This window comes from Halichoerus grypus, chromosome 13 (assembly GCF_964656455.1).
Source record: "Halichoerus grypus chromosome 13, mHalGry1.hap1.1, whole genome shotgun sequence".
NCBI lineage: Eukaryota > Metazoa > Chordata > Mammalia > Carnivora > Phocidae > Halichoerus > Halichoerus grypus.
The window spans coordinates 75,836,670-75,895,902 of record NC_135724.1 but is presented as its reverse complement, the minus strand read 5'-3'; the positions used below and the strand labels follow the sequence as shown (position 1 = coordinate 75,895,902).

At 52.1% G+C, this 59,233-nt stretch overlaps 1 protein-coding gene across 6 annotated transcripts; it reads right to left on the bottom strand.

Moving 5' to 3' along the window:
- Positions 1-5,776: 5,776 nt before the first annotated feature.
- Positions 5,777-52,945, bottom strand: TPST2 (tyrosylprotein sulfotransferase 2). Of its 6 annotated transcripts, XR_004921266.2 has the most exons (8): positions 44,336-44,433; positions 22,142-22,213; positions 16,889-17,794; positions 14,022-14,238; positions 10,766-10,816; positions 8,877-8,994; positions 7,916-7,964; positions 6,176-6,265 (listed from the first exon to the last, which is right to left on the bottom strand). XR_004921266.2 is itself a non-coding variant. In XM_078060833.1 (7 exons), the coding sequence occupies exons 3-6, from the start codon at positions 17,728-17,730 to the stop codon at positions 7,923-7,925; spliced, it is 1,134 nt and encodes a 377-aa protein (XP_077916959.1). In that variant the 5' UTR covers positions 17,731-17,794; positions 22,142-22,213; positions 52,854-52,945; the 3' UTR covers positions 6,126-6,265; positions 7,916-7,922. The 6 variants fall into 6 exon arrangements, 5 of the variants coding, with proteins under 5 accessions (XP_077916958.1, XP_077916956.1, XP_077916957.1 ...); XM_078060833.1 differs by lacking the exons at positions 8,877-8,994; positions 44,336-44,433 and adding an exon at positions 52,854-52,945 and having other exon boundaries at positions 6,126-6,265; positions 14,022-14,220; XM_078060832.1 differs by lacking the exons at positions 7,916-7,964; positions 8,877-8,994; positions 44,336-44,433 and adding an exon at positions 52,854-52,945 and having other exon boundaries at positions 5,777-6,265.
- Between the last annotated feature and the right edge of the window lie 6,288 nt (positions 52,946-59,233).

Below are 59,233 nucleotides of genomic sequence, written 5' to 3'. Positions count from 1 at the left end.
ATGGGGACAAGTGGACATCACGTGATACGATGTGACAGGATGCCCTGAGATCATAGTATCACTCCTGTGCTGTTCCTGTCAAAAATGCATAACTAGAATGGAATCATGAGGATACATACCTAAGACAAACCCAAATAAAGAGATGTTCTACCAAACAACTGGCCTGTGATCTTCAAAAGTGCCCGTCATGAAAATCAAAGACAGACCCTGAAAGTGCTCCAGACCGAAGGAGTCTAAGGAGATGTGACAGCTAAATGCAGCACATGATTCTGAACTAGAACTTTCTGCTATAAAGGAAGTTATGGGGACAACTGGCAAAATTTAAATGTGGTCTGAGGTTTCCATGGTGGTGATGTGTCGATGTTAATCTTCTGATTCCGCTGGACGTCCTGTGGTTACACTGGAAAATGTCTTTGTTTGCTGGAAATACTACATTTGGGGGGTGATAGGACATCAAGTAGGCAACTTAGCCTCAAGTTATTAAGGGAAAAAAAAGGTTCTCTCTGTACTTAGAATTTTTTTTCCAAGATTTTATTTATTTGACAGAGAGAGAGAGAGAGAGAGAGAGCATGAGTGGGGGGGAGGGGCAGAAGGAGGAAAAGCCGACTTCCTGCTGAGCACAGAGCCTGACACAGGACTCGATTCCAGGACCCCAGGATCATAACCTGAGCCAAAGGCAGACCCTTGACCGACTGAACCACCCGGGCACCTCTAGGAAAAAAAAAAATTTTTTTTTAATGAAGTTACTGGAGTAAAACTTCAGGGATCCAAATCACTTTGCTCCTTCCTCGATGTGGGACGGGGGTAGGTAGCTTTACCTCACTGCACCTGTTTCCCCATCTGCAAAATGGGGATAGTGACAGTAGTGCTCTAAAAGGGTTGTTTTCAGGACCAAAAAAAAGAGGGGTGGCTCAGGAATGCATCTAAAGCTGCTGGCCATAGGAAGACTAATAAGAGCTTAGTAAATGGTTAGCGCTGTTTTCATTTGAAAGACCCAACCTCACACCTCTGCATGGGAGGCCTCTCCACCTCAAAGATCAGTGGTTTCTCAGGATTTCTGGGTTCAAATGCCCGGTCTCCAGAAAAGCAAGAGAGGCAACCAGAGATGTAGATGCCTGACTTCATACCCGTACATCACAGTCTCCCGCCACTGCCCAGAAAAAACCCTTGCTTTGGGACTTGGGGACATCCAGGCCCGTGTCTAGATTCCCAATGAGGTGCTCAGACATGTAGCCGTCCCAGAAGGGTTGCCAGGCAACAAGGCTCCTTAGCAGGAGCCTGACAGGGCCGTGGACACTTGTCAGATGAAGCGGTGGAGGAGGTCAGGCCACAAGGGGCAGGCACAGGCTACCCAGCGAGTTTAAGGACAGAGCCAGGCCGGAAACCTAGGCGCTCAGACGTCCAGACGGGTGCTTCCTCTGCTGCACCACGCCTGGGGCGCCCACACCATTTCTGCCAACTTACCCGAGCTACTACGTAGAGTGAGGCCTGTCTGTCCGGGGTCGCAGAGACAAACCCTCTGCACACATCAGCAAACCTCCCGGGTAGTTTCTGTTACCCGAGTCCCCGGTCCTCATCACCCGCTTCCACAGCCCCATTTCCATACTGCCTTCAAAAGATTTGGGGGGAAAAAAACATCCTTCCTTGGTTACAACTTTAAATAGGTTGGTACCATAGAAACAATCCGCCAGTGGCATTTCGAGGCTGATATATTTAAAGTCTAGCACAAGTACCTTTTCTAGGACGGTGACATTATACAGTTGCACATGGCTTATTCTTAGTTCGAATTTTGTCACAAAAATACAGAGCGTGTCCTGAACCGGGGAGGATTGGAAATCCAGATGAGCTGAGATTAGCTAATCTGGTTTCCCTTGAAATGTTTCATACAGATGGTTGATACCTTACTTATCTTTCAAGAGTTTGTGAAGACTCTATTCTGGCACGCAAGGATCCACAGGCCTGGGTGTCATCTGTCGGGCGAGGGCCCTCACAAGCGCGCAGAGGAGGGGAGGAACCACAGCCTTCATCACTCATTCATCGCTCATTCATTCACTGGTTCCTTCACTCATTCACAAATAATTGGAGCTCCTCGGCATTACCTACTGCAATGTAACAAGTACCTTCCAAACTTCGCGGCTTGGGGCAACAGTGAGCATGATCGCACACAGTTTCTGTGGGCAGGAATTCAAGAGTGGCTTAGCTGCTGACTCACATGCTGCTCCGGGCCCGGGATCTCTCTTGGGGTTGCAGTCAAGAGGTCAGCTGGGACCGCAGGTACCTGCAGGCTTGACCAAGGCTGGCTGATCCGCTTCCGAGGCGATTCGCTCACACAAGCGGCAGGCCGGTGCTGGCTGTCAGCAGGAGGCCTCGGGAACTTGCCACGTGAACCTTTACTTACGGCTGCTGAGTGTCCTCATGACATATGACTGGACTCCCCGAGCGCGAGTGACTAAGAGAGCAGCAAGGCAGGGGCGCCTGGGCAGCTCAGTTAAGCATCCGACTCTTGGTTTCAGCTCAGGTCATGATCTCAGGGTCCTGGGGTCGAGCCCCGTGTCAGGCTCCTTGCTGGGCGGGGAGTCAGCTTCAGATTCTCTCTCCCTCACCCTCTGCCCCTACCCAGCTCACGCTCTCAATCAATCTCTCTCTCTCTCAAAAAAAGAGGAACGAGGTTGAAGCCACAACAAGGAAGTCACACCCTCCATGTCCCTAATATCCTATCGCTGCACAGCCAGCCCTCCTGGGAGTTGCTAGATTTAGCAAGCAAAAATACAGGTTTCCCAGTTAAACTTGAATTTCACATAAACAACAAATAAGTTTTTCGTGTAAGTATGTCCCATGAAATATTGTAAAAGACTGAAAAATTACTGTTTTATCTGAAATTCAAATTTAACCATGAGTCCTGTATCAACCCGAAACCCTATCCCTGTTCAGTGGAAAGGGACAGCGTACAAAAGGGGTGTGAGCCCCCGGAGGTGAGGAGCACTGGGGCTGCTTGGTCGCTTGCTTTCCCAGCCTGTGACCGGTGGTAAATGGGGAGCAATGAGGAATAATGGTTCTTGCACTCATACAGTGTCCGGTCCAGTAAGACCAACTTGAATCCAGTAAGACCAACTTGAATCCAGTAAGACCAACTTGAATCAAATCACCAGGTACATTAATGCAAAACCTTGACCATAAGTAAGTACTTCAAAGGGAAGTTACGGGGGCTTGGGACGGGGATGGTGTTCTCATCAGAAGCACCATTTGTTTCTTAGATTAAGCTTTTGTATGTGACTTTGTGTGTCCTGGGGGGGGGCGGATATGGAAGGGTCTGCCACTGAAAGGGGATGAAACTCTTGAACACACACACGCACACACACACACACACACACCTATGCACAAAATGGTGAAAATGGAACCAGGCCTGTGGTCTGTAGGCTAGTTAACAGCACTGCGTTACGGTCAATTTCCTGGTTTGATATGACACTGCAGTTGGTACAAGATGTCAGTGTTGGGGGAAGCCACGTGAAGGATCCACAGGACCCCGTGTTGTACCTTTGCAACTTCATAGGAGTCTATAATTATTTTAAAATAACGAGGCAACTCAACAGCCCATTGAAAATACCAGCTGTTACCATGGAAACAAGGTCAGATCAGAATAATCCACACTTGTGAACGGGCTTAAGTTGGTGGAGGGCACTTGGTCAAGGGCCAGCCCTAGTGGGTGGGTCGAGGGCTTTCACCCAAAGGAATGGGATTCTCTGTTAATAGTCCTGAAAAGTGTTCCTTGAGAAGAGAGAATGAGGACGGGGTAAGAGATGTCTTCTTGGTTCTTGGCCCAGATTTGGGGCTTCAGGAGGCCTGGAGTAGTTCCATCAGTGGGAAGAACTGTTCCTGCTCCCAAGGCAGAGTCTGGGGAAACCAAAAAGCCTGGGTTTCTTGATGACCAAGCCTTTTGGGGGTCTGGAATCACCGTGCTTTAAACAGTAAAGAGATGTCTTTAGTCTGCACCCCGTTGAAGAAAGGGAATGTTTGGCTAACGTCGCATTTCCCAGAGAGAAATCTCATAATCTGATGAATTCCTATGTTATTTGATGACCCTGCGGGGGAGGCGGATAAACTGGTTTTGATGATGACCGTGCTGGGCTGTCCCAAGACGGCCACAGCTGCCTCTCCCCCACCTGCACTTCTGCATTGTGCACTTGCCTCTGCGCCTCCAAGAGGAGGCATTTCTCTCTTCTCTTGAACATGGCGGGGGGGGGGGGGGGGGGCCCTAGGACTAGGACAAACTCAGTGGCGGTGACACTGGGCCAGGCTTATCCCTTAACTGACTGGCTCTTCCGGTGCTTCCCGCCTCTGGCAACGCCTGCTCTGGGAGAAGCCAGCCCCCATGGAAAAAGCCTGGCTGTCCTGAGGCCGCCATGCTGTCAGGCTAGCCACGTGGACAAGGCCATGCGACAGAGAAGCCCAGGAAAGCCTCTTGACGCTCCAGCCACCTGGGCCCAGCACCAGACGTGGGAACGAAGAAGCCTTCGGATGACAGGAGTCCCAGCCACCCTCTGTGAGAACCACCCAGCTCCCTCCGGCTGACTTCCAGAATGGAGAGATTTAACAACACACTGTGGTAAGTCACTAAGCATGGGGCTGGCCGGTTCTACAGCAACAGACGAGTGGAACGCTGAGTAAGGCTGGGTGTGCTCTGCTCCCCGCTGAGCGGTGACCATGAGCTTCCCGTGTTCAGAGCTCCATCAGCTCCCCCCACCGCAGTTCCAAGACCGGGAGAGACCAGAGCTGCCTCGCACTGCAGGCTCACTGCACACCAGGCCCCACTGCCTAGGTCAACCATCGGCCCCTCCCAATAAACCCCTGAAGTTTTACCTTTCCCATTTTACAGATGAAGAAATGAAGCCCCAAGCCACACAGCCAGTAAGTTCTTAGGCCTGACTCCAAAAATCTATGCTCCAAACCACTGGGAGTCACTGCCTCCCCAAAGCCTGCAAAGCAAGGGAGGGTGGATAAAACACTTTAACCCTTAAAGACAAGAAACTGCTCTGGGCCCAGCTGGTCCCTCAGCATCTGGGGGCCGTGCAGCATTTTGGGGCCCAGGAGGCTGGGACTGTTCACATCCTGTATGTGCCAAAGAAAACACTGGCCCTTGACCAGCTCTTGAGAGATGATCTCTAAGCCTTTGGGATATCCTCTCTAATAAAAGTGTCTTTGCATACCAGGGACCCTGGGCCACACCAGGCCTGATGGTCTATGCTAACAATGTGATTTATGATGGGGCCTGGGATCAGGCCGGATCACTTGACCTCTGCAGGGGCTGGAGACGGAGTACTTGAGATCAGTCATATGGGTGCCCCATGCCTACGACTGATGCCCAATAAAAACGCCACACACCAAGGCTCAGGTGAGCTTTCCTGGTGGCAATACTTGTCACCTGTCGTGGCTGGTAGAATTAAGCGTGCCCGTAAGCCTCCACTGGGTGAGGATCCCTGGACGCTCACTCCTGATCTCCCTGTACCTGCCCTCTGCACCTTTTTTCTTTGCAGATTTTAATCTGCATCTTGTCACGGTAATAAACTGTGACTGTGAGTCCAGCAGTTTGTCTGGGAGTCCCTCTAGCAAACCGCCCATCCCAAGGACAGCCTCGGGGGACCCGACACAGGAGCTCAGGGTGCCCTGCTGAGCACCTGAAATGGGAACCTTGTTCGCCTGTCATCAATCCACCTGAAAAAATCCAACATGGAGGGAAAAAAAAAAATCTGTTCATTCTGTAAAGTCAGGCACAGACAAATGAGTCCCTGTTCACTTTATTCCAATAATTTTTTTTCTCTGAATCTGAGTAGAACTGAGGAAGAATCAAAGAAAACCTCATATATTAAATTCTTAAATAGATTCTTTGAATTGAAAAGTAAGGGTCAATAGGAGAGGCACAGGTGTGGGCCTTGTCCCCACAAACAAAGCCACCAAGGCAGACCTGCAAATTAAGAAAAATGGCAAATCCATTTCTTTAAAAAAAAGTTCTTGAGGGGAAAGATTAAAAAATACCTAAGTTTCAAAAGCCGGACTCCTGCCACACCCTTGGCTCTCCACCCCAGGGGCGTCCAAAGGTAGAGAGTCTCCAGGTTAAGTTTTCAGTGATGCAGCTTTTGCAAACATATGCAAATACATTCCTCGTTAGCAGTCCTGTTTTGGCGATTAATAGCAAGCAATATGCTTGGATTAGAGGTCCGATTTCCACTCGAATGCCAAGTGTCTTCTCTCGGCAACAATCTGCAGAGATCTGAACAGGGAGACAACTGTGTTAGGCCCAGAGGCAGACAGACCCTTCATATTCCTCTGTGTGATATAGGAACGGATGGTCTTCATGCATATTCACAAAAGCAGGTGAGGTGTTGTCAGCAGACCCCAGATGGCCAGAGAGAATTTAAATTTAAAAGTGTTCTCACCCGCATCCCAACCTGCATCCGCCTGACCTCAAAGATAGACTCTTTCTACTTATGTAGAGAGAGTAGTGATGATTATGTCATAAACGCCAATGGATTTTTGGAGGCGAGGGAAGGATCAGCCTTTGTTTCAGGCCAACTGTTTACCAGGGACGAGCTCAAGCACCCTGTGTATGGTATCTCATTTAAACAGTACAGCGAGGAACATATCGGGCTTTTGTCAGCAGGAAGGTGCAAAATTCTACTAAAGAATCTGCAGAACGAGAACGAGGGGAAGATGTCAGGGAGAATCATGGAGACAGGAGCCCTTCCACAGGAGGTTTCTTGCCTCTGGAAGGCAGCAGAACTCTGGGATCTCAGCACCACCCAAGATGGGATCCCTGATAATGACAAGGGCCTGAGGCTGGGGCAAAGTGGATTAAAAAGAAAAAAAAAAAAAAAGATACTAGAAAATATGCCAATTATTTAAAAATATGATCAGGAGACTAAAAATAGAGTCCAGGCTGGAAGCTTCTTCATAGTCTAGAGCAAAAGGGAGAACACCCACGTGAGTTGCTTTTGACCTCTTGTGGGGTCACCCGAGTGACAGAGGAAGTTCACATCTGGGGCCTTAACTCCAGCGCCCACATGCACAGCGAGGGCGCCAGGCTTCCTGGATTCCCACGCGCCCCCCTGGGCCAGCTCACTTCATCTCCCGGCCACCCGAGCAGGCTGACCCGGCTGAGTACCCCTTCTCCGGATGTCACAAACGGAGGCGGGGAGAGGTCTGATCTGAAGTGGGTTCCTAAACCTTTGACTTCCCAAGGTCAGAACGTGTCCCCCTACCCTCGCACAAGATACGGGTGGATAGAACTGCACTTTGAATTGTTCCTCAAAAGCAAACTCTGGAAGAAGATGCCCGGGGGGAGGAGGATGCTGCCACTTGGTGGCTGTGTGATCTTGGGCAAGTCAGGGCCCCCTTTGGGTTCTAGCTTCCTTCTCTGTGTCAGCGGCCATCCCAGGGATCCTCAGCGTTAAAGGAGTAACCCAGGAGTAGCACTTGGTCCAAAGCCCTGGGGGTTATTCTTAGACCAGACCTGCTTGGAGCTTTTCTTAGAACATTAATTGCTTTGGGCCAACTCTATGCTGTTTATAGAAGCAGGATAAACAGACAACATTCTGTGCCAAAATATTCTAGAATCCCACCCCTCACCTCCATCACATGGGTCCCTGGGGCCCCCTTCCCAAAGTCAGACAAACCTTCTGGTTGGTTCTGCAATGATCCCTGCCCCTACCTGATCCAGAGCTAGGAGACTAAGCTGTAATTCTATAAATAGCTCCCCCAGCTTGTCACCATGGAAACCCCCCTTGGGGCTGGGTCAGCCCACCTTGGTGGACACTCCCCCCCAGAGAGGCTCTGGAAGGGCAAGCTTTTCAGGAGAGTAGCTCCTGGGCTCAGAAGGCGTTGGAGGGAGGTGGGGGGAGAGAAGGGAAGCCTGCAGGCCTACCTGGAAATCATGAGCTTCCTAAGTGGGAGGAGGTGCTGTTCTGGTTCACCTGGAGGAAGACAACACACAGAGGAAGGGGTCACAGCCAGGTTGGGGTGCCAGGATCCCACTGCCCTGAGATTGAGCCTCAGCACCACTGGGGAAGGCACATACTCGCTCATGGGGTATTTACTGCACACCTACTACAGGCCAGGTGCTGGGGATGCTGTGAACATGACTGACTTGGTCCTATTCTGCAGCTTATGTGGCAGCAGGCAGAGCCTTTACAAACACATATGCAAGATAATGTCCCCTACACCTCCGGGCAATACAGTGGGCTCATATGAGTGACTTTGGAGCTACTTCAGAGAGGGTGGTCAGGAAAGGCCACTATTAGGGGTTGACATTTAAGCTGTAGCATAATGAAAAATAAACATATGCTCTTTGTCCCAAGTTCCTGGCACTCAGCTCCTAAAACCCTAGAATCTCCGAGTGATAACAAGCAGTTCTTGTATACTAACGAGATGACAGTGTCTCCCTTCAGCATGGGCACTGGTGGCTTAGAAAGACCAAGGCATGACTCTGGGGAGGGGAGAGGAGCTGGAGAGTAAGTTAATACCAGTGATTTAATCAACTGTACCTACTTCATGAATGCTCCACAGAAACCCCTAAATGATGGCTTCAGAAAGCTTCCAGATTGGTGAGCACATGGAGGTGCAGGAGGGTAGGTAGTGTGCCCAAAGAGGGCCTAGAAGTTCCACACCCCTTACCCCGTACCTTGCCCTGTGTACCTCTTCCAAGGCCGTTCCTGGGTCGTACCCTTTATAATAAACCACTAATCTAGGAAGTAAAGTGCTTTCCTGAGTCCTGTGAGTTGTTCTAGCAAATTCTTAAATGTTAGTTGGCTGGGCAGAAATGTGGGTAGCCGGGGAACCCATGTGGCTGGCATCTGAAGGGGGGGGCAGTCTTCTGGGACCAAGACCTTATCCTGTGGGGTCTGACACGAACTCTGGGCGTCACTGCGCAAACTGAAATCCAGTTGGTGTTTGGAGAATCAGGAACTGGTTGCTGGTGTTGGAAAACATCCCATAAGCTGAGATCTAAAAAATGCAAATGAGGCAAGGCACACAAAGGCCTGGCTGGAAAAGCATTCCTGGCAGAAGGAACAGCAAAGACCTGGAATGGGGCGGGGAGGGGGAAGGGGGTGTGTTTGGTGCCTCGCGAATGAGGATTCTTTTTCTTCATTCGCTGCAATTCTAACGTGTGAGCTGCTTTGTTCTGCTTGCTTACTATTTTTCTATCTCTCGGGTTTCAAGGTGATCATTCTAGATGGCTACAGAGTACCCCGTGGAATGCACGTGCCATCATGTATGTAACTATTGCCGTAAGACTGTTTTCCAATTTTTGTGATACCCTGAAGGAAGTCAGGTGCCCCTTGGAGGACAGGGAGGAAGACGAGGGTGGAAAGCGGGGGCCCAATGCAGTTGGCAGGGCAGCTCTCCGGAGCGTGGCAGTGTTCGTGATGACAGGGCATATGCCATTCCTCCACAGTTTGCCCCTAACAGAGCAAGAAACAGTCCCAGGCCAGCCAGACATCTTGAATATGCCATACACCGCAAGAGAATGTAAACTGCTCCGACTCTTCTGTACAACAGTAGCTTCTAGGTCAGGAGTCTCAAAAAGAACCGGACCCTTCTGCCCCCTGATGCCACCCCATAGCAATGTCTTCTAAGGGAAGGGTTCAAGAGTCCCCCGCCCCACCCCAGATAAGAGAGGCAAGATCAAGATGAAGCGCACAGGCCATCATTCGCGACACTGCAGAAACTGGACATGATCTTAGGGCAACAGTAGCTCATAATGCATTCCAGAGAATACTAGGGCACCATCCCAAATGGCAACAGTGAAACCCAAAAGATGGGAAAACACGAAGAACGCAAACCCAAGCAGCTCATTCGATGGAAATGCAAGGAGTGCCAAGTGCCTATTCAGGTGGGCAAAAAAGGATACTCTGCAAAAATGAAAGGTATTCTGGGTGGTGACTAATTCCCCTCACCCCCACTTCTGTGTGTGGCTCTTGTTACATCATCTTTTCAGTTAAAACAGGCAATAAATTAATGCTGACTAATCCTGGCAATATTTTTTTCACAGCGCCAAGAGGATGGGCTGGGTCTCCGACTCCCAGAAAGGGAGCGTGGAGCCCTCCCCAAGGAACTAAGATGGGTGAACAAGCCATGGACCCCAGACAATTAGCATTCATGAATTTGATTATTAAACTGGAGATTGGCACCCCTTCTCTCCCAAATTAATACACAAACTAGAACACCTCATTTAAAGGGGGACTATCATGTCAGTGAAGGGGGCAGTCCTTCTTGACATGACGCACGGACCGCACCCCACAGACATACCCAGGATGTGTGGGAGGCACAGCCAGGGAGATGGGTGCAGGGATTCAGGGGCGTTTGTATGTCTACACTCGCGGAGATACCCACACCCATGTGACCCTTATGGTTCTCGTTTTTTGGTTGCCTGATGAAAATTCCAGGCTGGGTTGTGTTTGGGGACTGCCACTTTATATAAAACTGAATTTAAGGCTAGAGACAGAGAGTTTGACAGAAAGCCCCCACCAATCCCTCCAACTGCTCTCAAGCCAGGAGACAAGGCGATGGAAGGGGCACGGGCAGAAGGGCTGCTCTTTGGCCCCAGCTGGATCAGACACTTGGAGGGCCCCTGGCCCGACCTACCCTCCCCCAACCCAATTTTCTGACGAGGAAATGATCAGCCAGATTAGAGAAGCGAAGTGTCTAAGGGCATCCGCAAGCTAGTGGGACAGTCCAATAAACAGATTTCAGAATTCCCCTTGGGGTTTCTAACCTGAAAATATCCTTTCAGATTGGCTGGTGTTTTATAGTCTCCTTTCAAGACCTGGGAAAGAGAAACAAAGCATCTCTATTATGGAAATGATCAAAAAGTAAAATTCATCCTGTTACCTCTACTTTCCCATCCACCCATTTACCACCGACCTATTCATCCATCAACCCACCCACCCATCTACCTACTCTCCCATCCACCCATCCATCCATCCATCCACCCACCCATCCACCTACCCATCCATCCACTCTCCCAACTTTCTTACTCTCCCAACCATCCACCCATCTATCCATCCATCTACCCATTCATCACCTAGCCATCCATCCATTCATCCATCCATCCGTACACACATCCACCCATCCATCCATCCATCCATCCAACAAACATTTATTGAGCTCCTCTTATTTTAAGCATTATTCTAAGCTCTAGAGGTACAATATTAACCAGACAATTAAAATTCCTTTTCTCCTGGAGCCTCCATTCTAGAGGGGGAGCCAGAGGATCCACAAATAATAAACACAGACAAGAATATATCAAACCATGGGAAGTACCATAAAGAAAATAAAACAAAGGGATGTGATCAGGGGTTACTAAAGGGCTTCTTCTGAGGTGGTCCCAAAGGACCTCTCAGAACAGGTGACCTTTGAGCCGAGCCCTCAGTGACAAGGAAAATCAGCCAAGCCGAGCTCTGAAGGAAAAGCATGCCAGGCAGAGGACACAGCTGAGGCAAAGAAAATTCCAGGCTTTTCCACTATCTCTTCATATATAAGCCACCATATAAACCAGCACCGTCTGATTGAACGTAATGTGAACCAACTATGTAATTTTAAGTTGTCTAGTAGTCATATTTAAAAAAAAAAGGACCCCAAAAAAGTGAATCAAGTGAAATAATTCCAGTTCTATCTTTCACCTAACCTGAAATATCTAAAATATTCATACTTCAACGTATAATTAACATAAAAATGATTCACGAGAAAGTTGACATGCTGTCTTTGCTACCAGGACTTCAAAATCCTGTGCGTAGTTTACACAACGCCTCTCAATTTGGACCAGATTCCACTAGTCACATCCCGTGGCCACAGGAGGTTGGTGGCGGGCAGCCGTAACGGACAGGGCAGGTGCAGACAAGTTCATTAGCACGGGGACCTCTCTCGGCCTGAGCGTCCCGCACTGCGGGATCTGTTACAGGAACACCCGGTGTCTACAGAGACGCACGCACGGACGCACGCACACATGCGCAGAAACACGCACGCACGTACGCACGTACGCACGCATGCGCGGTTTTCAACGAGGGACCCTATCTTTGCGGTAATAGCAAAACTACCATAGAGACGAAACAAGTGTCGAGCAGCCCCTGGGAAGAAACCAGGGACATCTTCCCTTTGAAACAAATGAAAGATAGAGGCTCAGAAAGTTGATCTTGTGCATCAAAATGTTTAAATTTGTATACAATACACAAGGTCAGGCCTTACTCTGGGAGCTTCTGATTGGCATCCTGGGACAAAGCCAGGGGCCTCCGCCTTTTATTTATTTACTAATTATTATTATTATTATTTTTATTTTATTTTTTTTTTTTTTGAGAGAGAGCGAGTGTGTGAGCAAGCAGGAGGGGCAGAGGAAGAGGGAGAGAGAGAACCTTTAAGCAGACTCCCCGCGGAGCGCAGAGCCCAACCTGGGGCTCGATCTTAAGACCCTGAGATCATGACCTGAGCCGAAATCAAGAGTTGGTCCCTAAACCCACTGAGACACCCAGGTACCCTGGGCCTCCGCCTTTTAAAGAGACTTCAGAGCAGTTGCCGCTGGGCCCTTGGCTAAGAACACAGGGTAAGGAGAGCCCATTGTCACTGCGGTCCTCACCCTGGCGCCTGGGGGATGGAGTTCAAGATCACTTCCAGCGGCTGTTTATTCTTTTGAATCCAGTTAATTGATTTTTTTATTATATGAAGATATATGCAATATATATAAATATTATATGAAATACAGCATATGTGCAGAGTTAAGTGTATGAAACACATTAAGTACAGTCTAAAGAATACTCTTAAAAAATAAACATAATAGACTTAAAACAATTGAACAATAAAAAATAGACCACATCCAGGTTGCGAATATTCACACTATCAACACGGCCTGCGCATTTCCAGTGGATCTCTGAGTATTTCCACAAATAGATGTTTGCAAAATCCACAGATTTGCAAAATCCACAGTCAAGGGAGAGAGGAAACGCTGAGACCCGCTTTCATCACAAGGGCTGAGCCCCGAAAGCTCAGGGTTAAGAGAGCCTGCCCGTGTGGGAGAGGCGTTGAAGCCTTGTTAGCACCAAACGGGAGTCTTTCTCCTTGAGTCACTGAAGAATTAAAGGGGAAGTGACAGAAGTTCTGACTTTCTTCCTTGGCTCTTCAACGTAAGAACTGTTTACTTTCTGAGATGCCTGGGTAGCTCAGTTGGTTAAGCATCTGCCTTCAGCTCAGGTCAGGATCTCAAGATCCTGGGATCAATCCCCGTGTCAGACCCCTTGTTCATGCTGTCTCTCTTTCTCTCTCTCTCAAGTAAATAAATAAAATCTTAAAAAAAAAAAACAAAACTGTTTACTTTCTAAAATCAGCATGTGTTTGGAAATGCTGGGCATAGCTGGAATTAAGACTTGGGTCTTAATGGTGTGAGCGCTAGCAGGGCCCGTTGTCCTCAGGCCTGGGCCCCATGCTCAAATACTTTCACTAACTCAATGCCTCTAAGGAAGTCACAACACCGCACCCAAAGGAGACCAGAAGCTGTGACAGCAACATGTAAATAAGACCACGAACTTGCTGACTGTTCCTTTATGCAGGATTAGCTGACTTTTAACACTTCAAAAACATCTCATCGAAGTCATTTTCCTTGACCGTCTCAACTAAGGAGAGCTTAAAAAGTACTTTAAACTGCCCTGAGCTCACATCTATCTGAGAAATCAACATTAAAATTTATGGGGGCAATAAAAGGACCAACAGTTTATTCATACTCGGGCTCAACAAAGACTTGACATGCTTTACAGACAGCTAGGGACACAGTGGGAAAAGGGTGAACAGGAACAGAGAAACCGGTTGAAATCAGTACACAAACGGACCCACTGTTAGATGCTCTAGTGTGAGAGACAGGCTACCAGTTGGTTTTGAGCTTCCTTGCGGCCCAAGTGAAAATGGAAATACAAGCGATCATAGGATTCACCATGTCCCATCCCCGGGGTAGGCCGAGAGCGCATCTCCGCGCGTGCGCACGCACTCACCCGGTGCGTGTTGTTGATGACGATGGGGTCAGGGTTGCCGTAGTTGGGCGGGTTTGCATAGGGATCATAGCCGAGCCGAGCCAGCATCGGGGCGATCTGGGCCATGTCCCTCACCACATCCCCGGGGATGTGGCCAGTCCACTTGGAGAGCGCTTCCAGGTTCACAGGCTTGATGACCTGGTCTGTGGATCGCTCGATCCTGGGGAGAAAGAACAGGCTGCGCGGGGCACAGGGAGACCCGGATGGCACCTGGGGCAGCTGGACACACTGGGGGTACCGGGCCCTGGGGCAGCTGTGCCCCCTCGACTATGAGGCTGCGGGCAAGTCGCTTGGCCTCCTCATACCTCCTCTGTACATTGGGGATAAGAGCGCGCGGTGAGAAACCAGAAGACAGTATTAGGCAGTGCGCACTGAAAATTCTGCTTCCTTGACGTCATGACTTTTTAAAAATAACGTTTTATTTTTGTGACTAAGATGGATATTTTGTTCTTGAGAAAGAATTATAAAACACAAATGCTAAGGCTAAGAGTGGCCACCACTCCCAGCAGCAGCTCCCTACAGGGACCTCGTCTTAGCATCTGGGGGGGTCCACCCTCTCAATCCATTTTCTGTGTTTTATACAGGAGAGTGGCTAAGCGCAGACCCAGGAGCCAGGGTTCAAATGCCAGCTGGACCCACACTGGCTGTGTGGCCTTGGAAAGTTACTTCACCTCTCTGAGCCTCCTCCATTAGTCCTCATCTACAAATGGGGACTTGTAGATAGAACCCACCTTACCGGGCTGTTCTGGGGGGTAAATGAGTTAATCTCAGAGAGGTATATGGCACATTGTGAGGTCTCAGGAGGTGTTCGCTTTCTCTCTCACTCACGCACACACGGAAAGCCTATACTCTTGTTTGCAGTTTTTAAAGCAAAAATCATACGCTGTACGTTTTGGTTTATGGCTTTGTTTTGTACCCGATGCCACATTCTTTTCTCCAGCTATGCAGCATTCCTCCACAGCTTATTTTTCCCATGCCCCTAAAGATGGCCATTTCCATTGCTTTCACCCTGGGCTACGACAACGAACAACCATCCTGTCAGATGTGCTTCTCCACACTCCCCTATGATGGGCTCACCCAGCCATCTGAATCACGAGGACCCTACCGATCACAGGTGAAAGGCCTTGTACGATGGAGGGCAGGGAACTCCCAGGATCCAGGGTCTATTTCTAGATGCTTCCATCCCAACTAAGAGATAAATTGGGAAGAAGAACGGAAACAAGAAAGATGTGGCAAAAAGAGGCCAGCACCGGGAGGGAAGAGAGAGGGAAGGATGAAGGGTGGGGATGGGTGGGAAGAGCAATGGGTTTGGAGTCTGCAGACCAGGATGGAAATCTCAACTCGGTTCACTGTGTCAAAGACCTCAAATATATGCATGGCCTTTCCACGCCCTGGATCTCCAGGACTGTGTGAGGCAGAAAGGACACAGAGGCAGACATCCCAGGACATGGAAGGGAGCAATGCTTGATAGGAGTAAAGAAAGCTGGAAATAACCCATGTGTCCACAAACAGGGGATGTTGAATAGAATGCTGTGCTCCGTGGAGTGGAATATTATGCAGCTGTCCAAAATGATGTCACGGTGGCAGGCGGGGGGCCACAGGCGAGTGGTCCCAGACATGAAGTGAAAAAAGGTTACAGGGAGACATGTTCGGGTTCAGGAGGGCTCTGGTTTTCTCCACAGCCCCTGACAAAGAACCAGTGCATCCTAGGTCAACATCTGCATGGTAGGATTGTAGGCTGTTTTTCCTTTCACTTCCTACAGTCATCTGATTTTTTTTGGTCATGATAATTTACAAAACCCCAGCTCCAGCATCTCGGGGGTGCCTGGGCCTGATCAGAATGGAGACAGACAGATGGCATACTCCGATCCCGCACTGCTCACATGCTCTGGGTCTCAGGAGAAGGACAGCTCCCCAAAGGAAGAACGCAGAGAGCGAGAGACAGAAGGAGGGAAAGAGGAGGGGTCCCGGATGTAAAGAACTTGAGAACACAGGCTCTGGACTCCCCAACAGACCTCGGTTCAAATCCTGGCACCACACTTTGCCAGCTGTGTGGCCTTAGGTAACTTCTCTCTGAGACTCAGTTTCTTCATTTGTAAAATGGGGATAGGAGCAGTTCTTATGTCCTCAGGCTGCTGTGGGGACTAAAGGAATAATGTGTGTTGGGGGTTTAACTGAGTGCTTACCACACCTCAGACACTCACTCCATGGTAATGAGGGTGAGGATAATGTGTGTGCCAATAAAAGCCATGTCAATGCTAAAACAATAATAATAATAACAGGAATAATAGCACCTAACATGTATTTACCTATTTGATGCTCATAGGTAGCTAGAAGGTTTATAGACTACAGCCTCATGTTACAGATAAGGAAATGGGGGACAGAGAGGTTGAGACACTTGCTCAAAGTCACACAGCTAGGAAGTGGCAGGGCTGGGATGGGAACCCAGACAACCTGGTTCCAGATCGGTGTTCTTAAGTTAACCTTTACCCACAACGGCTTACTACAAAGCACATTCAAAGTCTGCTGATTCTCTCAGAAAAGGGAAGGGCCGATGGCCCCACTTTTGTAGATAGCGAAGCTGAGGCTAAGAGAGGCACAGTGACTTGGTCAGTGCCACAGAACTACGAGGAGGGAGGCACAATTCAAGGCTCGCTCTTAACCACTGTCTTCCCAGATCTTTTCCATGCCCACAGAGAAGGCTGAGGCTCAGAGAGGCACAGTGACTTGCCCAAGGCCACACAGTTCAGAGAGACAGAGCTACTCTTCCCACCTACTGCCTCTGAGCCAGGCCAGGGGGCTGGGCGGAGGGCGAGGGCTCCACTCACTTGGACAGGGACACGCCACCGGGCTTGCCAATGAGGTCCTCGTGGTGCAGGACGGCGTCGCTCCAGGCGATGCCCAGAAAGTCCAGGATGAGCTTGAGGGAGCGCCGGGGGTGCAGCACCAGCTGCTCGTAGTACACGGGCAGGCACTTGTCCTTGCCCACCTCCATGCACTGGGCGTACATCACCTCGATGGCCTTGTTCCACTTGGTGAGGCAGTCACGGTAGCTGCTGAGGTCGAAGCCCGCGATGGTGACCTTGCGGGTGATCATGGAGTGCACGGACGCCCGGCCGTCCCGCACCATCAGCAGGAACTTGGAGTTGGGGAACAGGCGCGACAGGTACACGGAGGACTTGAGCGTGAAGGGGTCCTTGTTGCACAGCACGCGCGCCGGCTCACCGTGCTTGGCGATCACCTCCAGGATGAAGGCCTGCATGGCAGCGTCCAGCACCTCGTCCGTCACGCCCGCCTCGTCCAGCCGCAGCTTCTCGCGGCCAGACTTGGACCAGGCCTGGCGCATGGCCAGCACGCGCGGGATGATGCGCGTCTCCTCGCCGCAGCGCACCTCGGGGTGGGCGTCCAGCATGGCGCGCATGAGTGTGGTGCCGCTGCGGGGCACGCCGCCCACGAAGATGAGCGGCATGGCCTTGCCGTAGCGGTACTCCACGTGGTTCGCGCCCACCATCACCAGGTCCTCCTGCTCCGGCCGCATGGCCCGCCGGGCGCTGCGCGGGCCCCCCAGCACCGCGCGGCACTCCAGCACCTGCTGCCCGACCTGGACAGCCAGCACCAGGGCCAGGGCGCAGCCGGCCGCCAGCAGCGCCCTCCGCACCGACAGGCGCATGCTGGGCCTGGGGTGGCGGGCCTGCTTCAGCGACAGGTCAGCGGGGGGCCGGCGGGGCTCACATCTGGGGAGAGAGAGGGACGCCTGTGAGCCGCCGGCCCGAACCAAACACACCCCCATCGCAGGCTTCATCTGACAGGTGGAGAGTCATAATTACTCTGAAATCGACTCTCAAAATGTTTCCACATTTAACAATGCTCTGGAATGTCCGAATTCAGCAGCATATCCACTTGGCAAGGGCACGGTTTTTGCATGTTCTGTTCGTGGCTGTCTCTCCAGGGCCTAGCACAGAGCCTGGCACCTCGCATGTGCTCGGGAAGGATTTGGGGCATGTGCCTTGGTTGAAGGAGCAGGGTGAGGCCAGAAATGCTAGGACATGAGGGCCGTAGAAAGAGGAGGAAAGGGACGCCTGGGTGGCTCAGTCGGTTAAGCATCTCCCTTTGGCTCAGGTCATGATCCCAGGGTCCTGGGATCGAGTCCGGAATCGGGATCCCTGCTCGGCGGGAAACCTGCTTCTCCCTCTCCCATTGCCTGCCACTCCCCCTGCTTGTGCTCTCTGTCAAATAAGTAAATAAAATCTTAAAAAAAAGAAAGAAAGAAAGAAAGAAAGAGGAGGAAAGGGGTGCCCAGCTGGGGAGCAGCAGAGCTGGTATCCAATAATTCCAGCCCAGGCCGGCCTGCTCTGAAGGACCACACTGCTAGCCAGCAGACGGTGTGGAATATCCCATCCTGTTCTGGGCTTCTTCTGGAATCACTACCCATTCACTCGGTCTTCATTCGGTAAATGGGTATTAAGTATAAAAAGGTGCCAGGCACTGCGCTCAGTGCTGGGGACAGGAAAGTGGGTAAGACAATAGGGCCTTTGAACTCAAGAAGCTCACATCCTAGTGGGGGAAGCGATAGTACACAAGCCATGGCCACAGGGTTTTAAAAATGGCTTACACAGTGAGAGGGATCAAGTAGGGGAAGGAGGAGGGAGGTCAGGGAGGGCCTCTCGGGGGAGGTGGCATTCAAGCTGAGTCCTGGATGAGAAGGAGCCAGCCGTGTGAAGATGTGTAGGAGGAGTGCTCCAGGCAGAGGGAGGAGCGAATGCAAAGAGCCCCAGATGGGAGAGGGTGTGGGGGTGTTCAAGAACCTCAGGAGGCAGAAGGGAGGGAGAGGGAAAAACTGGGGGGCACAGAAGCCACACAAGTTCTCAGGGGACAGGGGAGGGAGCTGGACTTACTCTCAGGGCAGCCCCCGGAGAGAGAGCCCACAGGGGTGAGAATGGAGGCAGGGAGGTCAGGGAGGAGGCTCCTGCTGGTGTCCTGGTCCTCGGGAGACTCAGGGATGCCAGGACAGTGAGGGTGACGTGGGGACAGGGGCAGGGGATGACTGAGGAAATGAATTATGAGCCTGAGCCTACATTCCTCATGCCTCCCAGGGACGATGATCAGACGTCAGTGGCAATTCTTCAAGTTGGGGCTTGTTTCGGTAAGCAGGGCCCACCCAGCTCAGCCACCCCCTTTCTCTAGTCACCTCAAATGACAGGCCTGCCCTCCTCCCTAGTTTATCCTCAAGGCCCCTCCTCTGCCTTTCCCATGTCTTTGCAGAATCAAAGTGAGGTCTTGAGGTCTGTGGGCATTCAAGGAGGCAGGCAGGCCTGGGTTCGAATCCCAGCTCTTCCCCTTCCTGTGTGGCTGTGTGAGCTTGGGCACCATACTTCACCTCGCTGAGCCTCATCCGTAAAATGGGGTCCAAGAGGATCAACCTCAAAGGGCTGGCACGACCATTACACGACTCTCTTAAGAACTGAGGAATGCGCCTGGCATGTGGGGAGCATTTGAAAGGATATTATCAGTGGTCTCTGCCATGATCATTGGCTATTTCTTTATTCCCACAATCAGCGAGTACTTCCTGCGTGCCGGGAGTTGGGCTAGGGAGCCCAGAGACACAGCCTCTACCCCCAAGTCTGCCCACCCTGTGGAGCCATACCTGGGAGGGGGTGACGGGCTCTACCTGAGTAGGTGAGGGGAGGCTTCCTGCAGGTGCTGGCCCTCGTGCCGAGTCTGACTGGCAGATGGCTGGTTTTCAAAGAGCCAGGTGGGGAAGAGAGAGGGGGGTGTTCCTGGCAAAGGGAACAGCCAGTGCGAAGGCACAGTCAGGGGAAGAACGCAGCACGGTGGGGGAGCTAAATGCAGCCAGGGTCTGTGGGAAGGGAGCGGGAGCCGGTGTTTCTCGAAGGACATGAGGTTCAGCCAAAACCACCCAAGGACCCGGTTTGCAGCCGCATGGATCCACCCGCAATGGTCTGGGCTGCCTGGGGCCCCTTGGGCCGTAGCAAGTAGGAAATCAACATCCAACGCACAATCTCAGCCCTAGGGTCCAAACTGCTGAGAGGCCCCAGCATTTCCTGACCAAGTGGCTTTGGGAGAGTCACTTCCCCCACGTAAACCACAGCTTCCTGGCTGCAAAGAGGGGTGGGGTGCATTGACCTCAAATGCTGCTGGGAGGGTTCTAGAAGCGACTGACGCAGCACAGATTAATCTCAGCCTGGGGTCCCTGGCCTCTTGAGCATCGGGAAATGGCTGGGACCCTCTCCCCGGAAAACCGCGTTTGTCCTATGCTGCCAACCATGGTGGGGGTTCCCTGGTGCCCTGAATTCAGGGTCTGGGATGGGGAAATCTGATTCCGGAGCTACTCAGGGCTAAGGCAGGCTGGACAGGACATAAAGCTACTTGGAAATCTCTCCAAAGACCCATCAACTTATTCAAGTGCTCATTAAAATTCTCCTCTTGGACTCAAGACTAGAATTCTGTTTATTATTTCAGTGCCGGTGCTCCTGGAGGATAGTCAACCACACTTTAGTTTGAATTAGAGCCACCACCCTTTCCTCCTGACACTTGGCAGGGAGGGAGAGAATGGAGCTTTGGGGGAACAGAAGGCAATGGGGGGGTGCAGAGACAGGAAGAAAAGGGGTACTTTGGGAAGGCTGTTTCCAGAAAGGATAGGTACAGTGTACATGCTCGTGTGTGTATGCGTGCGCGTGCGCGTTTGTGTGTGTATGTGTGTGTGTGTGTAACTCTCTAGCTTATGTTTGGGGTTGGAACTGGTTTGGATTCTAAATATCAGGGAGAAAGGCCTGGAAGAATGGATAGGCGGAATAAGGAAAATGTTATTGACACACCAAGTTTGCTTAATACTGACCATTCATTTGGCTACAACACTTAATTTTTTTTTTTTTTTTTTTAAGTAGGCTCCACACGTGGAGCCCAAGGCAGGGCTTGAACTCCCGACCCAGAGATCAAGATCTGAGTTGAGATCAAGACTCAGATGCTGAACCAACTGAGCCACCCAGGCGCCCGTGGCTATAACACTAAAACAAGGCGCCCAATTTTTGTGTTTTCACATTTATGAAGCACTTGCACGGCGAAAACTTTGAAAACATGTGTCATGTAATGGGACCGTCTCTACCACCCCTGGGGTAGGGAAGCCTCGCCCTCAGCAGCTCAGAGAGAAGAAGCCACTAGCTCAGGGTCACACGGCCGGAGTGGCAGGCCTGGATCTGGCCAGGCTGAGGCCGAGCTGTTCGCTGTCCTCAGACAGGACGTGGCCACAGGCCTGTCTCTGTCATCAGAAGAAAACAGCTCAAAGCAGACGGGTCAGCCCTGAGCAGAAGACAGCAAAGAGCTGGGGGACACCTTGAGAAGAAAAAGGAGGGTGACCTGGCAGAGAGAGATAGCCAGGGACCCACAAAGCCAAAGGCAGCTTCCTGGCCATCCACAGCCAGGGACCCCAACTCCGGAGGGGCCAGAGCGCCCAGCCCGGGAACTCGGACGGGCCTTCTGCCTCCACTACCCCACTGGACCCTGTCAAGGGAGGTGTTCCAGTGTCCTGGCAGTGAGGATGGTGGGTGAGAGCCTCAGACGTGGCATCTTACAGCCCCGGGTTCAAATCCTGCCTCTGCCACTTGCCAGCTGGTGATTTGGACAAGGTACTTCACCCCTCCAAAAAGTGGGGGGATCATAATAATAACCCTCTCTCAGGGAGCTATTATGAGGTTCAGGGAAATTTTGGGTGAGGTGCTGAGCCAGCAGACCAAAACCCTAGCGCTGGGCAGACGGGACGCAGAGGGTTTGGATTCTGGCCGTGCCCTGAATCTGCTCCCAAGTCCCCTGCCCGCTGCGGGACTCGGCCTTCTCCTACCACCAGGATCATCTCTCTATGAGACGAAGAGCCACAGAGGCCTGCCCCCTGCATCCCTGCATGCTGCTGCGACCCAGCTCTGTCTAGCATGGCGTTTCTACCAGAGAGGACACCACCAGCCAGGGGAGTGTGGCTGCCCAGTAACAGAGCCGGGAGAGTAGAGCGGCTCTTTCTAGGGCAGTCTCTGGAGGGGCCCGGACTCTGGGGGCCTTCTGGAGGCACTTACCTCCCCTGGGCACTCTCATTGCTGGGTTCCAGCCCTTGTGGCCCCTCGCCAAGATGGTCTGCCGGCTGACCCCTGCAGAGGCAAAGGAGAGGATGCATTAGGGGTGGGTGCTGTGGAGGGGCCGGGCCCCCTCAGAGGGGCAGAGAAGGGTGTCAGGCTCCCCAGTGGGCATCCGGCGATGATTTTGGAGGGAAGTATTCTGGGGGACGAGTTGGAGTGCAAGGGGAGACCATCTGAACCCAAGATGCCACGGCTGGGGTCTGAACTGGCCTGGTCCTACAGGGAATGAACTTGGCTCACTGCTCAGAATGTGAGCTAAGGCACTGCTGCCTTAGGGAGCCCCTGGGTGTCTGCCAGCCAGGGTTCTCCCTTCCTTTCGGCCAAGGACCTTGGACTTCAGGAAAAGTAAATATAAGGATAAGCAACAATCACCACCACTATACCACTAATCACCATCCAGGGCTGCTGGGTATGGTTGAATAGGTACACTGTCCAACTCCAAAAGGGTAGGTACCACACACCTAGCCTAGGATAAATACGGGGCCCTCGGAGTGGTACACTGTCCTACGGCTGCCACCAAATACTGACCAAATGCCTACTATGTGAGTGCCTTGTGTCATTTAGTCCCCCTTGGAGGAGAGTATGAGGATCCCAATTTTAAAGAAGAGAAAAAGACCCCAAGAGGAAGAGCAACTGACCCAGGGCACTTCCAGAACCAGGATCCCCATCCAGATCTGTGAGACTCAGGCACCCGGCTCTTTTTTCATTTTTTCCAAGATTTTAATTATTTATTTGAGAGAGAGAGAGAGAGCGCATGAGCAGGGAGAGGGGCAAAGGGAGAGGGAGAAGCAGGCTCTCCGATGAGCAGGGAGCCTGACGCAGGACTCGATCCCAACACCCTGGGATCATGACCTGAGCCGAAGGCAGAGACTTAACCGACTGAGCCACCCAGGCGCCCCCAGACGCCCGGCTCTTAACCATCACGCTAAAGGAACGGGCCCATGAGTACGACGGAGTCTGGCAGGAAGCTGGGGCGGATGTGGAACCAAGGGGCTCCTGGTGTACATCCCTTCAGGGTGGGGAGTTCTAGTCTGGTTCTCACCTCCCTCCATGTTACAGATGGGATGACTGAGGCCCACGAGGGAAATCATGTCACAGACTCACATGTGGAGTCTGGAGCTCTTGGTCCCTTCCCAGGGCATGGAGGTGGTTCAGAACACAGCTCTACGGTTGGACGACTCCCTGACTACATTAAATCATTGTTCCTCTGAGCCTCAGTTTTCCAGTTCTGTAAAATGGGTTGTCACTTGTTGAAAGCTCACGATGACCCTTTTATAGCGAGCACTCAGAAATCTCCGCGATTTTCTTTTGTGCCGCGTTGGAGATCTGCCGGGTGTTAAGGCCTTTACTGCATTTCTGTCCTCGCTCCCCCTTAGCTCACTCCTCGCCTCTCTATTTTGTGTCTATCCTCACAAAAGCAGGCTGCCAAGTTCTCAGTACACACAGATGGAGAAGGGTGGGGGCCCAGGTGTAACCACAGCAACGAGCGCTCCCCCCACCCCGCCCCTGAGCCTCAGAGTACACAGGCCTTGATGGCCCACAGCGGAGGCCTGCCTCTTGGAACAAATAAAAACAATTAGGGACAGGGCACTTGAAGCGCTTCCTGCGGCCAGAGAGGAGATGGCTGGGGCCCAGCTGCCCTAGGGCGGCCCTTGAAATGCCACAGCACTGAGAGAGGCCTGCCAGCCACAGGCCGGGAGGTGGGGGCTGGCACAGCCTCGAGTCCTTCTGAGCTGCTTGTCGACTGGGGGGCACAGACCACTTGTTAGGCATTTACATTTAAATTAAGTAAAATGAAAAAACATTTTAAATTCAGGCACCCACCATATTTCAAGTGTCTGATAGCCGCCGGGGAGCCGGGCGGGTACCCTGCTGGACAGGGCAGGTCTGGGATGGGGTCAGCAAACAGCGGCCCCCGGGCCAAATCCAACCTTCAGCCCTCGAGCTAAGAATGGCTTTTAGCTCACGTCATGATCCCAAGGTCTGGGATGGAGCCCCGCATCATCCGCATCATCCGGGCCTCCCCGTTCAGCAGGGGGTCTGCTCCCTCTCCCTCTGCCCCTCCCCTCCCTGCTTGTGTTCTCTCTCTCTCTCTCAAATAAATAAATAAAATCTTTAAAAAAAAAAAAAAAAGAATGGCTTTTACCCTTTTTTAAGGGAAAGAGAAGAGGAAAGAGGGGAAGAGGAGGGGGGCCAGGGAAAAGGAGAGAAGCAGCAACAAAAACCCTACCCATTCTGCAAAACCTGGAATACTTACTATTTGGACATTTATAGGATGAATTTGTGGACCCCCGCTCTAGAACATTCCCATCACTGGCAGGAAGTTCTACTGGAGGGCGCTGATTTGAAGACAAATGAGATGCATGGGCGTGGGGGTCACTGAGCCCCCCTTCTCTTGTAGGAGGAAAGGCGGCACTGATTAAGCACCACTATGTACTTGGCACCAGACCACATTTCATCCTCACAAGAGCCCCGTGTGTCAGGGTGGGGTGGGGAGGGTCCCCCTCCCCAGTTCTCCAGTTTATGGATGACACAGGCCCTTGTGGGGGCAGGATGCGCATAATTATGCCCTAGAGCAAAACCGCCACCTCAGCTGAACCAAACAGCAAACACAAACCACAAAAAGATAAAAAGATGAGAAGGAAATACGACTGGAAAGGCCACCAGGAGTGGTGCTTGCTGATAACATGTTTCTCCTCAAGACATAACTTTCAGGGTGTTGTCATCTTGCCTTTCTCTAGAATAAAACAATAGAACAACTAGTATTTATTTTTTTGAATTCTATGCCACACATAGTGGGGGGGGGACAGGCTGCTTGGGCTGGCTCGGATTGCGGCTCCACCAGCCACTGGCTGTGTGACCTCAGGCAAGTCACCAAGCCTCTCTGAACCTCAGTTCCTGCATCTGTAAAATGGGGACAACAGCAATAACTGATAGGGCATTTGCAGTGTGGTCAGTGCCAACGAGGAACTCGCCTCCTAGGGGTGCTGGGAGGTGTAAATTAAGTTAGAAAATGTTGGACCAGCGCCTGGCAAACAGCGAGTGCTGTTTACCCGTTGCCCTTTCCCTTTCTCATTTCATGCTGGGCAGAACCTCTTAAGGTGAGGTCTTTTATCTCCATTTGATGGGTGAGGAGCTTGAAAGACAGAGAGCTGAAGTGGTTTGCAGAAGCCACATATCTAGCAGGAAGAAGCGTCAGTTTCCAAAGCTGGCTATGTCCCCAAGATGCCGTCCTGGGCGTCACATCACTCATAGAATGGGAGCAGCAGGGGAGGCCAGGAGGGACTCTGCGCTCTCTCTCTCTCTGCACCAGCCCATGGGTTTCCCTGAATGACCACTGGAAGGGAGGGACGGGGGGAGGGCTGTCCAGTGTTCGAGATCCCTTTAGACCCACGTTCATTCATTCCACCAATGTTTACACCTACTGTGTGCCAGGCACTGATGGGGACGCAGGGACACATGGAGGGCAGCAGACAAAGGGCCCGGCCCTCATGGAGCTGACATCCTGGCGGGGAGCAAGAAAAGCTGCGTGTGGGATAATGATGCCTGTGACAAATGCTTGGAAGGAAATGCCCACAGTGGGGCGGGGAGACGTGTCATAAGGTGTCACAGAAGGAGGTGACATTTACAGAGACCACACCAGTCTGGGTTCAGGCTCGTGTGAACTTTCTAACTCAGCGTGATTTCTCCAGGCTGAGAGGTTCCCCGGGCTGGGGAGGGGGGATGGAGCACAGGATGCCAGCGAAGCAGGCAGGCGACTGCACTTACAGGGTGGCCTTGGAGGGTGGCCCGGTGCCCCTGTGCGCAGACTCAGCCACCAGCCCTGCAAACTCCCTGTGGGCGCCAGCTCCCAAACATTCCATTGCCATGGCTACCAGCCACCCTGCTGACCTCACCACCCGGACCCCAGAGCTGGGGAGACAGGAGACGGGTGTTCTCTGGGGCCAGGCCCCTGGGGATCAGAGACCTCAGCCTGCCCCACTCTGGAGGGAAACCAGCAACCAGCCAGATTCCAACGGGGCAAGAGGAAGAGGTCAAAAAATAATTCTTGAGCATAAAATCTCATTCTCGGTGCTTAAAAAGGGAAGACGAGAAGGTGGCCTGGCTCCCTACATTAAAAGTATTAGTTCTTACTTACTGAGCATTTACTTATTTTTTAAAGATTTTATTTATTTATCTGAGAGAGAGAGAACATGTGGGCACAAGCAGGGGTAGGGGCAGGCAGAGGGAGAGGAAGAAGCAGGCTCAATCCCAGGACCTTGGGTTCATGACCTGAGCCGAAGGCAGACACTTAATGGACTGAGCCACACAGGTGCCCTTACTGAGCACTTATTATATATATTGTATGCTAGGTACTAAGCTAAGGGTTCTACACAGATCACTGAATTTTGTCCTCACTACCCCGCCACCCCCATGACCTCCTTTGACCCTCCCTTATTACCACCTATTTACTGGGGCTCAGAGAGGTGGGGTCACCTGCCCAAGGCCACACAGCTGATAAGCAGGAGAGCCAGGAGGAAGACCCAAATCTTCACATTTTTTACCAAAAATGACCAAAGCAGGGCCCCCACGTGTTGTCCAGGCTCGCCCTAGGAGGCCCAGTTCAGCCCCCTGGTAGGCACAAGTTGGGGATAGGGAGTGATGAGGCCCAGGGCTCACATCCCCGCTCCCCCACTCAGAGGCTGGGTGTCCCACGTCACTCTGGTGTGGCTCTCCAAGCCTCAGCGTTCCCACCTGACAAAGGGGAATAACATCCAGACCAAAGAGAGTCTTGACAAACTACATATCTTCCACCGAGCCTGACGTGGAGCAACGCAAAAACGTTAGCATTTAATATTGTGAGCACTGTCCTCACAGCAGGTGGACGAAGAATGGAAGGAACTCGCGTGGCCTGGGGAGGCGGGATCAGCAAATCTCCTCTGTAAAGGGCCAGAGAGCCAACGGTCCCGGCCACGTGGGTCACACGGTCTGTGAGGCAGCTTTTCCATTCATGAAAGTCGCTCTACACGACACACCAAGGAAGGCGCGTGGCCCTGTTCCAATTTACAAAATCGGGCAGCGAGCTAGGTCTGTCCCGCGGGCCACAGATGACCAACCCCCTGGTCCGTAGGCTGCAAACACAGCTAGGGCAGCACACGTCCCCAGAGGGGCTCGGGCAAGCCCAGGCAATGCAGATGCAATTCGCCCCAGTGGGAGCTGGTGTATATTTTGGTTTTGGGCTCCATCCCAGAAGGACCAGTGGGAGGCCTCAGGTCGCCAGCCTTCGGTGGGTGAGAGAAAAATGTACAACTCGGGAAAACAAATAGTTCATTTAAAAAAAAAAAAAAAGAAGTACAAGCATGCACACAGAATCATCTGGCATCTGGTTCTGTCGCCAAGTGAAGACTTAGGGAAAGAAATTCCTGTGTGCCTGGTGCTCTTCTGGGCATTTTGCCTCTAATCACCACCCTGGGGGTAAGACACTATGATTAGCCTTGTTTCACGGAGGGGGAAGGTGAGGCTCAGAGAGGCGAGGTGTCTAGCTCAAGGTCACACAGATGATAACTGACCCTGAACTGGGACCCGGGTCTGTCTGATGCCAGAACCCAAGCTCTTAATCGCTTCCCCGAAACCCTACCCCACCCAGGGCACAGACGGAGAAGCTGTTTGTCATGTGGCCGCTCAGGGTAGCGACCAGCCCGGACACCTGGCCCCTGGCTCCCAGCCCTGCCCCCCTACCCCCCACCCCCCACCCCCAGCGTGGCCCCTGCTCCGGGCTTCCTGCTTGGGAACACACAGGGCCCTGCCCGGTAAACAATGCAAACAGGACACACACACACACACACACACACACGCACCCACACGCAAACAGGCCCACAGGAGACCCTGTCTCCATTCCTGGGCCAAGAAGCTGCTAGGGGTGGGGCAAGGAGCACTGGAGTAGGAGTTCTAGTTCTGCCGATTATCAGCAACGCAGCCCTTGTCGGAGTAGGAGGGTAGGGGGACGTATTCCCTAACATCTCCGTGCCTCAGTTTCCTCATCTGTGAAACGGGGATACTACTGGAGCTGTGAGGATTAAACAAATGACCTGACAGCACTCGGAACAGGCTCTATGACTGTACCACTGTGGTTTCTCCCCCTCTTCTTTGGTTCTCAAACCCTCGTGCCGCAGACCCCTGGGTCCTGCGCCCAAACATTATGATTCAGAAGTTATGTGATGAGGCCCAGGGATCTGCCTTTCACCAAGTGCCGCTTCTCTCCTCCCCTCCCCCCCCCCAACTGCTCGAGGAAATGCTCCTCAGGGCCCTGGATCCGGCATTCACCCAGGCCAGGCCCCCACACAGTGGTGCAGGGCAGTGTCAGGATGCAGACCCACATCTAGCTGGTCCTTCGACCCGTTTGTGCCACAGACCCCTTCAGCTGCCTGGTGACACCGACAGGCCCCTTCTGAGGAAAGTGTTGTATTTTCTTTTTTTTGAGAGAGAGAAAGCAAGCATGCACAAGCAGCCAGGGTGGGGGGCAGGGGGAGAGGTAGAGAGTGAGGGAGAGAAAGAATCTTCAGCAGGCTCCATGCCCAGCGTGGAGCCTGACACGGGGCTCAATCCCACAACCCTGAGATCACGACCTGAGCCAAAATCAGGAGTCAGCCACTTAATTGACCGAGCCACCCAGGCACCTCAAGAGTGTTTTTAAACAGAATAAAATACAGAGGATCAAAAGGACCCCAATTACAGTGAAATCTGGCTAAGGACAGCATTACCAAAAAATGGTCTGATAAAGTAACCTACATGCTCGTTTATTAAAACAATAAATACGACCTAAGGGCAGGCCCCACGACAAATACAAGGTGCGTGCAGTGATGAGAAGAGACACCTGTAGCCAGTGGCAGGCAATAAAAAGATACTGTGGTTTCTATCGGTGACCAAGGCCCCGCTGCCTGGATCTGTCACCTACACGGACACCTGGAGGAAATGTTAAATCAGAGTCCATGAAATCCTCATCCAAACTCCCAGGCCCCTCGGAGGCCATGCAAAGACTGTGCCTCCAGGAGCCAGAGAGGGGTACTCCTGCCTGGGGAGGGGCCTGGGCAGAGGTCCAACACAAGAGCCGCAGGGAAAAGCTTGAGGGCAGAGCCCAGAGCGTGGCTTGGGTGTCTTGACTTTACATAATAAATAAAAGTAGGAGGCAATACGACTCTTAGGAAGAAACATGACCCCCACCCACGCTGGCAACACACACCAGCACATGACCTTGGAAATGAACTCAAGTCCGAATCGAGTGGAGGACACCAGGGACCGGAGTCAGGGCGACCTTGGCCCCAGACACTGAACACGGCCCCGCAGGGAAGCAGACAAGCTGTGTGTGTTTTAGGCACCAGCGGTGCACAGAGCCCCACGCGTGCACTCAGCCAGGCTGGGTGTGCACCTGCCTCTGGGCCTCAGCTTCCTCATCCGTACAATGGGTCCAACAATTCTTATCAGCAAGGCTTTCTTCACTGAGAAAGAGCAGAGGGCAGGCTTGTCTGATCCAAACTGCAGGTCCTGCACGTTAAAGTTTAGACGCCCAGTCTCTGGCCTTCGGGGCCCACCAGCCTGGAAGGCAGAGCACGGAGTAACACTCCCTGACCCAGGACTAGGGGAAGGGGCTTCTAATCCCCCACGCTCTGCCCAAGCGCCGTGCCACCAAGACATGCCTCCTCCCTCTCTGAGACTCAGTTTCCCCGCCACTGACTTCCAGGGGGTGGCTGAACTCTGAGGCTCCCTTCCCTGCCCCACATCCAGCTTCAATGGCTAGAACCTTCTTTGATGCAACACCTCAGGGGGGTGTTCCAAGGAAGATTTCACTTGAAAAAGGAGCTCAGGGTTAGCATTTTAAAAAGGACAGAAGAGGTCAGTTCCCTTATCTGTAGAATGAGAACAGGCAGCGGCCACCTCCTGGGGCTGTGGGGAGGGAGTAAAATAATACCTCCAAAGTGTTTTAGCCATGCCCTGACTCAAGCTGGGCCCCAGTGCATGCGGCCCAGGATGCCGCCACGCTCCCGCTCTCAATGACAAGAGCCCTGAAGGCAACCTTGGACGAGGCTCTTAACCTCTCTGAACCTTAAGACGGAAATCGCTTTTCAGGCTCACGGGAGGGCTCCACTGCTCAGGCTGATCACAGCAGGTGGCCCGGTAGCAGGCATCCCAGAAACTCTTTAAGGACTGGAAGCCACGGGCGCTCCGGCCACCCACACACTCAAGTCTTGGGAAATCTGTCCGGTTGAGCCAGTCTGGATTTCACCCCACACGGCTCTGACAAATTCCCACGGCAAAGTGGCTCTCTGGCCCAGGAGGAGGGGCCATACCGAGCAGGAACACTCCCCAGGGAGGCAGATCGGGCCACCGCAGGCCACCTGGCTTCTCCTAATTGGTCTTCCTTCCTTCCTTGGCCAGCACCCAGCTCACGTGTCCGCCTCAAAGAGAACACGGGAGATGAGGCGAGGGGCGGGGTGGCCCGACAGTGGTTAAGGGCATGGATGGACAGCTCAGGAGGGACCCAGTCCACGTTCGGCTCTGCCAAGGTTGGGCCATGAGACCTGGGGCCAGTTCATGGCAACAGCCTCACTGTCCTCATCTGTCAAATGGGCTGAGCGGCCTGCCTTGGAGGGTTGCTGGGATGACTGCTAAGGCAAGTGCTCAGGGCAGGACCCGGCAGGAGAAGGATTCCAGTAAACGCCAGCTATTAAATTATCATCATCTCTAATTAGATATTCTCATTAAACATTCCATGGTATAACCACACTAGACCTGGATGTGACCCTATAAAAATTCATTACCCTGGGGACGCCTGAGTGGCTCAGTCGGTTGAGTGTCTGACTCTTGATTTTGGCTCGGGTCGTGGTCTCAGGGTCGTGGGATCAAGCCCCGCACTGGGCTCCGCGCTCAGCACAGTCTGCTTCTCCCTCTCCCTCTGCTCTTACCCCCTCTTTCTCTCTCTCTCTCAAATAAATAAATAAAATCTTAAAAAGAAAATTCATTACCCTGCAAGACATCCGAGGTAAATTAGGTGACAGAGACTGGCTGATCCCACGCTGGTAAATATTTATGTTGGAAAAATACTCTAGAAAGACACACCCTAAAATGCTAACTGGAACTTCATTTATTTCTCCTTTTCTTCCCCCTGAATTTTCTAACTCTCCTACAGGGGATATGTATCAATGGTGTGATACAGAAGAAAAGAAGCGAAAAATGTAATCAGGGTGATTTCTAGGCTTGCTGCATTAATTTGGAGACCTTCAGCCCTGGATTATAGAGCCAGCCTTTCAAGAAAGCCCAGGGCAAGCCCAGAGAGCAGAGTCTGGTCAAGGTCATAGAGCAGGCTAGGCCTGGGCCCAGGTCTCCAGACACCCAGCCTCCTCTCTGCGGGCATCCTGCTGGCTCATTCTCCTAACAAGATTAGGTAGGCTAGCCTCCTGATTAAAAGTCTGGCTCTGGAGTCAGGCTGAGGATCCCGGCAGGGTCAGAAGCTACGTGACCTTGGGCAAGACACTCAGCTACTGTGGGCATCAGTCTCCTCATATGTAAAATGAGAATCAGACTTGCAGCAGTGCCAGATGGTTTCCGTATGGATTAAATAAAATAATGCATGGAAAGCACTTTGTACTGTTCCTGAAAACAGTCGGTGCTCTGGGTCCTATTGTTATAGTTATCACTATTATTAGTATTTGGAATCTAGTTATGTCATGGAAAATCCTTTGAAGGGCATGGAATAATATCCCAGGAGGCACAGGAAGGAAATTCAGACTTGGGTACTAGGGAGCCACGGCAGGTATTTGAGCAAGAGATGTGCAAGATGACTCTGAAGCTGCCCAAGCCTGGCAGCTAGTGCCCATCTACAGGTCCTCTGTCACAGGCTCCACATCCTAGGCCATCCTGCTAGTGCTGTGGAGCAAAACCAGCACAGCTCCCGCAAGCCACACCCCCGCCACTTCCAGTTCTGCTGGCCTCCCTGGGCGCCAGTTGGGCCAGTGAACATCAAGTGATCCACAAGCTAAACCCTCACAACTCTAGAAAAAGTCCTTGTATCCTTCCTAGTTCTAAAATTTACTTAAGTATTCAAGTCACAAGTATCATCTCCATATTTTTTAAAAAACAGAGAAAGCTTAAGTCTCTTTGGAGCCAAGTCTCCAACTGCTACTGATGGGTTTGGGGAGGGGCCACCTGCCCTTCTTTCCAGGGGGTTCCAGTCGAACCGTATCTGAATGGACATCACACCGAGCCTCTCTCCCACCCTCCCGAACACCTGTCCTCCCCTCCTTCCATCCACACGCCATCATACCCCCACCATGGACTGACTGTGCCCCTGCGGGGACAATTGGCAATGTCTGGAGACAGCTCTTGTTGTCACAAGTAGGGGTCATCTCACGAGTAGAGGCGAGGGATGCTGCCAAGCGTCCTACGATGTCCAGGTCAGCCCCCCCCTCCCCCCCCGCACCAAACAATCATCTGGCCCTAAATGCCAGGGTGGCCAAGGCTCAGAAGCCCCGGACCACACGCATCCTTCTGAAACTTGCGTGGTCCATGCCACGCTAGGTCATGGAGGTATTTCCATGCCAGCACATTGGTTCTGCCATCCGGAAAACACTGCTTGAGCACCTACTGTGTGTGCCCTATAGCCCAGCCAGATGCAGTCTAGCACGGGTCACATCAGCTAATGACACAGCAAAGCCCCCGCACTCAGAGGGTGCTCAACCTCACAGAAAATGAGACCCATATGGATCATATGGATCGGACTGGATCGTCCTCCCTCCTTTAATTGCTCCAGGGCATCCCCACCCCCACCCCCTCCGCAGGGATGGCCCACCATTCAGGGCCAAAGCCTCTCTGCGGGACATTTAGGCTGTTTTCATCTTTGCTGCAACCCACCCCATTATACAGGAACAGGCCTCCCTGTGCCCACGTTGAGAGGCCCCCTAGGGCTCCCTGGAAGCCTGCTAGTCCCTCCTGGAGGTTCCACGTCGAATCTGCATTTTAAAAGACCGCAGGGATTCCCATGCACCTTAAAACTTGCGCAGCACAGATCTAGGGAGCTATGTAAAAAGGGGTCGGCTGGCTGGGAGCCAGGCATCTTCAGATCTCAGCAGCAACTGCCAAAGCGCCCCCAAAAGACCCTCCGGCCAGCCGTCTGCAAGGTCCCCCTTCTGTACCAACTTCATGTGTCAGACGCTGCTTTTTCGGTCAGGCTGGTGGCTCCTCCCTTTTCCAGCTATGAGGCTGAACAAGGTGTCGAGACAACCAGAACCCAGGGTTGGTGACCTGGGAGAGCCCAGCTCTGGCTCTTAGAATTTGGCCATGCCCCGGGCAGGTTCCCTGACAGCTTCCTGCCCACCCACTCTGGCCGTCGGTACATGACTCAAAGCAGGAAGGCGGAAAGGTTACAGCTCACCTAGCAAGGGAAGGAAAGTTCCCAAGGAACAGGCTCTGTGGGCTGGGCATCCGTGAGCGCCCCCCGGGGAGGCTGCCCTGTGCCCGTTCATGTCCAGTCACCCGGGACGGTGGACCAGGCTGGGGGGTGGACAGGGCAGGCCTGCCCTCGTCGAGCACTAGAGGTGATGTCGGGGTCCTGGGGTGAGGACAGGGCCCGTGCAGGGGAGGGAAAGGGCCCTAGAGCCACAGCCAAGGTGCTGGCTGGGGCCCCAGCTCTGACTGACTAGGTGCACATCTCGGCCCCAGGTTCCTCCCCGGAGAGTGGGCTCACACCACTCACTGCAGAGCGGCTGGGAGGAACGGAACGTAGGGATCAGCCAACAAACGGGAGCGCTATCGGGAGGCCTGTCTTCCATTTGGAGCGGGCGCTCTGCTGCTTCCCTCAATTACTCCCTCCTCGCAGCCAACTGCCGAAGTCAGCACTGCTGTCCGCCCCACCCAACAGACGAGGACACGGAGCCCAGCGCCCTGCCCTTGATCCAACACTGAGACGTGGTCGTGGGAGTGGTGGCCTGGCACTGACAAGGTCTGCATTCCCCATCTGAATCCTGCTCCTGTTGAGCTGTGTGGACTTAGGCGAGCCCCCTCACCTCTGTGAGCCTCAGCTTCCAAAGCAGTGCAGCGGGGACATAATCCAGAGATGGGAGATGAGAATCCACCCAGTGAACGGGAGGGTGCCATGCCCACCCTCCCCTAGGGCTCCACACTGTCACCCCTCCAAAGATCCAACCCGGGAAGATCTATCATCCGTGGGCATCACAGATCTCGCCTATGCCCTAGGTGCGACAGGGGTGAGGCCGTGCAGAGCTGGCAGCCCTCAGAGAGGGAGAGCCACTTGCTCAAGGTCACACAGCCTGCTAAGCAGTGGAGAGCAGGACAGGGAAGCAGGAAGTGGGGTGTCAAACCTGAGTGGGGTGCGGGCTGCAGTCGGAGTGGCAGGGGAGGACCAGGTTGGGGCTGGCAAGTGTCTGGAGAGACCAGCAGAAGCAGCAGGTTGACCCGCGGCGGCCAACATTACTCCTGCGGTCTTTTAGCTGTGAGGCCTCTTTGAAGGACCGGTCAGTCCTGGGATGTGCCCGCCCCCTCCCCAAAGGCTCCTCCTTCCTCTGGGCCCAGCCTGGTCACCTGCCTGTGGACTATCTGTCTGGGGCATCAGGGCATCTCTCTGTGGCCCCAGCTCAAGCCTTTCAGGCTATACGGTCTCCCCATGGCCAGGCTCATCCCATCCTCTAGAATGTTCTCTCACCACGGTGGCCAGAGGGTGTAACTAACCATGGAAACCTGACCACCGTCGCTCCCCGGCCTAAACCCTTCCACGAGCCCTCAGCCTCGGCCAGACATTCCAGCCCTTCCCCAGGGTTCATAACAGCGACGTCCAGATGACATCCAGGGTGAGCCACACGTGGAATTCAATTTTCCAGAAGCCACGTTAAAAAAAAAAAAAAAAAAGCCACATGAAAAAGAAAATGGTGAAATGAAATTTGGTTCTAGATTTCATTTCACCCAACCTACCCAAAATGTTACCGTTAATCAATATGAAAATTTAAATAAAGTCAACATAAAATATAAGTATCGTTTAAAATCAATATAAAAATTAAGATTAATGAGACATTTCCCTTAGTACTAGGTCTGAAATCTGGGGTGTACATTCAACTTTTCAGTAGGCATATCTGATCTGTATTTAGACTTCACAAAATTTACAGTTGAAAACGTACATTCGCGTCCCGAAATAGTTCCACACATGCTTAAAAGTTTCCCAGGAACGGAATCAAGTGTCTGTTTTGAGATCTAAATTTAAGTTAAATTGAAATAAAAAACTCAGTTCCTCGGCCGCGCTAGCCACACTGAAAGGGCTCAGCAACCAAATGTGGCCTACAGCTCCGTGGGGGGGGGGGGGGGGGGAGGACACACAGGCTGATTAAGTCCTTGACGGTGATCGGTCCCCACAATCCTCTCCCACCCCCTTTCCAGGCCTGCCCTTGGGGGTAAAACCCCCAAGCACGCGGACCGCCCATCTCTGCATCTCCGTGATTCACCAGGGCCCTTCCTAGGCACCTTTCGCTTCCTGCCAGTTCCCACTCACAACCCTCCAAAATTCAGCTCCAGGTTCCCCCTCCTGCGACGGCTTCTCTGACATCCTCTGGCTGGGGTGACATTCCCAGTCCCTCTGATCACCCCCCCTTACTGTAACCTTGGACGGTATTACAACTATCTGGCTCAAGGCTTCCCAACCTCAGCGCTGACATTTGGGCAGCATCCCCTGGCCTCTACTCATTAGACGACACTAGCGCCCCGCCCCCCACCACGTTGCAACAAGCAAAAATATCTCCAGGCATTGCCAGTGTTCCCTGGGGGCGCAATCACCTCTGGTTGAGAACCAGGGCCTGGCGCACAGAAGGCACCCAAGCGTGTGCCTGAACACAAGAGGCGTACTCAACCCCATGATGCTCGCCTCCTCCAGGAAGCCTTCCGTGATGCTCTAGCCCAGCCAACGCTTCCCCGGGGCTCCTGCAGCCCCCAAGCACTCACCCCCAGAGCAACATCCTCCAAGGGTAGGAACTGGGTCTTGTTCAGTGCTGTACTTTCAATGCCTAACCTGGAGAATGGTATATAGTAAGTGCTTAATAGATATTTATAGAACTGACCTGAGAAACAGGAATGACTTAGGTTGAAAAAGCCCCTACAGGGTGAGTTTTGCCTGTTTTAGTTCAGGGGGTTCTTTCATCCCTGCAAAGGTGCTAATAACAGTCACAGCTCCATTTACACAGCAAGCGTTGGGCTAAAGATAAATACTCTGCAGGGTTTAGAGAGGGAAACTGAGGCATACACAGGTGAAGGGCTTGCCCTGTCTTCAAATCAATGACTTTGAGGCTTGAAATGCCCAGTTCTTCCTCTTGCTGACTGAAAGAACTTACAAACGGAAGACATTTGCAATACATAAATAACACAAGGTATTTGTAACCAGAATATATAAAGACCTCTTTGAAATCAGTAAGAATAGGCAACCCAAGAGAAAAATGGGCAAATCTGAAGAGATACACTTCATAGAAGAGATCATCTAAATGGTCAATAAGCTTATGTAAGAACACTCACTGTCATCCATCAGGAAAATAAATGCAAATTAGAAGTCTAATATAAAACCACTATACATGTGACTAGCTTTAAAGGAAAAAAAAAAGAGAACACCAGGTGTTAGCAAGGATGTGATGCAACCAAAATTTTCATGCTCAGGTGACAGGGGAACCTGGCAATTCCCTTTGGGAAAATGACATAACAAACCCAAAAGCTGAACGCGCACCTTTTCTATGACTGAGCAATTCTACTGCTAAGTACACACCCATCAGAAATGCATCTAAACTGTGGCGCCTGGGTGGCTCAGTTGGTTAAGCATCCGACTCTTGATTTCAGCTCAGATCATGATCTCAGGGCTGTGAGATCAAGCCCTGCATTAGGCTCAGCGCTCATCCCTGCTTGCAATTCTCTCTCCATCTCTTGCCACCCCTCCTGCGGCTCTCTCTCTCAAATAAATAAATCTTAAAAAAAAAAAAAGAAGTGCATCTAACTGTTCACCAAAGAATACATACCGAAATGTTCCCAGCAGCACTATTTGCAAAAGCCCCCAACTAGAAACTACGGAAATGCCCATTAACAAGAGAATAAATATGTAAATACAAATAAATAAATATATATACTGAACAGCCAGGCAAAAGAACAAGCCAGAACTTCACGCAACAATCTGGATGAAGCTCACAGATTTATGCTGAGGAAAAAAAAAAAACAAAAACAAAACAAAAGAGAGCATCTGCGTTTTTATGTATGTAAAGTACTTTATGAGTCTATAAAGTACAAAGAGAGGCAAAATTAACTTCTAATAGGAGATTTAAGGATAGCGGCTACCCTTTGGGGAGGGCTGACTGGAGGGGGTACCAGGCATCTTGTTGGAGGGGGTGCAAGGCCTATGCTTTTTTTCTTGATCTGGTGCCGTCACACCTCTTGAAAATTCATCGAGCTGTCCACTTACGATGTATGCACCTTTCTGTACGTATGCTAGACTTCAATAAAAATAGTCTTAAAGAGCCACACTTTGTCCGACGCTGAGGAATGGCGGTGCTGGCCGGGCATCCTCCCACGCACGCACCTTCCCATCTGCTACAGAGGAACACACAGGACTCCATTCATTCCTTTTATCGACAGCCGCCAGCAGGCGCTCTCCCGGGGCCAGGCTTGGTGCCGGGCCCTGGGAACAGAAAGGTCAACAGAGCCAAGGCCTCCGGTCGTGCCACCCACAGCCCAGTTCCTGGCACACACCCCTGCCCCAAACCCACACTCAGTAAAGGGGTAGCCAGGCTGAGTTGGCTTCTGATGAGAGGCCAAGGAGGTGATGTCTGCTTGTCTTCTTCTCTCTCTGTCCCCCCTGGGAGAATGTTTTCAGGCTTTTTCCTTCCTGACGCTGGACCAAACCTGAACATGCTGGCACAGGTAACAGGAGATTCCTACTGGATTAACACCTCCAGCCCAAAATTCTGTCCTCAACACCGGACTCTGGCAAGAACCGTCTCCTTGTCACCCCCACTTGGGTGCTGAGCTGGCACCTCAAATTTAACACACCCAAAGCTGATCTCCTGGCTTTCCCCCCAAATACATTCCACCCTTACTTGGTGGCAGTGTACTATGCTCAGGCCCAAAGGCTTGAAGGCAGCCAAAAGCACGACTCTCCTCTCGCTCTCCCACCCCAATCCAACCCAGCAGCAACTCCTGCCGACTTCACCTTCAAGACACCGCCATGCAACCAATTCACGGCTGTGTTACCAAAGGCACAGGTAACAAAAGAAAAAAGAAACAAATTAACTTCATGAAAATTAAAACATTCTGTGCATCAAAAGACACCATCAACACAGTAAAAAGACAACCCACAGGAGGAACTATTTGCAAATCCATGAGGGATTAATAACTAAATTATATAAGGAACTTCTGAAACTTAAAAACAAAACACCAAACCACCTGATTCAAAAATGGGCAAAGGACTTTAACAGACATTTCTCCAAAGAAGATCTACCAATGGCCAACAAGCACATGGAAAGATGGCTCAATATCGGCTCAGGCTCAGTATCGCTGACCATCAGGGAAATGCAAATCAAAGCTGCAAAGAGAAAGCACCTCACAGGAACAATGTGAATACCTCCCCCTCCCACCTGGTCCCCCTGCCTCCACCCCTGCAACTCTCCAACAGTACCCATGTCAAGACTTCCTGCTATCCTTAAGGTACAATTTTTTTTTTAGGAGAGGGAGAGAGAGAGAAGGGGGGTAGGGGCAAAGGGAGAGGGAGAGAGAGACTCTTAAGCAGGCTTCATGCCCAGCGTGGAACCAGAGGCAGGACTGGATCTCATGACTCTGAGATCATGACCTGAGCCAAAATTAAGAGTGGGACTCTTACCATCTCAGCCACCCAGGAGCCCCAGGATGCAATTCTCCACATGGCTTATGGGGGCCTCATGATCAGCCCCCTGTGCTCCAGACAAATGGATAGATGCCAACCCAATAGATGCCACACACCCCTGATTTTCCTAACCACCTTCCCAGTATCTAAGACTCCAGGTATGGGCATGTGCCTAGGCCTGGACAATTACAGTGTTCTGTTTCCAGGCCACAGTGTTGGGTTCAGGGATGGATATATAACTCATTCTAGGTCAATGAAAGTCAGCCTGAGACTTCAGCAGGAACTTCTGGGGAGGCTAAGCAAGTAGGGTGTGGGGTTGGAGGTACAGGGACATCTCTGGTCGCCACCTGTGGAGCCTGCCTGAGAAGCCAACCCAAGACGATGGAGCCAAGAGATAGAGACATGACTCCCTGATATTAGTTGGGCTCCTGGATCCAGCCACACCTGAAGCCATCCCTACCCCTCTACTTTTTAGTTACATGAGCCAATAAATGTACTTTTTTTGCTTAATTCCGTGGGAGCTGGGTTTCTGTCTTTGCCAATCAAGAGTCCTATCTACTAGGTACCTATGTACCCTCTCCCCAAATTTATCTTGGCTTGTTTATTACCTCAGCTCAAGCATCACCTTTTCCAGGAAACCTTCCACCAACACGCAGATTAAACACCTCCTATGTCTCACAGTCCCCTCTGCCTATCCTTCACCGTTCTCTGTAGTAATTGTTGTTTGCCCCTTCATCTCCCACACTTGACTGTGAGAGCTCATGGGCTGAGGGGCCCTGCAGGCTTTTTGAAATTTTTCTCTTTTGTATTCCCACCCTTAACACAGAGCCTGGCACACCCCCAGGCATTCATATTTTATTTTTCGAGCTCACTTTGTTGATCAGTAAGTGTTCTCAGGTATCAGGGAGTGGTGAAAGAATGGGTTTTGCAGGAAGATGGACCTGAGTTTGAATTTTCTCCTATTAGCTTTGTGACCTTAGGTAAGTCACTTAGCCTCTCTGAGCCTCATTTTCTTATCTATAAAAGGCAAACAGCAACTAAGCACACATAAAGGCCTTAATACCATATTGGAGCAGAGTAAATGCTCAATGAATGGCAGTGTCTGCCTCCACTTTTCCCTCCAGGGTAGAAATCCTGCCTCTCCCTTTTATTTCTGCTCTGTCACTGGCATGGGTATCTGTCAAACTACCTGCCAAGCATGCATTCTCTGATCTTCTGGGATCAGTCCTTGTGACTGGGATGGGACTGATCCCATGCGCAGGACCAGTGACGGAGGGCTGGCCAATAAAAGGGTACAGACATTCACGGGTGGGCATGAGACCCCAGGTGGGTGAAGAGGATTCAATCCCAGGATCTGCAAGAATTACTAGAGAAATGGCTCTCCTGCAGCCAAGACTGCTAATATCAGGAGGATGTATGCCGCGAAGTGTTACTGGGGAGAGCGTGCCTGAGAATGAAGCTACCACCGAAGAAAGCCCATCTAAGAGACATGTCCTGACACACTGGAGCACCTGGATCCAGCTATACCTGAAGGTGATCACCTCCGGACTTTCCATTTACCTGACCCAATAAATGCGGATACACAATAGGCTCTTTTGACCTCTGCACGCGTACCACTCCGTGGTCTTCTCCCAGGTCCCAGAATGGTTTTTCTTTTTTTAATGTTTTGATAAGACTAAGCAAAACCGATCTCCAGTCTTATACAAGGGCTCAGGGTAATGGCTGGAGCCAGCTAACCACTTGCACATCTGCCCCAAGGGCATGGAAATGGGTTTTCTACGTGGGAAGCCAACTCCTACAAAAAGGTCACATTGTTCCCATGTATTTTTTTGGCTTACAAAAGAGTCAGGTTGTTCCCATATATTTTGCTCAGAAAGTCTTTGGCTAACTTCCTCCTCCCCCCGCTCCCAGTTGCAGTTTATGGCTTTTCTGATTGCATTACCTTCCATTTCTTTGTTGTGGAGGTTTTGCAATGGCCGATGGCCAAATGTGGAAAGGCCTGACCAGAACAAAGCAAGCAAGTAATAACCATTTGTGGGAGGTAATGTCCCCAGATAAGAAGGCCTACACCTTTTTTTATGGTTCATCCAAGCGGCATTCGGCTTGCATCCCGTCGATACTATGGGTGGACATGTGGGTCTGGACAGAGGTGGGACTGGGGGGGCGGGGCGCGGGTGGTTAGGAGCACAATTTGCAGGCTTGGTTTGGGGGCCATTCCTACCTGGACACCTAGTTTACCGAAGCATTAACCTGCCCCTGTCTCCGTCTCAGACAAACACAGCCCGGGACTAGGAGAGTTTCCTACCTCACTTACTCCCGAAGCAGGCAGAAGAGCCAGGGTTTCAAAGTCCTCAAGAGCTGTTCAGAACAAGAACACTTAACGAATCAAAAGCCATGAGGAAGAAGGGGCAGCTCCTCATGCTTCACTGTCTTCTGGGGACGGGGGGACTCCAGATTCGGAGTGAGTCAACAGCCTTTTCCTACGGGAAAACGCTTTGGGTTCCGAGGATGCTTGGGACCTTGCTGGAAAGTATTTCTATCTGCAGACTTGCCTGGATATCACCAGGAAGAGGGTCAGGTGGGGGGACAGTCCCTGAACTTCTCTGAGCCCGTTTCCTCATCTGTGAAATGGGTGAACAACATAATCCTTATTGCTGTGAATCACCGAGCACCTTTATGCATCAGGCACCAGAAAACCTTATCTATCATCTTCCTGGCAACCCAAGAGATGGTCATGACTGTGATCTCCGTTTTACAGGTGAGGAAGCGGAGGCCCAGAGAGGGGAAGTAACTGGCCCAAGGTCTCATAGCTTGGGCACCAGCCAGCTGGCATTCTGACTCCCATGTGTCGGACTCAGAAAGCCCCACCTTCCCACAGTATCAGGGCTCCTCTCAATGCCTGCCTCACGTCACTGTGAGGTTTCAGTGACACGACACACAAAAAGATAAACATGTACCTGTTTGCTCAGGAATGGGCAAGTCTTAGCTATTCAGGGATCTGGGAACTGAATGGCAGGAGGCAGATGCAGCTCCCTGGAGTCCTCATTACCCACTTCATCTGGGCTTTCTGTCCCCAGCCCCCGGTGGAGAAGGTCCCCAAAGAGCAGAGCTGGGCGAAGTGACAGTAAGTAATCACCTTTCAATGAAGGAGCACACCCCTGGGTGTTCTCACCCTCTAGAACGTGGGCTCCCGACCACGCGTCTGGCTGTGCCCATCACTCCCTGCCACCGTCCCAGCCCCACTAGGAACCTGCCACCCACTGGCAGCCCCAAGAAGTCAGATCTGGAGAAGTCTGTGGATCGGCACAGGAAACGGACGTTCAAGTAACTGGATAATGGGCAGAATGAAAGGAGATAGCCGGATCAGGGGAATAAGTAAGTCATGTGACCAAGGAGGTCAGAGGAAGGGGCTGTGGATTCTGGCTGGTGCAGGGCAGGGAGTGGGGAGGGTCAGGCAGGAATCTGAGAAGGATGTGCAGCACGGGAACAGGTGCAGAGGATGGGCGAGGGGTCCCAGGGAAGGGAAGAGCTTGAGCAGAGAGGCCCAGAGGTGTCCAAGCGCACTGGGAATCAAGAATGGCAAAGGATTCACTGTAAGCACAACAGTGTCAAGGTCACGGTGGGGTTAAATGTTAATTGTAATAAAAATAACAATAGCAAGAGTAGTTATAATAGCAAACGTGCACATACTGCCTGCTTACTTCGTGTCCAGACACTGTTCTGGGCGCTTTAGGCGTACTAAGTCCAATTGATCCTTACAACTGATCTATCAGAACTGTGCGGATATTATTCCATTTTATAGACGAGGAAACCGAGGCACAGAGCGGTTAAAGACCTTGCCTGAGAGCTCACAGAAGGCGTGTGGTGGAGCAGGTTTTTGCTCCTACACCGTCTGGTTTTTAAGAGTATGCTTAAAACCCACTTTGTAAAGTGGGTTCCCAGACCACATTGGCAGCACCTCGGAACCCATTAGAAATGCAAATTCTTGGTCCCCTTCCAGACCTGCTGAATGAGTGGGAGGGGGGAGCGGATTCCGGGTATGGGGTGCAGCAAGCTGGCCTTCCAGGGGATCCTGCTGCTTGCTTAAAGGTGCTGCCCTACATTGCCCTACACCTGCTCAAGAGGGGAGGGAGGTAGGAAAGGAAGGCGGTAGCCAGATCTCGGGGCCTTGAGTGCCATGAGGGGGCTCCCCCCACTCCTTTGTAGGCAATAGGGAGCTAGTGAAGGCTTTTGAGGGTGGAATGCATGTCTTCTCCTTTTGGGTTTTTCCAGCTAAGTCACAGAAGACCTTGTGATATAATGGTATCCTCGTGATCCAGGGCAACATCTAACCAGAGGACTGAGTGAGGTTCCCAAGGCCAAGGCAGCCACTGCCCCTGCCTGAGAGCAAGCACAGTGAGGTCACTGACCTTCCGACCCCACCGAGCCAACCCCCTCTGCCATTCTCAGGATCCTTGTTCTTCATCCCTCGGAGGGTAGAGATCCCCAGGGATCTCAGGGGAGGAACTTGCCCGGACTCACCCAGCAGGTGGGTGAGGGCGAGCCAGCCTCAAACCCCAGTGCCCCCACCTCCTAGGAGGGGGTGTTCACGGGACACCCACAGAGGGCCACCAGAGGACCTACCAGCTAAACGTTCTCCCTGTGCTGCGTCCACCTTGGAGAACCCAGACCTGTTCTGTACTCCAAATCTGTTTTCATGACCTGAACAAATCACCTCCACTCTCTGAGCCTCAGTCTCTAAGCCCTCTAAGAAAGAGGCTGAACTCATTTTCTAATATTGCTGTTCTCCCCCAGATTAGCCAACAAAGGTGCACTGCCGACCTACTGTGTGCGCCAGTGGGGCTGTGAACACAGCGTGGGGCCCGCCCAGGGAGCCCAGGGTCACTGAGACAGCAGGAAAGGCAATGACCCACGGGGCCACGCACCTGCTGTGGGCGGACTCAGGGGGAGTCCCGGGAGGCAGGGTAAGCAACACCTCCGCCCCAGGTGACAGCCCCCTGCTGAGCCCCCAAACCAAGTTAAACCCCAAGCTGCACTCTATCCCCTCGCTGCCAACCCAGGCTTCCTGTCGCCTCCCCCACAGCCCCGGGGCCTGCCCTCCGCACCCCCACCTCTGCCCCGCCCCCCATCCCCACACTCTGGGGCCCCAGGGGCAGGCGGACTCAGAATCCCTGCAGTGCTGTGCTGCCTCCGCTGGCCTCCAGACCTCCCTGGGCCTCCACCTCCCAGCCAGGAATCCACACACCACCTACTTCCACGCCGCCTCGGGGAGGGTGGTGGCGGAGTCCCCCGCCTCTGTGAGGGTTCGGTTCCGAAGGTTCTGGGGGCAGGATGTCACTCACAGCCAGAGGAAGTGGGACAGAGAGTTTCTAATGAGATAAAGGAAGAGCTGGGGTGGGGGGGGTGGAGGGGAAGTAGTGCAGGTGGGGGAGGGAGAAGGCAGACAAACAGATGGAGAGAGCCAGCCAGCCAGAGATAGAGAGAGACAGCGATGGGGGAGACCGTGTCAGGGAAACCTGAACAGAGGGAGATAGGGATGAGAAGGAGATGGGGAGAGACAAAAATAGAGACCCAGCCAGACGCAGGGAGCAGGAGCTAGATAGGGGAGCCTGGGAACAGCCTGCAACCAGAACCTCAGCTCGGTGTCCTTCCCCACCCCTCGGGTCAAGGCTCCTGGGGCTTCAGGGAGGAGCCAAACCTTTTAGAGCAAGGTCACTGTACCAGCCTGGCCCCCTGGGAGCCCCCCCCCGCCCCCTTGCGGGGCTGCCCAAATTCCCACCTGCTGAGGGCCACCTTCCCAATTACTCTCACCTGTTTCCTATTTTTGTTCAGTGAACTCAATATTGCTATAACATTTTCAAAGGAAACCAGAACCCACCGGCTTAAATGAAAAACACGCCTTAATTTAAAAAAAACTGCAAAAATAAATGCAAAGGAAGCAATCTTTAAGCCTCCTACCTGGGGGCGGCCACCCAGGGAGCCCAGGGGGAGGGGTGGAGGGGGAGCCCAGCAGGGGCGTGCTCTGTGTTAAACAACAGGAGCCAGGGAGAAGTGCTAAGTTAGCACCCAGTGGTGACTCTCCTGGGAGTCCACAAAGGCTAGAGGGAGACCTGGAAAGGAAAACTCTTTCTCCAGGGGGAAACCCAGGTCCTCCAGGGTAGCAACTGGACCCTGTGTTGTGACTCGACTCCTGCTGACCTCCAATTTTAACACCCTACTCCACCCCCACCCGCACATACCAACTTCCGGAAGCCATAAATTCGAGCAGACCTACCAGGCCACGGGGGTTACAGAGCTCTGAACTTTTGCACCTGTGGTTCCTTCTCCCTGGAACACCTTTCCTGCCCTCCTCTACCCAGCCAACTCCTACTGGCACAATTTGTAGCCCCCCCCCACTACCTCCAGGAAGCCTTCCCTGATTGCCTCCCATCCCAGTACCCAGTATGCCCCCCAAAGCACTTAGCACCCTGTATGACCCCTCTGGCCTGCTGTCTCCTCCACAGGAATGCACAGGGTGGGACACTGCCCACGTCCTCGCAGGACCCGGCCCCGTTCGTTGACTAAATGGGAGAACAGACTAAATAAAGAAGTGAAGGCCCCCTGATGCCCATGGACAGTCAAAATCAAAACAAAACCTTCCCTGAGCTGTGTGGGAAAGTTTCAGGCAGAAGCCCCAAGAGCTAAGTATCCAGCAGGCACTCAAATATTAATGGCAATCATTATTTTACTATCACCTTACAAAATACTATAACTTAAAGGGACCCAAGAGATAATTAGATCAGGGGTTGCCAGACTTTCTGTAAAGGGTCCAGCAATAAGTATTTTCAATTTTGGGGCACCTGGGTGGCTCAGTCATTAGGCGTCTGCCTTCGGCTCGGGTCATGATCCCAGGGTCCTGGGATCGAGCCCCACATCGGGCGCCCTGCTCGGCGGGAAGCCTGCTTCTCCCTCTCCCACTCCCCCTGCTTGTGTTCCTGCTCTCGCTGTCTCTCTCTGTCAAATAAATAAATAAAATCTTTTTAAAAAAAGTATTTTCAATTTTGTTGGACCTCATGGTCTCTGGGAAACCAGTGAACTCTGTCCTTATGGTACAGAAGCAGTCACTGACAGAATGGAAATAAATGAGTGTGGTGTATTCTAATAAAACTTCATTTACAAAAACAAGCAGTGGGCTGGACTTGGCCCCGGGGGCTGTAGTTTGTCAACTTTCTAGGTAGGCACCTCAGGTCAGAGATGTGGTTGACTTTTTTTCTTGTCTGATGCCTCCACTAGAGGGTAAACTCCAGGAAAAAGGGGACCTGGTGGCTTCTTAAATCCTGCACCCCAGCATGTAGCCAAGAAACTTCCACATGTCCCTTTTCCAGAAGTAGTTCCTGAGTCCTCCAGGGTAACCCAGGCCCAGTGCCAGGTGCTGGGGCCACAGCCGTGACTATAGATGTCCATGGAGGGCGTCCCTCAGCGGGTATCTGTGCAGTGATGGGATGGATGGATGACTCCCGCAGGCGGCCTCTGGAGTTGGGCAGATGTGGGCTCAAATTTCCACTGCTGTCACATCAGGCCTGTGTGAAAGTGACTTGACTGCCTCTGCGCCTCAGTTTCCAGGAAATGGAGTGGTCAGTAACAGATGCCCCCCTGATCCCTTGTGAGGACAGAGAAAGGGTATGGGATGGTGTCCCCGGAGCCGTGCAAGTGGTGTAGATACGCTGGGACACAGACACATCCTCGCCAGTACTCACAGCAGAGGGACTTCCGCTGGCCCCGAATATCTCACTGTGGGTTATGTGGAGACCTGAACCAGGTAAGGTGGGACCCTGGGGCCCAGAGACAGGGAGTGTGGAATGGGGACAAGCTCCTGATGTGTTAAAAGCCTCGAGGCTTCTAGTGACAGAATAGGTAACAGGAGGCCGCAGACAATTTTCAATGTCCCAGAAAAGCAGAGCTGAGGTGACTCTTGAAGAGCGTGGAAACCAGGGGTTAAAAATTTTTTGTTTTTAAAGCAATGAACTGCATGTTCAAGTGACACCCACCCAGGCAGGTCCGTGGTGTCCTCAGAGCTGTGAAGACTTGTACTGGGCCAGAGGGCCCTGGGAGCCAGAAAGGTCATGCATGAGATGGTGGGGAATGGTGTGGTGGGGACTACAATGACCAGGAGGGCCTGGGGCATTTAAGGGGGATCTTCAGGCCACTCCAGTTTGGCCCAAGCTCCTGAGTTCCCAAAAGAAGTGGGAAATTGGATGATTCTCTAAAAATAATCGAATGTTGGCTCAATTTAAAATAAAACACCATGGGAGCTAAACAGAAACCGTCCCGTGGGTCAAAGGCATGGGTTGGCAGCTTGTTACAGGCCGACCTGCCCATTTCATAGGTGGGGAAACTGAGTCTCAGAGACGGAAAGCACCTTGCCCAATGTCACAGCAATTCAGAAACCCAGCTGGGACTCAGCTACCTCCAAGCCCCTACCCAGCCCCAATTGCTCAGGAGAGTGTGGGGGAATGGGAGGGAGAGGAGGGATCAGGGTTGGGGGGTAGGAGTCTGGACTTCGCAAGCCAAGAGCCCTGCTTGTTCTGTCATCCAGGTTAGAGTGTGGACAAATAGGCAGGGAAAGGGATAAACGTGCATTAATAATACATAATAATTTGTAACAGTATATAACAATATAATACAGTAATAATAACCAACACCTTCCGAGTATTTTCTATGTGTTGGGCATTAAGATAGGGTATCGCGGGGCACCTGGGTGGCTCAGTCATTAAGCGTCTGCCTTCGGCTCAGGTCATGATCCCAGGGTCCTGGGATCGAGCCCCGTGTCGGGCTCCCTCCTCAGCGGGAAGCCTGCTTCTCCCTCTCCCACTCCCCCTGCTTGTGTTCCCTCTCTCTCTCTGTCTCTGTCAAATAAATAAAATCTTTAAAAAAAAAAAAAAAAGATAGGGTATCGAGAGGGGGTAAAATGGTAATTAGGAGCGTAGACTCTGGATTCAAATCCTGTCTCTCCCACTTCCTAGCAGGGTGCCCCTGTGCAAATGACTTCACCTCTCCATACCTCGGCTTGTCCAATTCCTGTGGGCACTGGGAGGATCAAACGAGTTCGTGTACACAGAGCGCCTAGAACACTGCCTCGTGCCTGGTGAGCTCTGTTGATATCAGTTATAATTATGGCCTTCTGACAGATGGGGAAGCTGAGGCTCCCAAAGGGACACACTCAAGATTCCAACAGCCTGTCTGACCCTGAGCTGTCTCATTTTGCCTTGCAACAAGGTAAGCACTTGGCCCCCGTCCCCTCTGGTCCAATCCAGGAGGCAGGTCCTAGCTGCACCTCTATTCTGCAGACGGGAAAACTGATGGCAGCAGGGAGGGAGGAACACAAACATGCAGCCGCTGAGCGGAACAACCAGATTCCGATGCAGGCGCGAGCCCTGGAGCGTGCACACTGCCACCAGGCCCACTTTCTGGCCACCAGCCTGCTTTCTGGCCACAGCAGCCTGGTCAAAAGTCTGGTTGATGCAAGAATGCACTTGGCAGACAGGCTGGCTGCCCTGCGCTTGCCTCCCACCATCTGAGCACACAGGATAACATGAAGCTCCTCCCTGGGATGGCAGCCCCGGCGGCTCCCCAGGGCACGTGGGCACTGCCCTCAGCAGCCCTTCCCTGCAATTTCTGGGGCTCGGCCCACCCCACGGGCCATTCTCAATGAATCATTCCCATGAATCCTCCTTGTGCCACAACCCAGAGTGGAAAAGACCAGAGAAGGGCCATGCGAGGGCGCAGGCATCTCAGAACCTTCTCTGGAGTGGCCCCAGACAGGGTGAGTGCGTGGCTGCAGAGCGCAGAGAAGGGGCCCTGCAGATGGCAGGAACAGGTGGCGGGGGGGGGGGGTGGGTGGTGAGGCCAGGAGCTGCTGTTACCCAGACAAGTTTCTGCAGTGCCACAGGGCAGATCAGAGCCATATGGGCCATACCTGGGCTTTTAAATCACTACCACCAGCCACTGCTGACCCACCTCTCTTACTACATATCGATTCACAAAGTCGTGTGGATAACACGTTTTGACAGCCTTACCAATCCCAGGATGGCACTAGATCCAAGTTCTGACTCAGTCCACACCCATTTCCCCAGCAGGATACACTGAGGCCCAGAGACTCTCCCCTAGTCTCCTGAACCGTTTCCATTTCCCCAGGCTATCCAGGAATGCCTGGTTGTAAAAGGACACGGAAGGGAAAATATGCATACATGAATAAAAGCAGGAGGGGCTGGTGACAGGTGCCAGAGGCCCAGCTCAATGGCCCTCCCAAACAGCAGCTGTCCAGGTGGGACAAGGCTGCTCCGTGGGAACCCAGAACGCACAGAGGGATGCTGGGTTCGGTTCCAGAACCAGCAGACGACAGGCTTAAGAACATCGGGAACTGGTGACCTTCAAGAAACTTGGTTCTTCGATGAAAATGCCGTGCTCTGACCTGGGCTCTCCCCGAGCAGCTTCATCCTCACAGAAGGCAAAGAGCGTGAGGGAAGAGGTGGGGGGCCCAGGCATGGGGGCGATGCCAAGAGGAAGGAGGGGATGTCTGTGTGTCATCCCGAGGGGCACCGACAGGGCCTCTGTAACTCAGGACTGTGGGTCTCAGGTCTGGGAGTGGGGGGCGAGGGAGGGGTGGCATCGGTTGGAACAAGCAGTGGCTCCCTGAGGCCGCTCAGATGGCCCAGCCCACATGGCCAGCACGGGAGGTCACCTGCAGAATGAGCATAGGTGGCCAGGGTGGGGCCCCGGGCAGGACCAGACTCCCTTTCACCGCTGAGGGACTGGCCTCTGCAGCTGGGGTGGGAAGGTCTGGCCAGTTCCTACTTTTCCATTCTCCTATACACAGGTTCCTAACAGGCACCACCAGGTCCTGGGGTAGGCACCGCAAGCCCCTGGGCTCCTCAGTGCCCCCCGTCCCGCACAGGGCCCGGCAGACTGCCCTCACAACTACGCCCCTGTTAGAGAAGCAATGCAAGCACACACACGCCTTGGCAAAGCGCTCCACGGGCTGGATTTCTGGTTTCCTGATGGTCCCAGAGATGCTCCTGTTGACCCCCAGGACACTCCTTATTCTGCTAACGAGGCGTTTAACTCAATGCGTATTGGAAAATAATTTATACCGAGCACATCAAAGCCAGTGATTTCAAAGACTGTAACTATTCGGAGACTATATTTATTTAAGATGATCGGTACCCTCATCTGCTGCTGGCGAGACTGTAAAATGGGGAAGCTGCTCTGGGAACCTGGCACTTCTTCAAAAGGTTAAAGACAGAATTACCATCCGATCCAGCAATTCCACTCCCAGGGATATACCGGGGAGAACTGAAAACATATGGGCACACGCAGGCTTGTACACAAATGTTCACAGCAGCAGTATTCACAACAGCCAAAAAGCAGAAATAACACAAATGTCCACCAGCTGAGAAGTGGTTAAATAGAGTATATCCATGCAATGGAATATTATTCAGCCATTAAAAGGTAATGAAGTACAACTAATGAAACTAATACTGTATGTTAACTATACTGAAATTAAAAAGAAAAAAAAGTAATGAAATACCAGGACACCTGGGTGGCTCAGTCAGTTAAGCATCTGACTCTTGGTTTCAGCTCAGGTCCTGAGATCAAGCCCTGCGTCTGGCTCCATGTTCAGCAGGGAGTCGGCTTCCCCCCTCCCTCTCCCTCTGCCCCTTCCCCTACTCATTCTCTCTCTCTCAAATAAATAAATAAATAAATCTTAAAAAAAACCTGTTAAAAAAAAAGTAATGAGATACTAAAAAAAAAAAAGTAAGGAAGAACTGCTACCACACGGATGGACCTCAGAATCATTCTAAGTGAAAGGTACCAGTAACAAAAGGCCACATCGTGCGTGACTCCATTTACATGAAATGTCCAGTATAGGCAAATCCATAGAGACGGAAAGTAGATTAGTGGTTGCCAGGGGCTGGGGAGAGAGGGATTGAGAAGTGATTGCAGATGGGTCCAGGGTTTCTTTTTGGGTGATGAAAATGTTCTAAAATATTCACTCTGTGAATATCCTAAAAAGCCGCTGAATTGAATGCTTTAAAAGCGTGAATTATAGGATATATGAATTTGATCTCAGTAAAGCTGCTATAAAGAGATTACATGAGGTTTTAAAAAATACGGTGATAGGGGCGTCTGGGTGGCTCAGTCGGTTAAGCGGCTGCATTCGGCTCAGGTTATGATCCTGGGGTCCTGGGATCGAGCCCCACGTCAGGCTCCCTGCTCAGCAGAGAGCCTGCTTCTCCCTCTCCCTCTGCCTGCCACTCTGCCTACTTGTGCTCTCTCTCTGTCAAATAAATAAATAAAATCTTAAAAAAAAAATACAGTGATTTAAACACACACACTGAGTAAATAATAGTACAACTGGGATTCAGTAGGGTAAATTGGTTCATGAATGACTCAACAAACCCAATTTCACAGTCATGGAAACTGAGGCTGGATGAGGAGGAACGACTCGCACAGACTACATCACTACTAAACCAGAGTGAGTCACCCCGAGATTTGCCCAACTCCAGAAGCCTGGCCTAACCATCAGGCCACCCAGCTGAATGAAAGGATGGGAGATGGGGTATAGGGACAGATGTCCACAGCCCAGGATGGGAGGTTGATAAGTGAGGGAAAGGGCCAGTCACCTCTGTGGGTTTCAAAACAGGAAGCACTCAACAATGCCTGCCAAAGGCTTCCAGGATGGGGTGCTGCCTGAGGCTTCTGAAGGATGAGTAGGAGTTTGCCAGCTCCCCTCCCCAACAACCATACATGACGTATGAAGTCAGGAGGTCTGAGGGTGGGTTTCAGCTCTGCCACATCCTACCTGTGGGACCTACAAGGGCCGTGGGCACTTGACCTTTCTGAGCCTCAGTTTCCCCACCTGTAAAAGGGGAAGTGGGCAAGTGATAGGGGAAGTGGGCAAGTGATGGGCAAGTGCCTTGTAACGACTGCACTCCATTGGATGGTCCCCACCCTGCCTCCCGAGGGGATGGGCATTTGAGTGGCAAAGTCAGACCCGACTTCTGCCCCACATAATAATAACGACTCTGCCAAGTCCAGCAACCAGGCCTGGGTGACCAAGCCCCCCTTCCCGCGCTGCCACTCCCAGTCTGTTTTATCAAGCACCTCCCGTCCAGCTCACACTGAGAGGGGAAGGCTGCCAGGCGGCGGGGTCTTCTGGCAGAATTTCGCTCCCTCCTCCCGGCTGACCCTCAAGTTCACCAGGGCTCCCCCTACCCCATGCTCTCTGCGGCCCCCTCCTCAGCCAGCGATTTCCGCCGCCCAACGCCTCCACTCTGGACACGCCTCGCAACTGCACGGCGTTGCAAGTTAACTTCCATGCGCCCCCCGCGCGTCCCGGAGCCCGCCCGGGGGGTCCCCGCACGCCGCGGAGGGGCCGGGGACCCCGACGGCGGTGACACGCCGCCGCCCCCACCCCCCACTCCCAACACACACACACGGACGCTGAGCGCCGCCGGAGCGCGGGGTCCGAGGCGAGAAGCGCGGTCAGGGGGCCGGGGCTCTACCGCACCCCGCGGACAGCGCTCGGGGCGCCCGGCGTCTGCGGATCCTCTAACCGGCCGCGCGCGCCGCCTCCCGCCCAGCTCCCAGCCCCGGAGCCTCAGCAGCCGCGTCGGGCCCGGGAAGAAGCCGCCCGGGCTGAGGGCTCCACGGCGTCCGAGGCCGACTCGCAGACGCCTCCCTGCCGGCGGCCGCGGCCCGGGCCCCACGCGCCACCCCAGGGCCACCTACCGTGCAAAGGCGCTGCGAGGCGACCCCGCTCGCCCAGCGACTCCGGGCTGGCCAGCCGCCCCGGCCGGGGGAGGGGGAGGAGCCCGCGCGCGGGGGCGGGGCCGCGGCGCCGTGACGTCGCGCGGGGGAGGGCCCGGGCGCGCGGCCCCGCCCACGGCCGCTCCCCGCCCCTGCGGCCCGCCCCCCGACTGCGCGGAGGGGCGGGATGGCCCCGGGAGCTGACCCCGCCCCGGAAGTCCTGGTCTGAGGGCTGGCTTACCCCCAGGACGGGGGGCTCACCCCTCTTCCTGTCGGGACAGGTCTGTTTCAGAGAAGTTCTCTCCTGTCTGTAATCAGCGAAGTGGAAATGGTCGCCGAGAAGTGGTGTAAGAGAAGAAGACTACACCCTGAACAGAGTGCTACTGTGTGTGTAACACAAGGAAAACAGAGGGAGGGGCTATCATACGGATTCATAGACATGGGGGTTCTCAAGAAGGGGGCGATTTTGCCCTGCTCCCCCAGCCCCACGCCAAGGACATTTGACAATATCTGAAGACATTTTTTGTTGTCACAGCTGGGGTGCAGGGGCGTCCTCCTGGTGTCTAAGGGCTAGAGACCTGAGATGCTGCTAAACATCGTGCAGTAACACGGGGCAGCCCCTTCCGCACCCACCCACACCCAGCCTAAAATGTCAGTTGTGCTGAGGTTGAGAAACCCTGACAGACGTGAGTAAAATAAAACTCCAGGCTGGTAGGTCTCAAGATATTTAACCTCTCTGTGCCCCTGTTTCTTTATCTGTAAAATGAGTATATAATAGATCTATCTATGCATTATATGCATATGCATTGAAGGAAGGGGAAGGAAGGGATGCAGGCTAGTTTTCATCGTGAAAAGTTTTGCGTTTTTTTTTAAATAAATTTCTGCAATAGTTTCAACCATAACAGCAAACACAGACACACGCTAAGTGCGAAGCATTTGTCTAAACACTTCACCTATATTTACATATTTAAACTATAAATAGCCTGTGTGACAGGTCTATTATCATCCCCATCTCACAGATAAGAAAACCAAGGCATACAGATATTAAGTAATTTGCCTATGGCTAGCCATGCATTCATTCATAGCTCTTCATTAATTCATTCATGGGTCCAGTAAATAGTGCCTCCCTGGTAGAAAGTGTTGGGACTGACAATATGCAATCCCATCTCCATGAATCTGGCTGTTATTGAAAAACAGTATCATATAGTGTTTGTTCTACATATATTAGAGGCTTTGTATGACTAACTGCATAGTAACTGTTGGGTGGGTTTTTTTTTTTAAGATTTTATTTATTTATTGGAGAGAGAGAGAGACAGAGAGAGAGAGCACTAGCGAGCATGAGCGGGGGAGGGGCAGAGGAAGAGGGAGAAGCAGACTCTCTGCTGAGCAGGGAGCCAGACACTTGATCGGGCTTGATCCCAGGACCCTGGGATCATGACCCGAGCTGAAGGCAGATGCTTAACCGACTGAACCACCCAGGCACCCCTCTGCTGGCTATTTTCTAATGCCCCTTTGTGGGTGGAGAAATGGAGATCAAGGGAAGAGATCTGAATAGTGATCATTTGTTTATTTTTTTTTTTTTTAAAGATTTTATTTATTTATTTGACAGCGAGAGACACAGCAAGAGAAGGAACACAAGCAGGGGGAGTGGGAGAGGGAGAAGCAGGCTTCCTGCAGAGCAAGGAGCCCGATGCGGGGCTCGATCCCAGGACCCTGGGATCATGACCTGAGCCGAAGGCAGATGCTTAACAACTGAGCCACCCAGGCGCCCCAGTGATCATTTGTTTAATAACAACTACCTAGCAACAGCATCTCCTGAGAGCCTTGTGTCAGGCACTGGGATTCAGCAGGTGACAGGAAGACAAGGCCCCTGCATCCAAGGGGGAAACCAGACCCTTCAACAAGCATTCACGAAAAAGTGGGCACCTCTAATTGGGGAGGAGGAAACAGGGCGAATTAACCTGGACCAGGCAGGGAGGGCCAGGAGTGTTCACACTAAGGCCTGAAGCGTGGAAGGGTGTGTGAGTCACAGAGACCAGCAGGTGCAAAAGTCCAGCAGGAAGCACTTTTCAGATGCAGACTTTCGAGAAGTGCAGTGGACAGTATGTGGGGAGAGGGGAAAATAGGAGGTCAGAGGGGTCTGCAGGGGCTGGATGCTGCAGGCGACCGTGGGAAGGAGTCAGGACTTTATCTTGCAGCAAAGGTGTTCCTCTGGGGAAGGACATGGTTAGTTTTGCCTTCTGCAAAGATCCTCTAGCAGCTCCGTGGAGCAGGACAGGCAGGGAAGCTGCTTTGGAGGCTGTTGAAGTACTCCAGGGGAGGTGGCCAACCCAGGGCAGGGCCAGAGACATGGAGGGAGTGTTCAGGTTCCATCTGGAAGACAGAATTAGCAGATCTCAGTTGTGGGGCTAAAGAAAGGGACCAGATGATCTGGTTTCTAGTTTGGACCTTCTCCTATCAGCCCTCTGACTCGGCAAACCCCTTCAAGTCTCAAGCTAGCTGTCCCCTCCTCGAGGAAGCCTACCTGCCCCCCAGGAGATCCTCATGCCATGGACACTGGCCCATGCCACCCAGGAATGTGATGTGACTTTGAAAGCCGATGAAGACTCTCATCTTGTCTGCTCCTCTAGTCTGTGAACAGCCGGGTGGGGGCCTCTTCTGTCTTCTCCCCCAGCCTGCTTCCCCAGCACTCAGGAGGCCCTCAGCCAATATTTGTCAGAAGCAGGAAGAATAAATGTGGCATAAAACACGATGATTCCAAAACTCTTTCCAGCTCTGACGTTGAAGAAGATGATGCTAATGATGATTCAGGGACTTGCTGTGCTTTAGGCTCATTACATGTATTATATTCAAGTTGATCCTTTACTCCTCTCAACAACCTCATTACTCCCATTCTACAGATGAGGAAACGGAGGCTTCATCAGGTTATTTGTCTTGACCACAGGCAACAGCTTGTAAATGTCAGAGCTGAGATGCCGACTCAGGACAGTGGTGGGAGGAAGTGGCCTTGCAGGGGACAGGAAGGAAGCTAGGATAGAGGGGCAGGTTCTCTTCTCCCACTGAAAGGATGTGCACCCCTTCTGGCTGGGTGCCCAAGCTTCACAAAGCAGTCTGATATTACATGGCTGATCCAGATGCCTGGCCGTCATGACAACGAGGCTCTAAAGAGATGCTCACCTCTCTAGAAGCTCCTCGGGACATCCTGGCACAATGCCCCCTTGCCAAAACTCGGTTGCTATGTGTCCCTCAGAATCTGGCGCTGGCCACCTGTGGGTGGTCCTTCCACCTGCACCCCCCTCCGGCACACACTGCTGACTTGGTATCCCTGCCCTGTTGCCTTAAAGATGGTAGTTTGCCTCCTGTTGCAGTGGACGGGAGAGGACATTCCATAACCAAGGTGCTTTGTCTCCCCAAAGGCCTGTGACTCAGAGATTCATGAGCTGGGATCTAATGTTGAAAGATGATGACATCCCAGCTAGCACCATGTTTGGAAGCCAGCATTTAGGGCAAAGCTCCTGCAGAGTCAGAACCAGCTGGGAGAAGCCCCCAAGAAAGCTGGGGGTACTGTAGCCACGGTGGACCTTCTCCTATCAGCCTTCTGACTCGGCTCCGAGAGTCACCTCCAGGAAGGTGCCCATCAGCATGACCGCTATTGAGCAACCTGAGAAAGTCAAAAACTTAGAGTTTCAGTCTCGAGGTGAAACATGTGACTTATCTTCAAGCTCTGAAATTCTGTTCCTGGTGGTGAGAAGCTCACATCTCGTTGGAAGTAGGACCCACGACAGAAGCAACAGCTCTTACATCATACTCCCTCCCTCCCGGCCTTTTTTCCATGCTCTGGTCTTGGACTTGCTTGTATTTTGTATTTATTCTGGTTTTTGATACATGTTGTGTTTATTCATAAATTTGTTAACAGAAGCTAAATAGGGGCCCCCCAGGTGGCTCTGTCCGTTAAGCATCTGCCTTCAGCTCAGGTCATGATCCTGGGGTCCTGCGATTGAGTCCCGAGCTGGGCTCCCTGCTTGGCAAGGAGTCTACTTCTCTCTCTCCCTCTGCCCCCCTCCTCCCCACTCCTTCTCCCGCCCCAACCCCACTCATGCTCTCTCTCTCTCTCAAATAAATAAATAAAAATCCTTTTTTTTTAAAGCTAAATAAATGTAGGGGCACCTGGGTGGCTCAGTCGTTGAGCGTCTGCCTTTGGCTCGGGTCATGATCCCAGGGTCCTGGAATCGAGCCCCGCATCGGGCTCCCTGCTCAGCGGGAAGCCTGCTTCTCCCTCTCACACTCCCCCTGCTTGTGTTCCCTCTCTCGCTGTGTCTCTGTCAAATAAATAAATAAAATCTTTAAAAAAAAAAAAAGCTAAATAAATGTATGGATACAACAACAAATCAAATATAAAATAATTACTTTGTTATTTTCATCCTAGTTGTTGTTGGTTGGTCTTGCCAAGTGTCTGTCTCATGTTTTAGCACTGCTGACCTTCACCTTGTTTTCAAAAAACACCCGTGAGAAAATGAGGGCATTGACACCTTTCTTTGAGTTAGAGCAATCTGGAAAATCTAGATTATGAATGCACGTAAGTTTTACCACTCACTGAGCCAGTGGATTTCTGTTCTGTTTGCCTTTTATAGGACCCACAAGACGGATACCCTGAACAAAACAAAACAAAACACCTGCTATGTCCAAAATAGTTCTTCCGAGAAGTATGAAATACAAATTCTAAGTGATCAGAAAGCAGTTGTGTTATATTTAAATGGAGAGTGTTTCTCTTTCCCTTTCTCTTTCTCATCAAACCATGTGGCTTGTGGTCTGTGAGGCCTTAGAGTTGATTTCGTGTGGCCCATGTGACTGGAAGGCTTGTCTCCACCATAGTAGAATTTTAGAGCTGCACCCACGGACTTTAGGAGTTGAGGATGGGAATCTATGTAGCTTGACTTGGGAGTCAGAGAATCAGGGAAGCGTAGAGATGAATTGCAGAGTCTTGGAGCACCATGGAAGTTGGGAACCATGGGATCCCAAGGTCGGACAGAATCTTGGGGCTGGTTGATCATTCGAGCTGCCTTTGTAGAGACTGGAAGAACAAGTTCCAGGGAATGGAAGCCATTTGCCCAACACTTCGCAGCTTCTAACTCTAAGGCGGGGCAAACCCTGGCATCTACAGATTCTTGCCTGGGGATCCCGTCTTCTAATGCAAGAGGCTGGCCGTATTGGAGCGTGGAGGTGGGGAGAACAAGGGCAGGAAAGAGAGGGAGGCTGAATGCCCCAGAGTGCAAGACCTTCTGAGTCAGGTGGTGCCTCAACTTTGAAGCTCAGCAAAACCACAGAGTGGGGTGTCATGAGGCCTCACCTTTCTTTCCAGCTTCATCTCCTGCCACTTTTGGCAACTTCTTCCCACCCCCGCCCCCGATCCCCCGCTTCTGCCCACACAACAGCCGAGCTAGTGCTCTCGGGTCAAAAAGCTTGGCTTGGCCCCACCACAGGCTCTCTCAACCTTTCCCGTGGAGCTCCAGGCCTACCAGGTACAGCTGTGTAAGTTGGGCACAGCACAAGGGTATCACAGTCACACCGCAGACATATAAATTCTGGCAGATGGCAGTCAAATGTCTTGAGGAAGAGGCGTCTTTTTATTATCTGTACAAAGGTGCCATGTGGGATAGTAAGATCCCTGCTATTTGTTCTGCCTGGAATGTTATCTTTCCTCTTCTCCACCAAGCGAGCTCCTGTCCCACCCCTCGAGGGCCCCTCAAATATCCCCTCCTCCATGACAACACCTCCCCCAGCTTTCCTGTGTGGATTAAAGGTTAATAACATCAATCAATACTAAGTGTTGATACAGGAGTCAATATAGCCTGGTGCAGATTTCCGAAGACCAGGGCATGTACCCCTTAGAGTGGGACAGATGATTCTCAGTGGAACTTGGACCCAGGATTAAATAAAATAATGCTCTTTTCATTCTTCTTTGATTATTATCAGGGAGAAAAATCTGGAGCAAGCATGTCTTTCTTATCTCTCTCCAACACTTGCTAATCACCTATTTTGTCAAAGAGCATGCAGGTAACGGGCTTACAGAGTGGTCTGTCTGTTCAATACTTGGCCTTCTTAAAATTGTATTTACACAGTTGCTTTCTATCTATGGCATATGATGCTGATTTCCCGCTTCCCGTAGTGTTACGAAGCTTTATTTACAAATCAATGCCTCCAAGCACAAAATAGGAGGTCTATTTAAAAAAATATATTAAGTAAATAACAAAATAGGCATTAAGCTGAGAAGGCAAAAAATCATAAGCGTGCACGAAGGAGTCGAGTTTGAAAACACAGATTTAAGAGCGTAGGCTCAGCGCCACCCTGCCTGGGTTCAAATT

Coding starts and splice junctions, on each gene's coding strand:
- TPST2 (XM_078060832.1), bottom strand. CDS start 17,730: ATGCGCCTGTCGGTGCGGAGGGCGCTGCTGGCGGCCGGCTGCGCCCTG. Junction 14,239..16,888: donor GGTGGCGTGTCCCTGTCCAA/GTGAGTGGAGCC, acceptor TGCCCCGCGCAG/CCTGTTCTTTCTCCCCAGGA. Junction 10,817..14,021: donor TCATCAACAACACGCACCGG/GTGAGTGCGTGC, acceptor TCTCTTTCCCAG/GTCTTGAAAGGAGACTATAA.